Source organism: Taudactylus pleione, unplaced genomic scaffold, assembly GCF_031769625.1.
Source record: "Taudactylus pleione unplaced genomic scaffold, aTauple2 ptg000444l, whole genome shotgun sequence".
In the NCBI taxonomy this organism is placed as follows: domain Eukaryota; kingdom Metazoa; phylum Chordata; class Amphibia; order Anura; family Myobatrachidae; genus Taudactylus; species Taudactylus pleione.
This window is the reverse complement of record NW_028284846.1, coordinates 2,258,161-2,330,249: the sequence shown is the minus strand read 5'-3', so window position 1 is coordinate 2,330,249 and position 72,089 is coordinate 2,258,161.

Below are 72,089 nucleotides of genomic sequence, written 5' to 3'. Positions count from 1 at the left end.
GTGGTGCCCCCTATGCAGTCCCCTTAGTAGTATGGTCCACTATGCAGTGCCCCCAGTAGAATGCCCCCCAGTAGTATGCCCCCCATTAGCAGGCCCCCCCAGTAGTATGCCCCCCATTAGCATGCCATCAAGTAGTATGCCCCCCATTAGCAGGCCCCCCCAGTAGTATGCCCCCCATTAGCAGGCCCCCCCAGTAGTATGCCCCCCATTAGCATGCCACCCAGTAGTATGCCCCCCCAGTAGTTTGGACCCCCAGTAGTAGGCTGCCCCAGTAGCAGCCCCCCCCAGTAGTAGGCTGCCCCAGTAGTAGCCCCCCCTGTAGTATGGGCCCCCCCTGTAGTATGGCTCCCCCCTGTAGTAGGCTGCCCCAGTAGCAGGCCCCCCCAGTAGTAGTAAGCCCCCCCAGTAGTATTCCCCCCCTGTAGTATGGCCCCCCCCAGTAGCAGGCCCCTCAGTAGTATGGCCCCCCCCAGTAGCAGACCCCCCCAGTAGTATAGCCCCCCCCAGTAGCAGGCCCCTCAGTAGTATGGCCCCCCCAGTAGTATAGCCCCCCCCAGTAGCAGACCCCCCCAGTAGTGCAGACCCCCCAGTAGTATGGCTCCCCCGCACCCCCAGTAGCAGACCCCCCCAGTAGCAGACCCCCTCCCAGTAGCGCCCCCGGCCCTTGCACAAATAAAAAAATAAAAAATAAAAACTTACCTGTATCCCCGCTCCCGCGCCGTCCGCTCTGCTGTCACACGCTGAGGAGGGAGCCGGAAGACGGAGCTCATGTGTGAGCTCCAGCCGGCTCCCTCCGTGCAGCATCCAATGAGAGTCTGTGTGACTCTCATTGGCTGCTGTAACAAACACACAGCTGCCGCTGGCGGCTGTGTGTTTGTGTCTGTGTAGGGCAGAGCGCTATCACAGCGCTCTGCCCTACACAATAGGAGCCCAGATGTTGGATTCTCTAGTGAGAATCCGACATCAGGCGGCCGCCGTTCGGCCCCGAACGGGGATCCGAGTCAGGCGGTGAACACCCGAACAGGGTTCGGGTGGACTTGAATCCCCAATGTTCGGAGCGGTTTGGATTCCACAGAATCCAAACCGCTCATCTCTAACATATACACTAACACATACATATATACAGTATACACACACATAAACACATACATGCACACTAACACAGTATACACACACATAAACATATACATACACACTAACACATATACACACATATACAGTATACACACACACAGCAGTATACACACACACTAACTAGGGGTGTGCACCGGCCACTTTTCGTGTTTTGTGTTTTGGTTTTGGATCTGGATCTTTCTTCGTGTTTTGGATCTGGATTGGTTGAGCCAAAACCACCCTTCGGTGTTTTGGTTTCTGGGTTTTGAGTTTTGGATCTGTATTTTTTTTAAAAAAAGCATAAAAACAGCTAAAATCACGGAATGTGTTGATTTTTCTGCTCCTATGCTATTATTAACCTCAAACACCTTAATTTCCACTCATTTCCAGTTTATTCTGAACACCTCACACCTCACAATAGTGTTTTTATGTCCAAAAGGTTGCACCGAGGTAGCTGGATGACTATGCTAAGCGACACAAGTGAGCGGCACAAACACGTGGCCCATCTAGGAGTGACACTGCAGTGGCAGACAGGATGGCAGTTTGAAAAACTAGGCCCCAAACAGTACATAATGCAAAGAAAAAAAAGAGGTGCAAGATGGAATTGTCCTTGGGCCCTCCCACCCACCCTTATGTTGTATAAACAGGACATGCACACTTTAACAAACCAATCATTTCAGCGCCAGGGTCTGCCACACGACTGTGGCTGAAATGATTGGTTCGTTTGGGCCCCCACAAAACAAGCTGGCAATTAATCTGTCCCTGCACAAACTGGCTCTGCGGAGGCAAGATGTCGTCCTCATCCTCCTCATTCACCGATTCCTCACCCTCTTCAGTGTTGTGTACATCCTCATTCTCACAGAATATTAATTCGTCCCCGCTGGAATCCACCACCACAGGTCCCTCTGTACGTTCTGGAGGCTGGTCTCCCTGGAAGAGTTGATAATTCATTTTTATGAACATCATCTTCTCCACATTTTGTAGAAGCAACCTCCTACGCCTTTTGCTGACAAGGTTCCCGGCTGCACTAAACACTCTTTCGGAGTGCACACTGGAGGGGGGGCAACTCAGGTAAAATAGAGCCAGTTTGTACAGGGGCCTCCAAATTGCCTCTTTTTCCTGCCAGTACATGTACGGACTGTCTCACATGCCTACTTGGATGCTGTCACCGATGTAATCCTTTAACAGACAGACGCACGCTTGTCGCTGCTGCTTTGAGGATGCAGGTGCGGCAACAGCCCACACAAATCACAAAGACATGAAAAAAAAAGAATTTTTTTATTGTTTGTGGAGCGCACTTTGAGGGTGTACACCACCCTTTAACAGACAGACGCACGCTTGTCGCTGCTGCTTTAAGGATGCAGGTGCGGCTACAGCCCACACATTTCACAAAGACAGAAAAAAAAGAAGAATTTTTTTATTGTTTGTGGAGCGCACTTTGAGGGTTACACCTCCCTTTAACAGACAGACACACGCTTGTCGCTGCTGCTTTAAGGATGCAGGTGCGGCTACAGCCCACACATTTCACAAAGACAGAAAAAAAAAGAATAATTTTTTTATTGTTTGTGGAGCACACTTTGAGGGTTACACAACTCTTTAACAGAAAGACGCACGCTTGTCGCTGCTGCTTTGAGGATGCAGGTGGAATCTAGATGGGATTTGGAACCAGGGACTCACTACCTCCATCAATTGTCTAAATCCCACTGCACTAATGGTGGATACCGGACGAACGTCTAACACCAACATAGCAGTCAAGGCCTCAGTTATACGTTTTGCTTCAGGATGACTGCTGTTGTACTTCATCCTCCTCGCTAAGGACTGCTGAAGGGTCAATTGTTTAGTAAAAGTAGTGGTGTTCCTACTTCCTCTTTGGGATGATGAACAACTCCCAGCAGCAGCAACAGCACTAGGAGGAAGTGGTTCTTGATCTTTCCCTATTTTATTTTTATCGGAGAAAGTTTGGTCCTCCATTTATGTTATATTGATATATACGTGCGGCTAAGGCACACACAAACACAGAAAATATTTTTTTATTTTTGCTGGAGAGTAGTGCACTTTGTGGGTTACACCACCCTTTAAGAAATGAGCCAGCCGGCTCTTTACTTATGGGACATAGGCGCACGCTTGGCGCTGCTCCTTTGTTGATGCACGTGCGGCTACAGTGCACACAATTCACAACCACAGGAAATATATTTTTATTTTGTTTGGAGTGCCCTTTGGGGGTTACAGCACCCTTTAGCGGTCAATCCAGCCGCCCCTTTATTTATGGGACACAGGCGCACGCTTTGCACTACTTTGTTGATGCATGTGCGGCTACTGCGCACACAATTCACAAACACAGAAAATATTTTTTTATTTTGTTTGGAGTGTACTTTGGGGGTTACAGCACACTTTAACGGACAAGCCAGCCGGCCCTTTACTTATGACACAGGCGCACGCTTGGCACTACTTTGTTGATGCACGTGCGGCTACTGCGCACACAATTCACAAACACAGAAAATATTTTTTTAATTTTGTTTGGAGTGTACTTTGGGGGTTACAGCACCCTTTAACGGTCAAGCCAGCCAGCCCTTTACTTATGACACAGGCGCACGCTTGGCACTACTTTGTTGATGCACGTGCGGCTACTGCGCACACAATTCACAAACACAAAAAAATATATTTTTTTATTTTGTTTGGAGTGCCCTTTGTGGGTTATATCACCCTTTAACGGACAAGCCAGCCGACCTTTTACTTATAGGACACAGGCGCACGCTTGGTGCTGCTCCTTCGTTGATGCACGTGCAGCCACAGTGCACACAATTCACAAACACAGAAATTTTTTTTTATTTTGTTTGGAGTGCCCTTTCGGGGTTACAGCACCCTTTAGTGGTCAATCCAGCCGGCCCTTTATTTATGGGACACAGGCGCACGCTTGGCACTACTTTGTTGATGCACGTGTGGCTACAGCGCACACAATTCACAAACACAAAAAAAAATTTTTTTTTATTTTGTTTGGAGTGCCCTTTGAGGGTTACAGCACCCTTTAATGGACTAGCCAGCCGGCCTTTTACTTATGGGACACAGGCACACGCTTGGCACTACTTTGTTGATGCATGTGCGGCTACTGCGCACACAATTCACAAACACAAAAAAATATTATTTTTTTATTTTGTTTGGAGTGCCCTTTGGGGGTTACAGCACCCTTTAGCGGTCAATCCAGCCGGCCCTTTATTTATGGGACACAGGCGCACGCTTGGCACTACTTTGTTGATGCATGTGCGGCTACTGCGCACACAATTCACAAACACAAAAAAAATATATTTTTATTTTGTTTGGAGTGCACTTTGGGGGTTACAGCACCCTTTAACGGACAAGCCAGCCGGCCTTTTACTTATGGGACACAGGCGCACGCTTGGCGCTGCTCCTTTGTTGATGCACGTGCAGCCACAGTGCACACAATTCACAAACACAGAAAAAATATTTTTTTTTTAGCACTTGGGGGGAGCACTCCTGATGGACAGAGCACCCCCTGGACAACACTACAGCACCCCTTTAGGAGTGGGACACTGCACAGGACTTTGGAGTGGGCACAGCCCCTATGGACAACTGACTGCACAATACAGTCCAGCCAGCCCTTATGGACTTTGAAGTAGTGGACACAGCCCCTATGGACAACAGCAGCACAGCGCAGCACAGCACAGCACAACACTACACTGCACTACACTACACTACACTACAACACTACACTACACAGCCCAGCCAGCCCTAACTCCCACCCTCCCTCTTCACTGTCCACAGCCGAGTGAGAAAATGGCGCAGACGCGGGTACCTTATATAGGATCCAAACCCCGCGAGACCCGGAAAGGCGGGATGATGACGTTTTGCCTCGATTTCAGATCCGAGTCAGGCGGGAAAAGTCGAGCCTGACTCGGATCGGCCTCGGATCGGGGGGACTCGGGGGGGTTCGGATTTCAGAAATCCGAACCCGCTCACCCCTAACACTAACACATATATACACATTAACACATACATTCACAATAAAACAGTACATATACACACTTACTTTTTATGCAGCTGCTGCTCACATCCTTAGGCTCCGCCGTATTGGCTCCATCCCCTCCGACCATGGTAGCAGGCGGAATTGGTCCGTCAGGGGGGGTATCTAGCTACTCAGAACCCCCCCCCTGTGTGCTCTAGAGGTGGGTGCCCCAGGACGACCGCCCCTGTCGCACCCCCTTTAATCTGGCCCTGCCTATACAGATATATTTTAAGAGACCAGCAACAGACCGGAGATGCACCCCACTGATTTTAATATCTTAACCCTCTATGTAAACTGGAGAGGGATCTGGCTGGCTCTGCTATCATGTGACAGAGGGCACAAATATTCAGCCCCTTGGCACAGTCTATCTGTATTACTATGTTGTTGGCAGATCAAGAGAAAGCCAATTACAATCCAGTAAACGCCTGCCTGTATTGTTATCAGTCAATGTTGCAGATTGCACATTGGCCTCCGCCATCGGAATATAATGTTTGGGCACACCTTTCAGTTTTTATTGTAGTGACTAAAGTTTATATTTTCCTCTAAAATAACCCCTTTTAGAATTGTGCAGCAGTGACTGCAAGCATATTATAGCCACAACATTGCACCCAGCAGCAACAACTGTGTCTAAACATAATGGCTAAAACCATGTAGGTACAGCCAAATATAAGAAATAGGAATTTTCTAAAGAGCTATTATCAAAAAAGACTAATTGAAAACCATATATTTATAGAAATAAATGCAATTTCATACTTTAACATAAATTTAAATCAATGCATATTTACACTTTACCCCAATTTTAGTGGTCTTTTACTAATGTTTTCTATGCAACAGCTAAAAGCTATATAAAAAAGCTACAATGGGGGATCAGTAGGTGACTTAGGGGCCTATTCATCATTGGAGGCCGTATGGCCTCCGATGATGAAGTATTGAACTCGTTGCAAGGGATACTTAAGTATCCAACTCTCGGCGGGGGATAGATTACGCCGGAGCAAATCATCATTGCTCCGGTGCGGGGTGAGCTTCTTCGAAAAGCAGCTGTCCCCTCGGTTAGTATCGCAGCTACAGATGTAGCTGCATTACTTCCCTCCTCCCTGTCATCCCAGCCACGAGGTCACGCATGCGCACAGCCGCCGGGGAGGTAGTGAGGAGGCGGAGGAGGGATCCCTCTTCGCATCCCCGGTACTCCTTCCCATAGGATCCGAGAACAAGTGCCGTCTGAAGATGGTGCTTGCTCTCAAAAGTAAACTCCGAAAACTTTCAGTTTTTGGAGTTTGCTGAATATCAGGGGTCCTTTTCGGACCCCTGATAATGAATGACCCGGTAACTAAAATATGCGGAAACTAGCATTTCCGCATGGTTACCGGGCCATTTAATGTTGATTAATAGGTCCCAATGTTTCTTAAGTTGTTACAGTGTACTTTAGAATCTTGTTTGTTAATATACATTGTAGGCTTGGCCATTGGAAGGGCGGGTTTGAATTTTTGCCGGGTTGCCACCATTGTTACATGCCTAAAAATGGCACGTACCTGCTGATTGTAAACCATTAGCTGGTTTGAGCTAACAATCATACACTCGTGCACATATGCAAATTAGAAGGAGTACTGCCACAGACCTAGTGATGCACGCAGCAGAAATAAGATCACCAAACATCAAATCGGAGCGAAGCAAGCGATAGTAGCATTGTCCTCATGGAATCGAATTTAAAAGAATACATCCGCATCAGGCTGAGAACATTGATTGTTATGATCTAGGTCCATCCAGGGCCGGTGCAAAGTTTTTAGATGCCTTAGGCAAAGCTACAGTACACAATACAATACTGCCCCTGATTCTTCCAATCCCCTCCACCCAGCCGCTCACATAAACACTTGACTTTTCTAAATATTGTTAAAAAAAACTGTCAACTAGAGTTGTTAGCGTGGCTTGGTACCAGATCCAGATTTAATACATTAAAAAAGCCAGATCCACATGAAATACATTGAAAAAAGTCAGATCCATTGGTAAATACTTTGAAAAAAGCCAGGTCCACATGAAGTACATTGATAAAAGCCACTCCAGCATCCTCTGTATCACTCCAGCTCCCCATGTTACTTCAGCTCCCTCTTTGTGTGTCACTCCAGCTCCCCTCCCTTCTGTATTCATCTGTACACATAACATTATGCACCTGTCCACTCTGTACACATAACATTATGCACCTGTCCACTCTGTACACATAACATTAAGCACCTGTCCCCCACTGTGCACATAAAATTATACACCTGTCCCCCTCTGTACACATAACATTATGCTCCTGCCTCCCCATCACCACCACCGCTTGCTTTCAAACATACATTTGTTGTACAATACTATGGGCCTCATTTACTAACAAGTTTTATCACCAAAACGAGTGATAAATTTCACTGTGTATGATAAATGGTGCTCCAGCCAATCAGCTCCCAATTGTCAACTGTTAGAAAAATTACAGTTGGGAGCTGATTGGCTGGAGCACCATTTATCATACACAGTGAAATGTATCACTCGTTTTGGTGACAAAACCCATTAGTAAATGGGGCCTAGATTTACTAGTGAAGTCTCAGTCTGTCTCGACTCTTCTCAGCCCCAGCCAGCCCCTCATCTCTGAAAGGAAGAGGAGGAGCTTAGGGGATGAGAGAGCAGACCAGGGGCCAACCAAGACAACACAGCATAGAGCATTGAAATACAGGGTCTCATTCAGACCCGCTCGCGAGCGCAGGACGCTCGCAAGCGGGTCGATGGTACCCAAATGCGCATGCGAACGACGGAGGGAGCTCCGTCGTGCGCATGCGCGAAACCCGGATAGCGACAGCCAAGCTGTCACTCCGGGTCTCGCACCAAAGGGGGCGTGCTGTCGATGGTGAGTGACAGCATGCCCCCTTTGGTGGGCGTGCCTGCCAGACGGAGGCGTTCCCATGGGAACGCCTACCGTCTGGGTCCGTCCCCACTGACATCACTAGTGATGTCAGTGGGAGTGATTTTGGCTCTGATAGAGCCAAAATCACCCCAGGGCTTGCGGCAGCGAGACCCTACCGCAGGGTCTCGTCGCAAGCACGATGGTCGCGATGGTCTTGACCATCGCGACCATCATCATGGACGCTTGCTTGGCCGCTCCAAATTTAACTAGGACGGCCCTGATTCAGAGCGAGCGCTCTGGTCAGAGCGTCCGGCTGTGAATCAGGGCCACAGTTCCATATATATCATAGCAAAATGTGTCAGAAATGATCAGATGTACACTAGCAGACTCTGGATTATGTGGAAACATATTAAAGTGAATCAGCAATGACAGACACCAAATTGGAAAACAAATTATTTTCCAGAAAGAATAGTGAAAAAAACCTCCATATGAATTTTGGCATAGCAAGATATCTACGTAAAACTGCATTTTGGGGTGTTTATAAGGCTGAAGAGAAATGTGGCAAGGTACAAAACAGTGTAGCGAACAGGATTCTTGTTGGCTACAGTGAGAGCTTCAAAATATACATTCAGAAAGTCCATTCCCCATCTCCTCCCTGTCTATGAAGGGGTTGTTGCCTGTTAGTGACTATTTGTGGGGAACCCCATAAAAGACAAATCACTGTGCTACATTTACCAGCCAATCCTGTTATTGCTATCGCTATCCCAGGATGTCAATAGAGGAGGTTACATGGAATGCATAGGAAGATATACAAGATATATTCCTATGTCTGGACCTCTATCCTCTGGGCCCCACCTTATAGAGCTGCTGCAGCCTCAGGAAGAAAAAAATATTTCTTCATTACCATATAGGTTATCATTTTTAATCTATTTTTTTGTGATTGTCTTATTGAAAGTGGAACTTGAAGCCCGTCCAGGCATCTAGAGCCATTTTTTTAAAAAAATTTTCACCTCTTTGACCTTCTCTGTCATGTTTTTGCTCCTTTCTCTCCCTCCCTTGCAAACTTCTGCAGCGACAATCGGGTGCTTGGATGATGCAGGCCAATTACATCATCAATTGAGCACAAGTTGAAGTAACTCTGCTTCAACCTCTATCTCCAGTCATGATTAGTAGCTGGGAGATGCAGATGAGTGTTATCGCCTCCCTAGATCTCTTGATCGAGGCAGCAGATTGGAAAAGGAAGGATTGTTGCTTTAACGTCATCTCCTCCTCTGCTTACAGGATGCATTCTTTTTCCCCTTCATTAATTTGTCAGCTTGTCTGTGGCAGAAGAATACGCGGAGATGACAGCTGCTGCCCTCTCTTTTGGAAGATGCATAAAGTAAATTTTAGACAAAATTTGCAGTCTTAAAAAATGCATCTCAGACTGTAATTTATAGTCTAAGATCTAGTGAATATATGTTCCAGTGGAAAGAGAGATTGAGCTTAGAGAAAAGCTGTTTTGCAGGGTCACTGGAGTTATTGGAGGAGAGTGGATGGACCACCATTCCATGTATGTTCCTTTAAGTCTATTTAAAGGGAGGAACTGCTCTTTCACTCATTGGGGAGCAATCATGGAGTGTAAACCTGAATGAGAGATTACTGATCTGTAAATTGGAGGTTGGAGAAACTTGCTCAACGTTATTTTTATTTTTCTATAGGTGGAAAGCTTGGTCTTCCATGGCAGGACAAAAATAAGGTTTAATTGCACTATCATTATTAATTTTGTGTTACATAACAATCTGCACAAAAATGCAATCTTTTGTGAGTTACCCTAGTTGTTGGGCTGTGTCTCCATTACTGACTGCTTTGCTGATCCTTGCTGCCATATTCCCCAGGAGTTGGCTAGGATACATAGTCTCATCATGGTATATGTTTTTCAGTAGGAGCTCAATTGTGGATCAATTATAATTGCTTTGTATATGATCATATCTGCAGCACAAAGAATGAAGACTAGGCAGGGATTTAAGCAGCTGTCTACTTTTTTGTACCACGTACTAGTTTTAAAATCCAATTTTGGCTAATGGTGTGAAAAATATTGTGAAGATAAATGCATACATATTGTATATAAATAGTTTAAATTCTTGACCTTTAACAGCCTTGAGTTTGGAAAACAAGTACGATTTGTTTGGCTGGTGGGGTTTGGAGTGGCAGTTGATAATTAGGGGTTCAGAAAATTTGGGGGTATATCTAAAAAATGAAATTTTTTTAAAGACACTGATTCTAACAGTTTTGAGGAGCTTTGCCCTGATGCTCCAGTACCAGGATGAAAGGTCTGAACTGGATATGTATTTAGTGGGGACCCCACACTTTTTTTTTTAACTATTTCATTGCTTTTAACCCTAAGAAGCCTGCACAGATCATAGTGATCTGTGCAGTGCTTCTGTTTGGATGGGTTTGCCGTTGTATTGTAACTTCTATATGCCGGAGGTTTTGAACTGAAAAATCAAAACCAACGGCATTTTGAGCTGCAAAAAAAGACAGACATAGACATTGGGTGTCAATTAAAGTTGAAACCCGATGGTTAATCTGCGTTTTTTTAGACAGCAACACATCGTCGTTACCAGTCAGTTGCTTCAGTTTTGAAACAGGCGGTAAACTGCTCTTAAGTAAATTTACCCCTTAGAGAGAGTATGGCATTGGGGATTCATATTGGACCTGTATCAAATGCATTCTGTCTAGGAATATATAATCAGCATGTGCAAAACAAATAATGTGATCATGTCCTATTGCATATGTTAGTCTGCAGTGTTACATTTGATTGCAGCACTATACTTTTGATCCAGCTTTCACGCATCATATAAATACAGAGAAAAGAACATTCTGTTATGCTTTATACATTTTATTATATAAGAAAATATTAAAGGTGTTTGAGTTTTAAAGAGTGTATCTACAGATCTATTGTGAATATAGCCTTTGAAAGTATAAAAATAATTGTACTGTACAGGCAGTGCGGAATGGCGCGTTCCACTGACCACACGGCTGATGTGTGTGCCATACAGGACAGCCAAAAACAGGAGTTAATGTACTGTATCATATAACTCCAGTGATAAGTACCAGAAACGAACCAGCAGGTATAAAATAGTTTAAAGAAACACTAGCATACAAATTTGTTAAGTCATCTATATACTGTAATTATAAACATAGGTGAATTGTTTTCATGCTATGCGGCAGTACAGGAATTACATATTTAGCTCGGAGAAGCAAAGAAAGAAAATACTACATTGTATGTACTGTTTTACTGACTATAATGAGGAGGGAAATAATAACCCAATGCACAACTGTTCCTGACTACATCCCCTGTGCTTAGGGGCCGAAACTGCTAAATGTTAATTGCAATGAATCTATAAATTGTGTTTAAAGTGGGCTGTCATTGAGGCAATGTGATATAAACACTAATTAGGTATATATGAAATAAAAAAAATATATAACTAAAAGTATTTATTGAAACCTTCCTCTCTGTTTTTACTATTTCTGCATTGTGTCTATGTGACTGAAGAGCACAAATGTGCAAAAATGCAAGGTGTTACCTTGGGGCCTATTCATCAACACTAAAATAAAGTTTTTAAGGACATTTTCCTTAAATACCGTTATTTTAGTATTCATGAAGTTTCTTAACACAGGAGATATCACAGAGAACTCCTGGTTAAGTCCCCCTGCGTTAATTTCCACACTCCCAATACATTAGTATGGGGATATGTAAATTATGGTTATCATCAAGCGCCGAAAATTATGTATTTTTGGAATTTGATGGAGTTACTATCTGCAACTGTGAGGTGGCGAATAGCAGGTGAGACTTACCTGCTTCCAACTGGTGAGGTCCCCCGGCATCTTCCTCCAACGCTCTGGTACCTCCTCTGGCTCCGGCAGCTGCTCGGACACTGTGTTCTCCCAGCAGAACACAATAAAGTTTAGAAAAAAAAAATGTTTTTTTTTCCTCTGAACTGTACTGTGGTTTGCTGGGAGAACACGTGTCAGGGTAGACACCGGCGCCAGAGGCGCTGCAGTGGCCAGGTAAGTGCAGGACAGGGGGGAAGTTTTTGGAGGGGGGGGTTGGGTTGGGGGGGCACATAATATTACAGCAGCTGTAGGTAGTGCTACACATGCGCTGGTTTTACTAATGTAACAGCGCATGCGCAGCACAGATTCCAGCTGCGGTAAGGTAGTGTAGATAGGGAAAACTATCTATTTCCCAAAAAGCTGTCATCACAAAAATTGCAGTTTTTCCATGCGAGTTCTAAACCTAATTACCTCCAGAGAATTTTATGTTATGATGAATAGGCCCCCTTGTGTAATACTTTCCTACTTTTGAGGTTTCCTTTCCAGGAGAAGCCCAGACAGGAGATGCAGGTAAGTGGCGATGGTGGCAGGGCCGGACAATTGGAGTCATTACCATAAAATAGCGTCACTTAGCCCTGCACCCTCCTCTTGGACCGCAAATTCCCAGTATTATTCTCCCCATTTTGCCCACTTCACTAGGAAGTGGGCGGGATGGCGTAGAAGTGCCTACTCTTCCGGAGGTGTGGGAGGCCACCCGAAAAATCGTGAGCTTCCCGCAGCTTCCGTGTGAGTAGGCAAATATGCATTAAGTGCAAACACGTTAAAAAAGGAAGAAATACTTGAGGTTAAAGTCCAGCCTAGTTCATTTACAGTATGTATTAGTTTAATCATCATGAATCCCTAATGCTCCAGAGCCCAGATTATAACATGTCACATTTAGGGATGCCATCGACGGTTAGCAACCACCGACATTTCCCCCGATGGGTGATATTTTTATCATCAATGGGGGTGATCTCATGGTAAAATCCCATAGCTTTTCAGTACTGTGCATGTTCTGCCATAGGGCCTGATTCAGAGGAGTACGCAGTGGCAATGTCGTCCGTTGACGTTTTCAGTCTGTGCATGTCTCCTAGTCGCACTGAGCATGCCTCCTGATGGTTACCGCTCTAAGACGCAGATCAAAATTGCACATAGAGAGACTGATTTAGAGTGGGCATTCCAGGGAGGTAATGGGGGGGCTGGCTACGCAGACTTTGGCGTGTCACTGACAGCATCTGAGGCAAAACACACAGTTGCAGTGACAGATGAGGCCACGTTCAGACCGCAAAATAGCACCTGCCATAGGGTTGGTGCAATCTTTGGTGCAATCTTCGATGTTGCAACTGATGGTGCATATTTGTACGATCCACAACGGAAGAGCGCAGTCAGTGGGCATTTCAGTAGGCTGAGAATCTGTCACAACATTAGTACAAAGACGTAGGCGCATTTGCTGGAAAATAAAAGCATTCGCGATTCATTTGTTCAGTCCTGAACCATCGATGGTTTAGCAGTTGATGATTTAAAACCATTGACAGTTGACCTGTCAGTGAACAACCCTAGCCACATTTGTGTATGTTAACAGAAAAATTACATGGGTATTTGATTCCAGATTGTCCACATTCCTTAGGAACCACAAATAAATCAGTCAATTTGTGGGGAGAAAGAGGCTCCGTAGTCATCTGCAAAGCAGTGAACATTTCCATTCCACCAAATGCACCCTGTACACCACTTTAATCTTATTTAAATAGCTTGTCTGGCTAACAAAAATCTTATTTTCATATATGGGTGTACTTCAAGGTGCGTACATCCTACCTAATCTTTACCTAGGAGGGCTCTGATCAGCATAGATTTATGTGCTTGATGTACTAATGGGTGAAATAAGAGTTTGACATGACATCCACTGGGGGGGTGCATCTTCGTACATTCATAAACTAACCTTTATGTAGCTATATATTATTTAATATGCATAAACAATACTTCCCTTTGTCCATTTCATTGTGTAAATTAGCACATCCTGGCCCATTCTGCTGTAGAACAATGTGAGGTCACAGGATGGATACAGGATTCGGTATTTATGAACTGCCTTTATTTAAAATTAGAGATGTGCGCTGACACCCGTGTTTTGGTTTTGGATCTGGATCTCCCCTGGTTTTGGATCTGGATTGGTTTTGCCAAAACCTCACCTCCATGTTTTGTTTTTCGTGTTTTGGTTTTGGATCTGGATTTTTTCTTAAAAAATCAAAAAGACTGCTAAAATCACATTAAATTGGCCTTTTTTTGTTCCTACAGTATTAACAACCTCAATAACATTTATTTACACTCGTTTCCAGTCAATTTTGACCACCTCACAGTTCACAATATTGATTTTTCATCTAGTTAAAGGGCCAAAAGATTGCATTAGGTTGCTGGCTCAAAACTGATTGATATAATTATTAATAGAGTTGAGGACTGTGCAAAGATGATGGTTGGGATACCCTTGATGATTGAAGAATTGATAGTTGATAGTTGGTGCAGCCCCTGGCTGTAAAATTGATAATAAATTAACTAAAAAACAATTCATTGGGTGCAGCTCCTGGCTGAATAATTAATAAAAAGCAATTCATTGGTGCAGCCCCTGGCTGTAAAATTGATAATAAATTAACAAAAAAACAATTCATTGGTGCAGCCCCTGGCTGTTAAATTGATAATAAATTAATTAAAAACAATTCATTTGGTGCAGCCCTTGGCTTTTAAATTAATAATAAATTAATTAAAAAAACAATTAACTGGGTGCAGCCCCTGGCTGAATAATGAATAAAATAAATTCATTGGTACAGCCCCTGGCTGTTAAATTGATAATAAATTAATTTAAAAACAATTCATTGGGTGCAGCCCCTGGCTGTTAAACTGATAATAAATAAATGAAAAAAACAATTCATTGGGTGCAGCCCCTGGCTGTCAAATTGATAATAAATTAATTAAAGACCAATTCATTGGGTGCAGCCCCTGGTTGAATAATTAATAAAAAGAAATTCATTGGTACAGCCCCTGGCTGTAAAATTGATAATATATTCATTTAAAAATAAATAATTGGTTCCTAAACCAGCCATAACATTATTTTAAAATGTCAGGCAGCAATGCCCCAACTAGCACATAATGGAAAGGAAAAAGGTTCAAGATGGAATAGTCCTTGGGCCCTCCCACCCACTCTTATGTTGTATACGAAACAGGACAGTTTAACAAACTAATCATTTCAGCAACAAGGACTGCCAATTGTGGCTGAAATGATTGGTTTGTTTGGACCCCCATAAAACAAGCTGCCAATGTGCATTGGACATGGAAATGAAAATGAAAATGATCCCATTCACAAACTGGCTTTACATTAAAAGTTGTCATCGTCCTCGTCATCCCCATCAGTGTGTACATCCTCTCCTTCACACAATATTAATCCGCTGGAATCCATCATAGGTGCCTCTGTAATTTTTTGATGTCATTGTTGGTAGAGGTCTTCCTCATGGAATTTGTAATTAATTTTAATGAACATCATCTTTTCCACATTTTGAGGAAGTAACCTCCTACGCCAATCACTGACAAGGTTGCCAGCGGCACTGAAAACTCTTTCGGAGTACACACTGGAGGATGTACGCGAAAAGCAAAGCCAGTTTGTGTATGGGACTCCAAATTGCCTCTTTTTCCTGCCACTACTGAAAGGGACTGTCTGACATGCCTATTAGGATGTTATCTCTGAAATAGTCCTCCACCATTCTGTGAATGGAGACCGTATCACACTTAGTCATGGTAGAAGACATGTCACTAGTAGGCAGTACTGTCAGGCCAGACGAGATGTCATTTTTTGGTGAACGATCTGCATGACCAGTAGGCATTCTGTAAGGAAGATTTAGTTTTTTCCTGGCAGCTGCAGAAACTGAAGGAGGATATGGTGGCGTTTCACATGCAGCTGCAGCTGACAAATATTTTACCAACAGCTCTTTGCACAGTTTTAGATTTGGGTCTGTTGGAAAAAAACTCACAAGGTAGGACTTAAACCTTGGATCCAAAATGGTCTCCAATATTATATTTTTAAGATTTCAATAAATTGCCGATTGGATCCTGGTGAAGTGAATCAAAGGCTTGATCCACCAGTCCGACATACTTTGCGTAATCGCTCCGTTTCACCTCCTCCTTCAGTTTCTCCAGCAGTTTTTGCAAAAGTCTGATGAGGGGAATGACCTGACTCAAGCTGGCAGTGTCTGAACTAACTTCACGTGTGGCAAGTTCAAAGGGTTTGAGAACCATGCACAACACGGAAATTATTCTCCAATACTCTTGAATAAGGTGCATTCACCCTCCACGGCCTATGTCATAGGCCGTTGTATAGCCCTGGATGGCCTTTTGCTGTTCCTCCATCCGCTGAAACATATAGAGGGTAGAATTCCACCGAGTTACTACCTCTTGCTTCAGCTGATGGCAGGGCAAATTTAACAGTACCTGCTGGTCATGCAATCTTTGACAAGTGGTTGCCGAATGTCTAAAATGTCAGGATATTTTGCGGGCCACCGAGAGCATCTCCTGCATGACCGTGTCATTTTTTTAAAAACATTGCACCACCAAATTAATTGTGTGAGCAAAACATGGGACGTTTTGGAATTTGCCCACATGTAATGCTCTCACAGTATTGGTGGCATTGTCCGAAATCACAAATCTCGAGGAGATTCCAAGTGGGGTAAGCCATTTAGCAATGATTTCCCTGAGTTTTTCTAAGAGGTTCTCAGCAGTTTGCCTCTTAGTGAAACCAGTTATACAAAGAGTAGCCTGCATCTGTATCAGCTGTCTTTTGGTAGATATTGCTGCTGCTGTTGCTGTTGTAGGCAATACACCTACCCAGTGGGCTGTCACAGTCATGTAATCCTTAGTTTGGAATCACGGATAGGAGAGGAGTCAATCAAGCTTCGAATACCAACATTGGATGCAGCAGGACTACTCCCGATGACGAATGAGGATGTTAATGATGCAGGAGTTGGAGATTGAAGGTGCTTGGATCTCACAGAGAGGGAGCAGGTAGGTGACACTGGACTGTTACATTTTGAGTTTTGGAACTTGGCGACGTACACTTTGATTTGATGAATGCGCTCCAAGTGACGTAAAAAGGAGGAGGTTCCTAGGTGGTTTAAGTCCCTCCCCCTACTCACTCTTGCTTGGCAATGGTCACATATGGCTTGACAACTGTTGTCCGGATCGGGGTGGAAATAATTCCACACGTGAGAAGTGGATTTTTTTGTCTTTTGGCCCGGCATGACAACAATGGGATATGGCTTTTTCAATCTATGGGCAACAGCTGTTGCCTTACTTACACAAAGGACATCCTCAGCATCAACATCCTCATCATCCTAAGCACCTTCAACTACCAAAATATCCTCCTCCTCCATGTGCAATTCCACAGAAGCATCCTCGATGACTGCATCTGCAAGATGTTGACTGCCCTTCCCCACATTTAAAGAGGGCACACAAATGTTGGAACTTGGAGGATCCTCCAGTACACTAGTATTTAGGTCTGGCTCACACATGGCTACCACGGACACACTTGCACTCTCCTCTGAGATTTGTGATTTCGATTTCTCAGGGCACACAGGTTTTTTTTCTGAAGGGCTATCAGAATCAGAAACAGCAGTCTTCATAAAGAAAGGCCCAGGCCTTATCCTTTCCTTGCCACTTTGTGCAGTGAATAGATAAACAAAAGATTGTCAATATGCCAATGGCAAATTTCCTTTTAATTTTACTTTTCTTAACTTCAGTAAAAGTTGGTTTAACATATTGATGGCGTGACTTAATCCCTGGGGCATGGGTCTTCATAGAGGATGAGGAAGATGATGGCCTTGCACTGCTGGCGGCAGCTACAACATGTGGTTCTTGGCTTTGCTCTCCTGTCATGTGACAGCCCTCCATATTTTCTGCGGTCTTGAAGCAGTGTCACAAGCACCAATAGTGTAGCCAAGGTGCGGTTACAAAATTCACACACGTGCAGTCGTGCGCACACAGATACAAATTTGACAAAAAAAGACAATTTAAAAAAAAAAATTTCAGCTCCAGAACTTGGGCCCAGAGCACAGACTGATGACGACTGGAGTCGGGCAGCACTAGGTTGTGTTGCCGACTTGCTAGATCTTGTGCTGATAAGCCTAACATGCACAAACACACAGAAAATTATTAGACAATAAAAGACAGTCTCCACAGCCGGAGTGAAATGGTGTCCGCCCTGTCCCTTATATATAGAGACGAAAGCTCGCGAGCCGCAAGATTTCGTCTCTCTGGGTTTGCCTCGATCTGAGACATCCGAGTCAGGCGGGAAACTCCGAGCTGGCATGGATCCGACTCGGGTCTACTAAATTCGGGTTGGTTCGGATCTCTTAGATCCGAACCCGCTCATCTCTATTTAAAATTAGAACACCTGTAAAACACCTGATGACATGAAACTGTGGAGCTTTTAGAAAAAGTAGATTGTAAAATATACTAGACCGGGCCATCTAATCTGATTTGTTATTATATTTTTATAATCATATGTTACAACCTGTAACAGGTTATAAACATGGGAGGAACGGGTGACTGCACATTGCCCAAAGAAACAGATAAGCCAAACAGTTGTGGTAGTGTCACTGGCATATCAATCATTCCAGAGGCTGTGTTTAGTTGGATTAGAGGATAGAAGCTAGAATAGACTCTAGGTTACCGCAAATGATGATGGTGCAACTGATGGTGCATAGATGTTGGAGTGTTTACAATTTCCATCGCAAATGCACAGACCACGCAGCCTGAAAGTGGGCGTCTCATCACTTACGTACACTCCATCGCTTTGTGGTGCACATAAGAAAGGCTGTGATTAGCATTTGCATATTCCTGCAATCGATATTGCAAGAGGCTGCATTACCGACCATCTCTGAATCAGGCCCAGAGTCGGAGATGCGTTTGAGTTTTCACAGGAGACGCATTATGATCTCTGAAATGTTTTGAAATTGTATTGGGTGGTCCTAGGCAGTGACAGGTACGGTATGTAGCTTAGTGGACAGACAGAGATGGTGCATCTTTTATAGGAGTGTTATGGGAGCAGGGGTGTAAGTTCAGGCCTCCGGAGACAAAATAGATGGTTGTGCACCCCACCCCCAGTGGCTTTGGCTTGTGCATGCACCGACATCTGTTGGCGCATGCATAGCAGCAAACCTGAGAGGGCAAAGGAGGAAGTAATGTTCCAGTCAGTTGTGGATAATATTCGGCCACTTCCCCCCCAGTTCTATTCAGCCTCATCTACCCTTGTGTTTCTCCAGCCTTATTCCGCTGTGTTTCTGAATGCTTCTCCATCTCCAGCTAGCCCCCCATGTCTCTTTAACTCCAGACAGCCCCCAGTGTAGCTCCAGCCAGCCCGCTTCTGTCTCTCCAGCCCCCCATCAGGGCCGCAACTAAGGGGGGGCTAACATTTGGGCCGCAATTAAGGGGGGGAGGCTAAGTGGGTATGTGCACCGGGTGCCGGATCGGAGGGTGTGCCGAGACAAAAGAGGGAAGTGGCAGAGTCTCTGCAGACCAGGAAGCAGTGCATCATGCGCGGGACACAGACAGATAGAGCGATATGACGGTACTGCTTTGATCGGGGATGATGAGCGCTCTGAGGGCTGTACCTGGCTATGGCTCAGCAGCATGAAGGAGGTGTGCGGGATGTGACCAGTTGATGTGGGGCCTCGAACACACCGGCAGCGCTTCATCTCTGCTTAGAGCTACACTGCCCCTAAAGCCCATTCATTACCGGCGCATCACACAGCACAAGTAATGGTCATGTTACACAGCAAGTGCCATTTGTAGGGCACCAATTCATCAAAAAGAAAGTTGTTTCTGTAATGTGCAAGTTAGACATGACTTACCAGTATACAGTATATAAATATACAGATATAAAATGGGCACTAAACCTAAAGTACACGTTCATTGCTTAAACTAGTTTTAACAAACCTTTATGTTAAAGTTTCAGAATATATATATATGTACATATATATATATATATATATATATACTGTACATATATATATATATATTATATATATATGTTTTTTTCCCCCAAATAGAGAGGTGTCAGCCTGCCCTAAGACATTTAAACATATAATCACCCGAGAGGGAGGGGGGGAGCCAAGTTACTGTCTTGCCCTGGGTTACAAAAATCCTGGTTTTGGCCCTGCCCCCATTGTCCCTTCAGTTCCAGCCAGCCCTGCCGTGTCTCTCCAGCTCCAGCCCCTGCATCCCTCCAGCTCCAGCCCACAGATAATTTACCTTCTTTTCTTCTGGCTGCTCCTCTCCGTGCCATGGCTTCTCTGCCTTTCAGTGGCATGCAGTGATCAATAGAGTGCAGGCTGTGGTTATAGATGGATTTATCTGGGTGCCCATTGTACCCTCGTTACTGGGCCTACTTCTCGATGCCCCTCTGACAGCTGTGTGCCCGGAAGTCAATGCTTCTATTGCCTCTGGCATTTCCGGCACTGTATGGGAGTATTGCAGACGTGCGGCCAACAAAAAACGCAGCCCCAGAGTGTGCATTTACTTATTCTTCAGTTAGAGACAACATACACTATATTAAATGCATGATAATATTATAAATTATTTTAAAGCAATTACTTTGAGGTAAATATTGGGAGGAGCAGTCAACTTTTAGAAGATGGTTTATATTTACTAAGGGACCAGTGGTGGATTAAGGGTCTCATGGTTTAGGTAATTTAATATTATTATAAGCCGATTTTGAACTTTTTACTTAATTGCAATGTTTTTGACAAGATTTATTGACTCTAATTTTTAAAAGGGGCACAGTAGGCAGTGAAGCCATTTATAAGCTTCCATGTCACTACCGTTCGATGTTGGGGAAGAAGAAACCAATTTCTAATTTGGATGGTGAAAAAAAAAAGAAGGGAGAGAATTGGCGTAACGGAAATGGCATAGAAATATTTTTGCATATAGCTGATGCTAGCGTGGTTTTTAAGATTTCATAAAGAGAATAATGGAGAAACTACTGGGGCCAAACAATGGTACATTCTATAATTCCTATACATTTGTTTGTCTGCTTCAGAGTAACACTTTCATCAAATGAAATACTGTATCCATACATTTTTCAAGGAGAGTTTGAAGCAATGCATAAATACTTCTTATAGGTTTTAGCGGGCTTAGTTACTGAGGTAATCTTGGCACCAAAAGATTGTGGTTTATGGTGCAATTTCTAGTTATTTTTGTCTGTGCAAAGACAGAAAGAGGCCTTTTCAGCCTGATCCTGGCCCTCAGCCCAAAGAATGCTTTCTATAAGGTAAAACACACACACACACACACACACACACACACACACACACACACACACACGAGCAATCTTCATTGTGTAGCACCGAGGTTCAATTAAAGGTGTCAGATTTTTACCCATAGGGGCTGATTCTGAGTTGACGTATATGCGGCTGCGCCTATTGCCACGGTTATATTAGCGTCTTTATGCTAACGCCGTTACAAGTCCTATCCTTCCCTGGATATGAGACGCACACTCAGTGTCAGTGGATGCTGAAATACTGATTGGTGCGCCTTTAGATACACCATTGAAACGTGTACCTGGCCCGTGACAGGTGCATTCTCTCTATCTGAGTATGGTCTCCCATGTGAGCTGTTGAGCGTCTCTGTATGCAACCAGTACTTGCCTACTCTCCCAGAACAGCTGGGAAACTCCCAAAAACCAGGCGATGCTCCCGGCCGCTCGGAAAAGAAGCCAAGTCTCCTGGAGCCAGCTGCTACCTCCCACTTCCCAAGTGAAGTGAGCAGCACAGGCGGCCGATAATGTGATTCACAGTGAATTGCGTTAACTTGGTCTCGCCCCCCCCATTTTACAATGCCGGTAATCTCGGCATAGTCTAGTGGGGGCGGGGGCCCAGATGATTCGATTGCATCGCCACACCCCCAGCACAGTCCACTACAGCTTCACCATGCAGTGGTGACCTGGCTGCCTCGTCCCGGAGGGAGCACCTAAAAGGTCTCATCAGATGCAACATCTCCGTGCATCTTTTAGCCAACCCCCTTTACCTCCCCGCATGCATGGTGTGACAGACAAATACACTGAGGAAAAACACTGGCCATTCGCATGAATATCACATTTTGGATAGGAGTCGGACATTCAAATCTGAACAGTGCAGCAGCTCTTAAGGATTTGCCGCCATACAACTTGTAAGTCTCAGAGGTGAACGACCAGACATATGGCCAGCTTCATTCTGGTTCTAAATACTTTTTTTTTTTTTTTTTTTTTAACACTCTAGTTGAAAGACTGGATTTGCCTTGGAGTGATCAGTTACATGGTTCACATTCAATCACACTGGATTTTTTAGCATGCTCCATCGCAACATGACTGATTGCATTGACTGTCTGTATAAACTCCTGTGTGCTGTTGCGTCCCTTGGCTTGACTGTGTATTTGGACAAACCATGCAAGCTCACTCTCTCATACATAGTCAGACATGCTGATATTTTAGTTAACTCATACCTGCCAACTTTTGAAAAAACACTTCAGGGAGATTGTGAAATTAACACCTATGAGCGCAGCGGTAAAGTGGACGTGTAGTGCTACATCTGAGAGGCTGTCATAACATTTACTTACATCCAAATGTAAATGAGCCCAAAACAGCTAAGGTGCCCATACACGCTGCGATAGGCACCTTGCGCTGCGACGGCCAATCTGACGGCCGTCATACATACATGTTAATGAAAACACACTGATACTTTTCAGGGCTTGCTCATGTATTGTGTTTTACAGGGGTTCCAAATTAGTGACCATGAGAAACCTTAAATGAAAATCCATGTAGTCATAGGGATTATTGTGCCTTATAACGAATACAGGGAAATTACACTGATTGCACCATTTAAATGTATATATCTTTCCCTTTTTTCCTCAAGTATGTAACAGCTACATAATTGGGATAAGGTGCAATCAGGGAGATTGCTAGACTCTTCAGGGAGTCAGGGAGTTTGCTACTATTTCAGGGAGAGTTGGCAGGTATGTGTTAACTGCATATACAGTATACCACTAACTACCTCTGACCATACTGGAAAGTGATCTTATTCCTTAGTGCTTGGCCAGTGTGACCAGCTTAAGCATCTGCCTACCTGCCTTACTTCTAACAGATGTAGCTCATGAAATACAAAGAAAAACATTAAAATGACTTATACTGTGGCCAAGTGTCTCTCAGACAAAAAGTGTTTAGGAAATGGCTGTCGCAACACTGAAATTGCAGTGGCAAATGCAGGATTTCTAGAGGGGGGTTTCCAAATGCTTGATTTTAGAGTGAGTGTTGCCAGTCCATGAAGAGGGCATAATTAGCACTTATCCAGCTTTAATATGTGTCATACAAAGTATATTGTGTTACATAATTCCAGCATATACAGGACCAGTGATCACACTAAGCCATTAGATGCGGCAGTAGGATGCCTGAGCTGAATGTATTTATTTCCGATGTGGACACCATTCCAGAGCATTGGAGCAAGTCCGGGAGTCTGGGGAAGCAGCAGAAGAACCTAGCACTGCCCTAGACATATATGTACATATCGGGTCTTCTTTTTATATACTGTATAGTGTGTTATTAATTATACAGTATTAATAATTAACCCTAATGATGGTATATAGCAGTGCATCCCTAACAGTACATGTTTTCCACATCTCCTAGTTGGTGCACATGTATATTTATTACTGGCTGACACATGTTAAAAGATCCACAGATGGTGCTAATCAATTAATTTGTGATACTGAGAAGAACATGCAGCACTAGTAACATTCTATTACTATTTCTACTGTGATCATGGTGTGTGCTGGAGAGGGGGGGTTTCCAGGCAGACGGAACCCCCCCCCTGCGTTTGCCTATGGTGGGTTGGTGCTAACAGCTACATTTTGGTGAAATGCCCAAGTATGGAAAGTATAAATAAATAAATATTTTACAATGTTTGATATAGCTATACAAAAATGTGTTTTAAAATATATTTTATAATACAAAAGATGCATTTTTATTTACCATGGTGGTTCAGAGTAGATGGGGCTCCACTGGTGGGGTTTTGTGCTGGAGATGTTCTCAGTCTCCTATCTTTGATGGTTCTTTGGAAGACTGCAGGGAAATCCTTGAGCTTAGCGGGGAGATGTAGTCACTAGGGATGTAGTCAACATCCCATTGGTCAGAATCCCAGCAGCAGTCTGAATCCCGGCTCCTGAATCCCGACGGTATTAGGGCATACTTGCCAACTCTCCCTCATTCTCAGAGAGACTCCCTGAAATAGTTGCAATCTGAAAAGTCTAGTAATCTCCCTGATTGCAGCTTACCCCCATTGTGAAGCTGTTATATAAAAAAAAATAGAGATATATACATTCAAATGGGATCATTAGTATAATTTCCCTGCATTGGTTATAAGGCACAATGATCCCCACTGTGGCTTCATGAACAAATAGATCTTAATAACTGCTTTTAGGCTCATTTACATTTGGATGTAAATCAATTTTATGGCACACCTCTCAGTGGGCACACGCCCACTTTACCGCCGCGCTCATAGGTGGTGCTTTCACAATCTCCCTGAAATGCTTTTTCAAAAGTAGGCAGGTATGTATTAGGGTTAGGTACGGAGTTAGGGGTTACAGATAGGCACTAGCGGGAGGGTTAGGCTGCGAGAGGGGAGGGTTAGGGTTTGGCTGCTGGGGGGAGGGTTAGGGTAAGGCTGTGGGAAAGGTGGGTTAGGAGGAGGGTTAGTATACATACAAAATTCTGTCTGGATTCTGAGTGTCAGGATGCTGCTGTCTGTATTCTGATCGTCAGCATCCTGATAGCTGGGATCCCGTGCCGAACCCAGTCACTACACTATAGCCCACCCTTGCAGCAACAATACAGTGGTTCTGGAGGGGACTTCTAATGGTGCCTATTGGATTGAAATAAGTGCAGAAGATGTAATACTTCCTGGAAGTCCCAAAAGCTGAAGCACCTCTGAGTGGGGGCTGAGCTGCTCACTCCCTCACACTTGCAATGTGCGGATGGGAGGAATAGACGTCCCTGCAGTGCCGACAATGTAAAATGGTGATTCACGTATAAACTGAGTGAATCAACCTGGATTAAAGGGGCAGGAGGCTAGTTTGCTTCCTTTCAACGTGTATAAAAATGTGGGAAGTGTGTACAATCTTGCAGTGTGGTGGAGGGAAACTTTGTTCTTTTTTTCTGTAATACAGACTAAACTCCTCCCTTTACAAGCACCTGTGAAAACCATTAAGCTGATATGAGCAACCACTATTTTGTATTGATAATCATCAGTACGCAAAAAGCAATGAACACCACTCTGCTTAATAAATCTTGGGTGACACCTACGGCTAGATAACTGTGACCTACAGATAAAAGCTAATCATTGTTCTGTTTCTCTTCTGTCCTGTGCTGAACTCAGCATACAGAGGGCTCCATTTATCAATGAAGCATGACCAGTTTAGTGCTCGCTAAAGGGGTTATGACTTCCTTTCTGGATTTAACAAACAGCGGTAATCTAAGATTATCGCTGTTACAGCATCGCTCTCCCAATCTTTAGATGTCAAGAGAGATGTGGTCCCCATTACCAGCAATGGGGACCCGGCGCTGGTTTTCTGGCTTCAGCGGAGCCTTCCAGGCACTGCCGTGTCCCTGTGTCATGCACGGACCATCGCGCATGCACATTACACAAGACCTGCGTTGCTGGCAGTGTTCGGCTGCCAAGTAGACCATCGGAGGACCTCGTAGACGAGGAAGTCTTTGCTGGACCACGCCGGAGAGGTAAGTATTGGTAATTACCAGTGGATTTTTTTCGTTTGTATCATGTTTACCTTCATTGATAAATGGGGCCCAGAGTTAGAGCTCTGCCCGCCACCCTGCAGCGCTGCTATAAGGTAAGCAGTCAGGTGGAACTAGCCACAAGTTACCAACAAAGAAATGCTTTTAGCAGCTGTACACAACACCCAGAAATCCGTGATTTAAAGTGCCTGAGAAGGAGCCTGGTGGCAGAAACTACTCTTCTACAACTAATGTGCAATTGGCACTTACTGGGGTCTCTGGAGGCCAAGTAACAATAGTAGGAATAGTCAGTAAGAGCAGGTTACTTGCAATAACTTAACCCCAAGACAAGGGGTAAAACCACAGACAAATGGTCAAATGAGAAAAGACATGGTGGCAGATTAAGCATGTCCTATAACACAAACAATGACATTACAACCCTTTATACTGATCTTATCTGAATGAGCAAACAGTTGCCACATCCTGTAATATGGTCATTGTTTTAAACTTTAGGGATATGCTGGTTACCTAAAAACCATGTGTTAAATATATTTTGAAGAGCTAAAATGAATGCTATAAATTAGAGACATAATTGAATAACAGTGCAGCCCCAGAGATAACAAGCCTCTGGTCTTCCTCAATAAAGGCAGTGGATGTCAGATTTATCTTCAAATCTGCCATGTCAGCTGCTGAAAATGACTATGTGGCTGAAGATTATATTTAAAATGTTATTTTAGCTCAGGCACAGGCTCTGCTAATTTCTCACAAACTCTGTCCTGCCCCTATTTAAGTTTACACATGCAGGCCAAAAATCAAGTTACAGGGGAAGCTCCCCTACCGGGTCAGAAGCCTGAGTGTATATTTTAAGACTCTGTAAAGAGGATCTTTGTGTTTCATTTTAGACACATGGCAATTTATTTCTCTTTTTTTTTTTTTATCTATTTCCTATGAAAAAGCAAATGTTAGTTCCAGTTTCCCACAGTAAAGTATTTAGGAATGTCTAACGGTTTTCTAAAAAGGAGTTGTTCAACATATATCAAGACATAAACTGCAGAAATTATGTATCTAAACCATCACCATTTAATGCATAAACAATGTATTATATATAAATATAATACCAAACTTGTCAACGGAACAGGCAATATATGTCAGTGTGTACCGAGCTGTATTTGTTTATAAAAGATACTGTAGTACTGCTTTGTTTTTGTTAGAGGCTTGAGGCCCTGCAATCCATTCCTTCCATCCTGTCCTCCTTGTTACCCATATCCCTCCTCCTGTCCTCCCTGATATCCTTTAACATAGCTGCTAACCCCCAACCCTTCTTCACTTACCTTAGTTACACAGTGCAAGGTGGTCATAAGTAGACCGCTTCCTGCATTGACCGGTCCTCTCCCAGGCCCAGGTGCAGTAGTAGAGGTGGATTACATTTTCGGTGGCTCTCAGTGTCTGGTAGAAAGCCGTGGAGTGATGAGTTCATTATAAGACTCTCTCCCAGCCTATGAGCAACTGAGAGCATGGACTGCTATAGGACTCCAGGTAGTCTGCTGCAGGTGGTGGGCAGAGGACAGGAAACCATGCACATGAACACCTAATCCAGCTCTGCCTACTGCCCCCTGGCTTAGTCCGCAGTGTGCTCGGAATCCCATAATACCTGGGATTTAGTTTATAATCCCATGTATTTCTGGACCCAAAATCTAATAATTAATTCATCCATTTTTCAATGTACACAAGCTCGAATGATGCTTAATGCATTTGTTTAAAATGAAAACAAGCAAAATATGTGTAGAAGGCAACATAGCAAAAATGGGGATGGTTAAATTGGTTGGGAGTGGGTTTTACACAAAAAAGAATGGGTCTGTAAAAAAGGTAGGACCCAGTCCCTATTGGGCAAGTATAAAACCTCAGTGTTCATCATCCCAGTGTGCAGCATATTACTCAGGCCCTGCAAAGCCAATCCATTGTGACCAGTGCCACTTATGTTTCCCAATTGAGCTTATTGCACTGTGTGTGACGGTGTGCCTGTTAATTACCCTGGCCCAGGACACCGAAGACTCAGTGGAGGACACTGAGGATATTACTCACCGCTGAAGCAGCATGGGAATCATCGTTGGAGGAGTCACCATTGTCAGGGTGATGAACGGGGGTTGCGGACGTTCATTGGCTGTGTCAGACTTGAATCAGGAAGAAATCAAGCCCCAAACATTGTTCCCCCTTTTGACACAGTTGGCAAGCCAAGTATGGAACACCATGGGACAGCAAATGGGATGTGATCATGGTGAGCTGCATCATTGGTCATCCCACTTACGGCAGCTTATATTAGCTAGTGTGAGCAGGAACAGGCTATTTTGCAGTCACTGATTGAGGAAGCATTTCAAGCAACAAGATAACCAGTGGTGACAGAAGCAAGGGCTGGAAGGCGTGCTCAAGATAAAAGATGGCATAGTTAAGCCAGAAGATCTCAGGGCAGAGCATTGAGGATGATAGATGTGAGAGGTAAGCTGAGAACAAGAGACTGGGGAGGACCTGTAGTGAAGTATAGGGAAAAGAGCTATACGATGCCCACCACTGCAGCCTCTTCCAACAGACTGGATAGGTTCCCATGAGCTATGGTCACTTATTTTTAGCCCAACTTTACCACCAGTGTTTGGGACTCCTATTGGGCAATTAGGCCTGTGGCACATTTGTAGGCATTAGACACATATATGGGCAGTAGGCCTGTAATTTTTTTCCTCCATGTTGTATTAAATACTGTAGGACCAGAAATTGTGCTTCCCCTGTGCAATAGAGGAGTAGCTAAGACAACCACCAGGAGTTCAGTCCTGGTAAAGTTCAGTACAAAGATATTGGACATTTGTGGATTTATCATACTGACTTTATACAGTAAGACTTTATCTAAACACCCCCACAGTGGAACGCAGAGAATCATTTTTATTATATTGACTTTGTGTAATGTTGTTCTGTCTTCTCACTTCCTCCAGGCCTACTGGGCTTAAGGCAGTCATACTTTAACAGACCATGTGAGCACTTGAGAGGCTAAGGGATGGCTGAGGAACTTGCATCTGTAATGACCATTCACACATCAAGACATAGGTGCCATTACCCCCTAGGATTATTTTCATCTGTTGAACAAGGTGCAACTACTGATCCCTGTTGTGTTCTCCGTCCAGTGACACTGACACTGCGCATCCAGGGAGGGTCACTGTGCCATTCCAGTGGTAGCTGAGTGAGTATCCCTGTAGGACCCTGTAGGACCCTCTACTATCTACATCTTTACTAAACTCCAGCAGTCAGTTTTGTGAAGGACAGGAAGCTGATTGTTGTGAGCCAATTATATAGCAAGCTCACAGAGTTATGCTTCCTGCCCTCTTCTGAACTTTGTTGCCCTGTGGTGGAAAAGAATATGTAGCCCAGCAGAAGATCTGCCGCTCACGACTTTCACTAGGGTGATTATGGTGCTGTAGAAAGAAAACCCTAAGGGGGCCCCTTGATCTCTGCTTCATCTCTCCCCCAATCGGTTGATTTAAGATATTAGTCAGGAGGCAGGAGATAGGGGACAAAATATGGTAGGCTCCTGTCCAATCCAGAGAATATACGACATTAATGATGAAAATACCACAAAATTCTAAAAAAATATTGTAATACAGAGGAATATACATATATAAACTATTATTCATTTAGAAGCCAGACAGACATTTTGGCAATCATTAGAGTTTATCCATGTAGATTTTTCAGACCCAAAAGAAACTGTATACAATTTAAAGGTGAACATTCCTCCTCCTCTAAAAACTACAATTGAAATGCTATAGCCTAAAACATGAAGCATTAAGCTCACATTCTTTCATTTAAGAGATTGCATACAAAATGTATGGAAGCACATAGGCAATTTCCTTCTGGTAAGTATTTTATTCTTAACAGCTTGAAGACCAGTCCTTTTATTTCATTGATGGTTAACATAAACTTATAGATATTAATTATTGTCTTGCTGCAATCCCACACTCTAGTTTTTTTTTTTTTTAATGAACAATTCACCCCCTCTTCAAAATTCCACACATCTCGTTTTTTTCCCAGTGAATATATTATGATGTGGAACTGCATTCATGAGATAAAACCAGCATCCCCGCTGCAAGCAGTCAGATAATGTTCAGAGAGGGGCGTATGGGATTAATTGGGAAGAGGATCAGGGATGGAGGAGAGACGGGTGCTGAACAGACAGGCCAGTCTGACAGGGCGATAAGATCAGTTCATTATTGAAGGCTTTCGTACAGCGTGTCGGGAACATCAGAAAACCACTTTCTACAATATATCAAAGGAAGGAAGGATTTCAATCGCTAACGAAGCTGCTGGAATATTTTCTGTTTTTTAAATGAGCGGATTATGGTGCGTCCCTGGAATTTGCACAGTATGTTTAGGGAGCAGAAGGACAGTGGGAGGAGAGTGTGCATTTCAGTCAAGAACTGTTAAAACAAGAGGTCACACTCAAAAGCTTTAATGAGGCCCCTTTCAGAAGACATGAATATGTTTTGATTTTAGAAATCATACAATGAGAAAAAGATAAAGGAAGTGGCTGTATTTCCTATATCCATTTTTTTTTATTTTATGGACTACTGAATTTACTTGTCCATACATGTTCTGTAAAACAAGGACATAGGTTATTCAACAAAAAGCTTTTATTCCCCCTCTATATTTAACCTTTAATATCAGCAACTCTAATGCAATATAAATTATTGTCCATACATTTCAAGGGAATAGTGTTTCAGATTCTCATTTTTATTTAGTCAGCAAAAACAACAAGAGGTCCTAGAAAAAATTTGCTTTCAAAATAGTATAAAAGGCCCTTTCATTTCCCTTAAAGACCATGGGCCAAATGTAATAGCCTGCGATTTGTGGGATCTGGCGCATTTCCGGCGAGATTGTCACTAGATTTAAAACAGCGATTAGTTTAAAAGCAAAACTGTGACTGTTGCTGGAATTTTTCTGGGTCCTGTAAATGATGGGGTATTATATTTGGCCCTATGAGGTATATTACTAAGCCTTGGAGAGAGATAAAATGGACGGAGAAAAAGTACCAACCAATCAGCTCCTAACTGTTACTTTACAGGCAGAAAAATGACAGGAGCTGATTGGTTGGTACTTTATCTTTGTCCACTTTATCTCTTTCCAAGGCTTAGTACATAGACCCTTAACCTCTTCAGGGATACAGGCACATATGTGTACTGTAAGTTTACTTTTATTTAAAAAAAAAAATATTTAAGTGCAAAACTTTTTGATGATTGAATATATATTTTTAACTAAATCAGCCAATATAATGAATATTAAAATCTATTTACAGACAACGCCTTTATAATTTCTGTGCATTCGATTGGGACACATCACATATATTCAGCAACAGTAAAGTGGTGTATTTTTTCAAACATAATATAATGAAAATTTAGTGCAATAAAAAACAGGTAATTTACTCTAGATATGTTTAGGAAATGTGATTGTATTCAACTAATGGATTTTTTTGTATTATGTCTATTCATTTCAGCATAAATAATAAACGTTCACATTTGTGGACATTTAGCGCTCGTGGGTATTTTTTTGTCAGTGTATATGCTATATGTATTTCTTGTGCCAGGGTTTCTGTCTGCTGGCAAATATTGATGATGTCACTCCCACTCCATGCCACGAGTCTCCACTTCTCCCAGATTCTTGCTAGGGATGGACATTGGAAGCCCACCATCAAATGATGGCTGGGCTTCCGCCATTGAAACTTTTGTTGCAATGGTAACTAGCCATCGCAATAAAATAAATTGATGGAAAAAAGTATTCATAGGATTTGCGCATGCAACCCTGTTTACATATACGCAATACCCCTGCAGCACGGCCGGCTATGGGATGAGCTCTACATATGCAGGAATAGAACCGCAAGACAACTTCTCCAGATGAGGCAGAAAACCTAAGGAGTATGCCCAAGTAACAATGCTTTTTGCTATCAACCAATGCAACAAGTTATGGGAAGAGTAGATATGTGTGATAGGATGATTGCTCACTACCCTCATTCAATCAAAAATCAAATATTTTACCATAGAATTGCGTTCAAATATGGCGAGAAATCGAACATGAGTTTACTAGAATTCAAAGCAGGAATTGCAGCAACATTAATTCAAATAGGTGAAAAAAACAAAAACAGGGGTAGGTCCTCTAACAATGGCTGGCTTGAGGGGTAACCGCACCCTGTGCCGGATGGATATATTGCCGCACACAATTGAAAATTGGGCGTGTCCTAATTACCATAGGTCACGCCCCCTAAGTGACGTTAGCGTGGCATGCCTCCCATGTACCGTCAGGTTGGGGGCAATCCCAGCATCCGTCACTAGCTGGGCTTCCCCCAGCCCTCTCCCAGCACTGAATGGATGGCACGTGCATGCGCGCAGCATCCATTCAGCTACTCCAGGGTCCGGCACCGCCGCACAGCTGCGGCGGCGGGGGTGACCAACCTCCCGACCAGACCACCCGCGGGACATTGCGTCCCATGCACTGAAATTGGATGGTTGGGAAGGTGCGCCCTCTATGGGGTGGCGCCCCTGTTTGACCGCACTGGTCGAACACCCCAAGAGCTGGCCCTGCCTCTAACTCCAAGGTGGAAACACCTACAAAAAAAAGCAAGAAGCTGGACATTATCCAAAAAAAAAAATCCTCCACGATGCCACGACAAAAACTGTACAAGACACACTCGCTACATTTGTGGAAAATGCAAAGATTCAGTGGGGTAAATTTACTACAGTTTTTAGAAGTGAGACTTAAAAGTGCATTTGTACATTGGTCTTTGGTGGTTGTTACGTATGAAATGATTCCATACATTCTGGACACACTGGGGTATATTTACTAAAGTGGGAGTTTTTAGAAGTGAGTTTTAAAAGTGATGTTGCCCATAGCAACCAATGAGATTCTACTTAACATTTAACTAGCACCTTCTAGAAGATAATAGCTAGAATCTGATTTTTTTCAGCTTTTCACCGCTTATACTGTATAAAAAATATTTTTGTTAAGTTGTTATTTATGATCTGTTCAATAAAATGTATTAAAAAAATGATTATATATTTCTAACATTTAAAAATTTGTCCCTGAGTAGGTTAAATCTGGAAACAGTAGCTCATAAGGTTTACAGACCAGTAACTGAAATATAGGGGGAGATTTATGAAATCTTGGAGAGTTAAAGTGGGAAAGTTGCTCATAGCAACCAATCAATTCTAAAGGTGCATACACACTAGACGATGTTCTGTATGAACTATATTGGAGAAAAATTTCACGTGAACTTTCTGTAGTGCAGGACAAACAATATTGGGTGTACACGTGGAAAGATATCTTTCAGTGAAGTCATCCTGCCACATCTCTGAACAGGCAATTCTTGACGATATCATCCAAATTGTCCTGCATGTACGGACGACCAAAGATATCGTTATCGTCCAGCAGGAGCGCGCATCGTTGGTCGTTCATTGCATACACATGAAACGATATGAACGATATATCGTTGAACGATATGGTTATCATATCGTTCAAAGATATTGTCTCATGTGTATGCACCTTAACTGTCATTTTTCCAGCACAGCCTGTAAATTGACAGTTAGAAGCTGATCGGTTGGTATGGGAAATAATAATAATAATAGTATGGGAAACTTTTCCACTTTCTCTCTCTCCAAAACATGATATATTTTCCCCATAATATTTTAGCAATATAATGATGTTGACATTGTCACAATAAAAGTGACAATTGTCTTCTTAAAGTACATGGTGAAGGTAGCCACAAAGGGACAGAAATGATTTACTTACAATAAAAATTAGAAACTATGCAGCAAATGCCAGATGGTGAAGTTGAGGACAGAGAGGATATAAAATGCTGTAATGTGGTGGATTAACATAGCTGCGTTTGTAGTGGGTCACATATGTGATGAGCAATGTGGATAGGAGCTCATGTGCTTTATGACCCACTTTGGAATTGGAAGTTTACACACACACACACACACATACACACACACACACACACACACACACACACACACACACACACACACACACACGCCAACTGATTACCAGGGAGACTGAAGAGTCTAGTGATCTCCCTGATTGCACCTTACCCTCATTATGAAGCTATTATTTATATATATATAAAGAGATATACACATTCAAATTGAATAGTTAGTATTATTTCCCTGCATTGGCTATAAGGCACAATGATCCCTATGGTTACATGCATTTTCTGATATGTATCAGTGTGTTTTCATCAACATGTAGATCTTATTAATTGCTTTGGGGTTAATTTACATTTGAATGTAAATCAATTTTATGACACGCCTCTCAGATGTAGCAGTACATGTCCACATTACCGGGGGTAAATGGTTGTCATGCAGCAACCAAGTAGTAGTACACCAGTCTAGGGCCTTGGTACAAATAGTCACAGCTAGTTTTATTAGCAGCACAAAAATAAACAAAACATAAAATTAAATCCTGGCCTCTCCGGCTTTAATTATACAAAATGATACCCTCTCTTAGAGTGGAGGGACCTAACATTCCTCTCACATAAGTCTTTAGCCCAGCACTTACAGTACAACCAGTAATCACAGTGTTTCTTAGTAAGTCTCTGACCTATTCAACAGGCAGTGAGAAACTGACATACCCTTTATCAGCCTCTCACGGGTAGTATGGCAATCAAGACTGCTAATCAGTTTCTGTCCACCAGACAGAAACTGAAAACCTAGGGCATATATATCTCCCCTTGAAAACCTTTACAGTGTTTTTATCACAATATATATTTTTATCAGTATCCAAAAGAAAGTATTTAGTAGGTACAGCTTTCCACAATATTTCTGCTATTAAGGATAGGAAATTAATCCTCATAATACTTAAATTTCTTTCCTATTCAATAACAATAGGATTAGTTATTATTGTGCAGGACTACAAAGCATAAGGTGCTCTGAGAATATATAAAAATGTATCAGTCATGAGAGGGGTTTTGAGTCACATACAGTAGGTCTAGGCCCTATAGCATACCACCAAATTCTGGCACTGCATAGAGTGCCTTCACCTAGGATTAAAGTTACTGGAAATTTCTCAGAACCCATCCAGATATCTAATAATACAAGGCAAGGTTGGATTATGTTTTGGAGGCCCTGGCCTGAGCTATACAAGCTACTTCGAATATCACAGGATTGAAAGTAGGGGGGATAGAAAACAAAGTGGCCCTTTTTGCAGATGACCTACTAGTGGTCATTTCTTACCTCAATGTGACTCTTCCAAATCTTAAAAAAGAATTCCAGACCTTGCACTCTTTCCTACTCTAAAATTAACTATTTCAAGTCGGCATTTCCTGGTTAGTGAGGCTTAATGTGATTAAAATTTATATATTGCCTCGTATTCTTTATGTCCTCCAGACCTTACTGGTAGCCATCCCTCGTGGGTAGTTTGAAGATATTCTCTATTTAAGCAGAGACACCTTGATGGCCTTCCTCACTTTTACACTTAGTATGAGTCACTCTTTATAGAATTATAGATTGGACCAGATCAAGTCTTACCAAACAATGGTTATCTCTAGAAGGCTCATTTTCGTTGGTCCCTCTTTCCTCTTTGCCTTTGTTGCCCCTTTTGCCTTCTATTTCTCACTTAACCATGGGCCCTCATCTGATGATTTGGAAACGCCTTAATGGAACTGACTACATCTCCTCTGTACCTACCCTTGCTATGTCTTTGCTGGCAAATCTGGCCTTTCTCCTTGGTGTGTGACATAAAGCATTCCACTGTTGGGCTCAAGAAGACATGGTGAGAGTTGGACAATTATTGGGAGTGTATGGGGTTCTTCCGTTTAGTGACATCCAAAATAAATGGTGTCTACCCAATGGTGAAATTTGGCAGAACCTTCAGGTGACACATTATCTCCAAACAGGTGTTTTTCCTAAATGATGTAATCGTACATTTATGAATTTCAAACAAATGACCCAAGTCCCTAATTACCCTGTTCATATCCTATCTGACATCAATAGTTTAGTTGGCATTAATTTCCCTTCGTTATCGAACTTTACTAAATATTGGGAAAAAGCTCTGGAATTAGTTTTTAGTGATACTAATGTTTCAGCTGTGCCCTCAACCAATTAGAATGTAAGCTGTCTCATGTGCAAGGTCTTCCCTACCCTTGTTTTTATGTCAGCATTTATTTTGTCTACTTGGTACAGTATGTGCCTGTTTATGTAGTATAGAGTATGTCCTATGTTCCCTTTGTCTTGCACTGTAGACCACTGTGGTGCCGGATGTGGATTAAAAGATCTACAGTAAAAAGGTAGACAATATCTAGATAGACACCAGATGTTAGACAGTCAATAGGTCGACAGGGACAAAAGGTCCCTGTCCCTGTCCCTGTCGACCTTTTGTCCCTGTCAACCTATTGACTAACATCTAGTGTCTATCTAGACATTGTTTACCTTTTTACTGTAGATCTTTAGACCGGATCCTGTGGAGCCTTATAAATCAACGATAATAATTAGGCTGCACAGCTCAGTAAAATCATATCATGCACATGACACACATGACCAGCAGCCTTATTATCAACTTAGACCAGACACAATCACATTCATGATGTCAATAACAATCACCATCCCTTGATAGTGCCTCAAACACGAAGCTGAAGGGATTCATGTATGGTGTGACGTTAAGCCACACTCTCATATAATCATTTTACAGTTAGAGTTAGCAGGAATGAGGCCACATTCCTACAGAAGGACTATACTTCCTGGGACCATACTGGGAAATTAGAAAAATTATTGCCTTCATAGCTAATTCAATGTATAGGTATGTCACAATCATACAGGCTTCAAATAGGCAGCAGGTGGGTAATTAAATCAACAAGCATTACAGAACAAATGCCAATAAAAACTAACTTATGCATTTTAATACCATGAGTAATAGGATGTATATAGTTCCATTTAGTAGCTTTTTATGAGTCTTAAAAGAGTTACTAGTATACACATAAAAAGAAGGTCTCACTCATCTTTTTTTTGCTAAATCTTTTTATTTTATACCTACGTACTGTATAATATAGGTGTAAGTCATAATAAATCTGTTATACAAAAATACAGTTGTGTACTGTTTTTCATTTTAGAAAAAAACTTTTAAAATAAACACAGTATCTGTAAGAATAACAACAACAAGGCATTTGCAAGATATTATGCAAAGTAAAAAAAAAGATAAAAAGAAAAAAAAAACAACACATCATAAATATTACAAGGTATATCAAGATTCATCACACCAAAAATCTGTCCGCCCCGGGAAGTTACAAGGAATAAGGGGTGAGAGAAAGAGGGAAGGCATGACATTTACACCTCGTGACTGTAAGAGCTGCTGTATATACTCAGCTTAAAGCTGGGAGTCACCAGAAGGGCCATATGGATGGTGCAAATAAGAAGGGGAAGAGTGGATATCCCTGGCAGGTGCCAGGGATCCCTGGCAGGTGTATAAAAGGAAGGGGAAAGATATTTATTCATCAGAATTTGTATTGTAGGAACAGTATAAAGGGTGCCCAAAGGATGTATAAAGATGTTCGGGAAACCAAAGTGCCAATGAGTCTCTAAAAGATGGCCCCAGGTAACCAAGTGAAATGCCTTTTCAGCATCAAGGGACAGAAGTAACTTGGGATCCACCTGTGGATAGTCAGCTAGAAACAGCATTACCATAAATACCTTCCGGATCTTAGTCACAGCACTGCATCCCCAAATAAAACTGGGTTGATCTTGGTAAACATTTGAGGGAAGAATCATTTTCAATCTTTCTGCTATTGTTTTTGTGAATAATTTATAATCTACATTAAGTAGAGATATAGGTCTACAACAGGATGTGGGATCCTTCCCAGATTTTGGAAAACCTTCACAGTGGAGGTGGAGATTACCAGTAATGAAATTAAATAAAGGGGTAAGCGTGTCCACAATACGTGGTTGAAGTAATTAAAAAAATCACCACTATGGCCACCAGGACCTGTGGATTTCATCAGCTTCAGACCTTTTATGGCCCGGGTTACTTCAGAGGGAATGATTGGGTGTAGAGAGCTTCCAGATGGACCTGTGTAATGTGTGGGAGGGAGATGTGGTTCCATAACTGTTCTTTATTGTCTGTGTCTATAGCATCTTGGAGTAAAGTTGGTTATAATAAAGAAAGTATATATCAGCTATAGTCTTGCCATCAAAATGGGGGATAGAGTGTTCATCCTTAAGTGGTGCTACGTCCTCTATCTCCTCTAAACAAATGTGAAAGGAGGTGGCTAGGCTTGTGGCAAAACCTGACAAAAATGGAATTTACCAGCCACTAGGAATAACGATATCTAATTGTGCTACTACTTAGTCAAATCGCAATTTACTTTCCCAATACGTGTAAGGATGTCCAGTCAGGGTAGGCAGGGAAGGCAGAGCCTCCCCTGTCATAATCTCTCCCCATACTCCCTGTCATGCTCCATAGTTTTGCTATAAAAACTGTTTTTTTATACATGTGTGCCTCTCCAGCCATTGACCTCACCACACGTGAATGTGTGTGTTTAGTAGCTAAAGAAGGAGAGCTTTTAAAGTCTTGGAAAGCAGAGGTTAAGATTTGGAGTGTGGATTAACAGATAGACAGTAAAAAGGTAGACAATGTCCATATAGACACCTAGGGACAAATGTAATAGGGTGAGAGTTTACAAAATGTGAGAGAATACTGTCACATTTTTAAACTCCAAGCCAATGTATTAAAGTCGCAGAACATGCAAACTCGCATGTTTTTCAGACTCAAAAAACTCTCAAGATTTAAGCTCTCATCCAGATGCTTCCAGTTTTGAAGTTACAACTCAATTAATGTATTAGTGTGAAAGTTTTACTGCTAAACTCTCACACTTTCTAAACTCTAACCCTATTACAGTTGGCCCCAGATGTTAGACAGTCAATTGGTCGACTGGGACAAAAGGTCAACAGGGACAAAAGGTCAACCCAGTAAAGGTCGACATGTAAGAAGGTTGACATTTACAAATTGTCGACAATGTCAAGAGGTTGACATATCAGTGGGTGACACAAAAATGGTCAACACATGATTATTTTAAGTTTTTAGCCCTAATCTTCACCCTAACCCTTCCCTTGGTGTCTAACCCTAACCCTGCCACCTGGTGCCTAAACCTAACCGTCGGGGTAGGTACCTGACTATAACTGTCCCTTCTAGCATCTAACCCTAGCCATCGGGATAAGTGTCTAATCCTAACCCTCCAGAAAGTGTCAAACCCTAACCCTGACCCTAAACATAACCCTAAAAAACTAAATAAAATCATGTGTCGACCATTTTCATGTCTACCTTTTGACCCCGTTGACCTTCTTACATGTCGACCTTTAGCGTGTCGACCTTTTGTCCATGACAACTGTTTGTCCCAGTCGACCTATTGACTGTCTAACATCTGATGTCTTTCTAGACATTGTCTACCTTTTTACTGTCTATCTACAGTATAGTCTGGCACTCAAGGTTTGAGCCGCCCTATATTAAGCATCTTGACTTATCATTATTTCTCCAAATAAAAGATAATGGAGGAGATGTGCTCAGCCTTGGAGAGCAGTAAGTACCAACCACTCAGCTCCTGTCATGTTACAGGACGTGTTTATAAAAGTACAGGAGCTGATTGGTTGGTACCATATCTCTCTCCACTTTATCTCTCTCTAAGGCTTAGTACATCTACCGCAATGTCATCAGAGACAAAAGTTGTCCTTATTTTCTTAGTTATTGAACTTCAAAAATTATGCCAATTTAGCAAAGTGCCAAGAAGAGTGGGGCCTACATTAAATTCACCTTCAGCATGACCCATATAGGGACATGATCCATAACAGATATAGGTTCTATATCAGTGTCAATTACCTTTTGTGATATTGAACTGGAAAGACAGAAATAGTCCAAAACATTATGGGTTGATGTCTTGACCTCCAAATATTCAGGAGACCAAATATAATTCAATCCAATTTTAGGTTGCCTTGGGGTACCGGGAGGATAGCTTTTTCTATCCAACACCACAAGATTAAAATCCCCACACAGGATAATCTGGGTGTCTGTATTAAGGTATATTTTGTTAATTATGGCAATGAAAAGATTTTTAGCATATGGGACAGGGACAGTGTCAGACTGGGGCATGAAAGGCCCATGGGGGGAATGCCGTGGTAAGGGACCATACTTAAGGGGTGTGGTCAGCCACCACAGAGGCTTAGCTAACCATTATAGAGTGCATGGTCTGGGCAAATTCATAAATATATATAGTAAATGCTGGTAGTGCATACATGATAATGTACCAGATTGATAACAGCAATATACTGGTGAATATATTATAGTCCTGGGAGTACAGTATATTGTAATATATGTATAATATTTAAGTACATGATGGTGATCAGGTCTATCTATATCTTATATATTAAGGTAGTGTACATGTGATAGGGGACCCTGGTACTGACGCCCATATCTTAGGTCTAGTAAAAGGGAAATACATGCCATTGTAAAAAAAAATCAACTATCTAAGCTCTTACCACTAGGATGACTTAATTATAGGATAGTGAATGAATGTACAGCTACAATGCCATTGCAATCACTGGCAGGAACCATGACTGTGTGCCACGGCCACCCACTTTGATTGGCATGAGGAAGAATCTTGGTGAAGTGAACAAAGCACCCATGTTTATTCGTAGTCCTTCTCCACAAGGTAACTGACACTCTAATAGAGTAATAATGTATAATTTGAGTGCATAGTCTGGAACCTGAAAGAAAGGGGTGAGCCCCAAGGCAGTGGGTCCCACCGGGGATTTCCCCTGTACCCCTGTGGGCCAGTCCGACACTGGAAAGGGCCATAAACATTGCACAGTGTATATCTATTGCAATCTATAGTAACATTCATTATTATGTAACAACTTCATTGTTCAGGATCTGTGTGATGAATTTCAAATGGGTCGCCCCTGCAAATTAGCTACTCCCTTTGCCTTGGAGAAAAATGAGGAGGAGGCCAGAACCTTCTGATGCAGCATATTTAGCTTTTCAATGGGGGGTCATGTGGGTCTCTTTGAGGAAAGCAGAACTTAAGCAAAGTTGTAACCCTTACAATAGATGGTATGAGTGCCTGAGGAACAATACTGAAGGCTTTGGAGGGTGGCCTTGCAAGCAGAGCCAGTAATGGAGATGATGTGAGGGGGCCTATTTAAATAAAAGTCCTCCCAGAAGTCTGAAATGCCTACCATGTGTTTGGGGCTGGTGAAATTAGTACTTGGGGACCAGGGGAGACACACCGGATTGTGAATGGTGAGCAGAGGCTGAAGACTCCAGATGACAGGTGAGGTAAGGCTGATTACTGCATCTGGCTTCTCTCGGCATCCCACCACCTACCAGGCTCCTTGTCACGGTCCGGTGCAAGAGTTCCTCTGTGGAAGACGGTGAGCCAGGGGGTTCAGATGGCTAGTAAAGTGTCAGTCCTAGTTTCCCCAATAAAGGTCAAACCCAGGTGTTGGCGATACCTAGCCAGAGGGGCGGAGTCTAACCCACTTGGTGGTTTTCACCAGTGACCCCTCCAATTGGGATGTGGGTTTTGCCGCACCAAGTGAGCAGGTCGCGGCCCTCTGAATAGGTACCTGGGAGAGATGAGGAAACAAGGATGACACTGTAACTAGTATACAAGAGATGAACAGAATACATGCAATGAACTGAACACTTGAACACTGGTGATGAACAGAATACTTGAACACTGGTGATTAACTAAATACTTGAACACTGGTGATGAAAGGAATACTTGAACACTGGTGATGAAAGGAATACTTGAACACTGGTAATGAACTTGAGAATGTAGAGATCCTAGTTGCAGGCTTGTTTGAAAACATAGGGAAATGTACTGGGAACTGCAACAGATTCAGGTGCTGATTTGCACAGAAAGACACAGATAGAAATTGACATAGGCATGTAGTGGGGATTGCTATAGATCCAGCTGAGAGCTAACTAGAAACTAGCAAGAAACCTGACACCTCAGTAACACAGGGAAGCTGTAGGAGAGCTAGCAGCACACTACAAGACATAGGAAAAACAACATAAAACACTGGACTTCTGAGTAAGAACTAAAATCTCAGACTGAGAATTAGCATGGGAGCTAATACAAGAAATACTGGAGAACTGTGAGTAGGCTGAAACAACACTTCAAAGGAAATAGCACAGAACAACACTTGGTGAGTATCACAAGTCATTGGAACATCGAAGTTGAACAGCAGTTTCCTGTTCCTGGAGTCAGACTTAAATACCCCTGGGTAGCTGGTCATTGGATCAGAGGCTCAGCTGAGTGACAACAGGACTACCATTGGGATAGACTAGTCAGGTGATATGGACCAACGTGGCTGCGCCCATGCCCAGCACCCCAGAAACCAGGACGCATGCACGGAAGCCCTAGCAGACCCTGCGGAGAATACTCAGACACCACTCACCTCCACTCCAGCAGTATACATTCAGTCAGTAAGACCAAAAAGCCATGCCCCCTTGTCTCTCTCATCTTCAATTAGTTATCTATACTCCCAGAATGCCCGGGAGAAGGGTGCTCCCTGGAATGCAAAGTGGGCAGGAACGTTTAAATTGCATCATCATATGCATATCCCTAAGAACTTGATGGCAAATATAGCAGTAAATGATGCCCACCTGTTCCCATTATACCCGGCCTCCACATATTCAGATAGACATAAATAAAATATAAATATGGTGCAGGTGCCTTGGTACAAGTTAATGCAACATTTATAGTAGCTCCCACAATCTGGATAATGTGGAGAAGCTTATTTTATTAATTTCTGAAAGGATTTCCCTGATTTCTTCCTATTTTTGGAACCAATTCTAAGAATTAAAAATTGGGGCACAAAATGGAGTCAGTACTGGAGTCAGAAAAAAAGCACCTGATATACTGTATATGTGTAGATGAAAAGAAGACCAATTATGTATCCTGCAAGCAAAAACTGCATTTTTACACACTGATACATCAGTTTATACCATATGCAATGTTTGGAAGTGTATAGCAGTCATCTCACCTCAGATAGGCTCCCATGAGCAGTGTTTCCCAATGATTAGACCATGATTTACCTAGAAAGACAAAATTAGTTGTAGGTCAAGCAATTAAAAAACAAATATAAGGCGACTAATAATAATAAAAAACAGCATACAATATACACAATGCATCTGCTTGTGTATAACAAAAGGTATAGCTAATTTCATGGGCTCTCTTATGCAGTTTGGAAAAGGCTAACATTACTAGTACATTAATAGTACATTCTACATAGAAGGGGCATCAGGGATGTAAGACTCCATTGCTTCCCTCTCCTCAATTTTGCTTTAGGCTGATGATGTCGGTTCATTTTCTCAAGGTGTTGAAATCTGTTATATTCAGAATGTGCAGAGACCAGGGCGTATGCAGTGAAGCCCCATATTGACATCATTCTAGAATTGACTGTGTATGGGCCAACACCCATCCATGATCAGAAATCAGATCGACAAGCATCACTTAATTTAGTCTAATTACAATGTAAGAAAGGACAGAAACCAAAGGAGCACTTGTGTACTAGATCACATATTGTACAAAAAAATCAAACCAATAATCAAAACACAAAATAATGTCAGGTGACTTTGAAACAAAAAAATAATATGTTTCCAATTGAGAAATATAGTGTCCCCAGATATTGGAGTTTGAAACATGGTTCGGATCCTGCCTCGACTCTATGGCCCCCGTGGCTCTATGAGAAAATTGAACTCAATAAAGTAGGGTAATTATCCATATTCTTCTTATTCTTTACCCTTTAGATTTCTCTTTCCCTTTACCCTTCTGAAAGATGAATCAAGATCTGAGGTCCTTTAATTGTGAGTCTGACAGAGTTGCTGATTTCCCTGGGCTAAATCATGGATGGAAGACTCAGCAGTGGTTATAAAAATTACTGTTTTAGATATGTGGTATATATTGTGTTTTGTTATTTCCTACACTGTGTTAATTATTTATATTTATTTATATATAAATGATAGTTAATAAATTATTGACTTGAATTATTCACAAAATATAGTATAAGTCTGTATATTGGGTCTGAAATATAAAGTTTTGTCCCCCCACAAATTTGAGCTTATATATTTATCTCAATATAATTTTTGTGTATGTGTAACCTCCACTATTGTGTCATTTATATATGCATAGTTTGTGAACTATCATTATCATTAACTTGATATGCTAATAATATATAGCATTAAGTTATCTTTGTTCTTGGACAAATGCCATAAACCACCAGTTTTAATCAATAGTTGTTTTGAATTTAATTTCAGTGTATTCTTTTGTTGATTTATGTGGGTATATGGTGCTATTTCCTGTAAGAACTGTTTCCAACGCAGGATTGTTGATTTCAAAAGATTTGCATCAAAACACATCTAGTGACTCTATGTAAGGATGTCTTATTATGATTGGTTTATTTATTACCAGTTATTTATATAGCACACACATATTCCGTAGTGCTTTTGCAGAGAATATTTGGCCATTCACATCAGTCCCTGCCCCAGTGGAGCTTACACTCATTCAGAGCCGGTCGCACAGAGCGTGCGGTCGGTCTGAATGAGGGGAGGATGTCTTGAATTTTCAAGACGTCTTCCTTTGCGGTGGTAAGGCTGTGGGTTAACACCACAGGCTTACGACCGCCTAAGGTGATGGTCGCGAGGGTCAAGACCATCGCGACCATCGGGGCTTACGACGAGACCCTAGGGTAGGGTCTCCCTTGTCGTAAGCCCCGGAGAGCTTTCGGCTCTGTCTGAGCCAGAAGCTCTCCACTGACATCACTGACATCCCATGGGAACGCCCCCGTTTGGGCTGCCACCCCCCCGGCCCGCCTTCCAAACGGGGCGAGCTGCCAATCAACATCGACAGCTCGCCCCCTTAGGATCGAGACCCGCTACGACCGGCGCTGTCGGTCGTAGCGGGTCTCATGCATGCGCACGATGGCGCCATTGTGCGCATGCTCTGTGGGGGGCCATCGACCCGGTCCGAGCGCATCGGCGCTAACGACCGGGTCTGAATGACCCCCAATATTCCCTACCTCATGTACACGCACACACCTACACACTAGGGTTAATTTTTCTTGGGGGCTAATTAACCTACTGTACCAGTATATTTTTGGAGTGTGGGAGGAAACCAGAGTACCCGGAGGAAACCCAAGCAAGCACAGGGAGAATATACAATCCTCAGTGATGTGAGGCAGTAATGCTAACTATTACACCATCTGTGCTGCCCTAGATTGAAGAAGGGTACTTAAAGCCCACTACGTTTTATTTTATTTACCTCTGACAACCGACAGTTGCTACAATTTTGCACCCGAATGGACTTCTTATTCTCCTTTGGATACTGGAGACCAAAGGGGTATTTATCAAAGCTGGGAGAGAGATAAAATTGTAAAAAATAAATTACCAACCAATCAGCTCCTAACAATCATTTTATAAACACAGCCTGCAAATGTAAATTGGAAGCTGATTGGTTAGTACTTTATCTCTGACAATTTGATCTCTCTCCCAGCTTGGATATTGGTATTGCAATTGCAATCCTTTTCAACCTGACAGGAGACAGACGGAGTCGGACCAGAGTGCAGCAGTCACATTGACAAACATCCTCTGAGTTTGATGCATTGCGAGACCTGTACTCACAGATGGCTCCATCACCAGCATTCTATTGCTTGGATACGGACCAACACTCCATCTCTCTGCAATATATGGCCGAGGACACTTTTTGGACACACTTAAGGTGAGCAAGGAATTATACACAATTGTTCCCTGATTTATGTTCATTATCATGACTTGTATGCTGCCACAGACTATAACAATATATCCTGTTCCTCATCAATTTCCACAAGTCATAACTATTTAACTTATATTTGAAGTGGTCCCTTTACAATTGAGGGGCTTTCTTTTTGGGAACTTTATACTTGTTTATATTTAACCTACACAGAGCTTTCTGATTGATATTTACTATAAGAGAACAACTCACTATGACAACAATACAGGAGCTTGAATCATTAGCCATCAACTGCAGTTTTTGTGACAGTATCCATATTGTTCTGCGTAAGGAGTTGCTATATGTTGTAATAACTGTGATTTATATAACTACATAATATGTAGATACACCCTTTCTAGTGCAAGTTATATGTTTTAAAGTCAAGTGACTTATTGTTTTATTTTTATTATGTTTGAGTAATAAATATGTACTTTTTACACTAGTATTCCATAACCCTTGGTTTCTGCCCTTTGTATTTTTAGGAGACCGGTCACTCTCCAATTGGTAGCAGCAGTGTACTTGGCCTTTTTACATTCTGGAAACTGTAGGCAGTTTGATGATGACGCATAATGGTTCTCAGTACAGGGAGAATTCTCCTGCCAGTACGTGGGTTGTGTGCTCTGTCCTTATACTAACAGTTGCCTATAACATGGCTAACTTAATGCAAGCTTACCTACTCTCTCGATTTGGCCGGGAGCCTCCAGAATATCGGGTGCCACTTCTGGCCCCCGGAAAGGCAGGCAAGCCTCCCAGCGGCCGCCGACCCTTCCGCCCCCCACCGCAGTAACGTTAGAAACCCCCACAGCAGGGGAGGCCAGTTACATGCTTCACGATGAATTGTGAAGAGGGGGTGGGGCCATTATGATGCTGTCACGCCCCGGCCATGCCCCCAATACCGGCCACGCCCCCACTGTATACAGACATTCAACTTTCTCCCTGAAGGAGGGAGCTGAATGTCGGCAAATATGACAATGCGAATATTTGAAAAAGGTGAATATGTATAATAGGGGTGAGCGGGTTCGGATTTCTGAAATCCGAACCCCCCCGAGCCCCCCCGATCCGAGGCCGATCCGAGTCAAGCTCGACTTTTCCCACCTGACTCGGTTCTGAAATCGAGGCAAAACGTCATCATCCCGCCTTCCGGGTCTCGCGGGTTTTGGATCCTATATAAGATACCCGCGTCGGCACCATTTTCTCACTCGGCTGTGGACAGTGAAGAGGGAGGGTGGGAGTTAGGGCTGGCTGGGCTGTGTAGTGTAGTGTAGTGTAGTGCAGAGTAGTGTTGTGCTGTGCTGTCCTGCATTGTGCTGCTGTTGTCCATAGGGGCTGTGTCCACTACTTCAAAGTCCATAGGGGCTGGCTGTGTTGTGCTGTGCTGCTGTTGTCCATAGGGGCAGTGTCCACTACTTCAAAGTCCATAGGGGCTGGCTGGACTGTGTTGTGCAGTCAGTTGTCCTAGGGGCTGTGTCCACTCCAAAGTCCTGTGCAGTGTCCCAGTCCTAAAGGGGTGCTGTAGTGTTGTCCAGGGGGTGCTCTGTCCATCAGGGGTGCTCCCCCCAAGTGCTAAAAAAAAAATATTTTTTCTGTTTGTGAATTGTGTGCGCAGTAGCCGCACGTGCATCAACAAAGTAGTGCCAAGCGTGTGCCTGTGTCATAAGTAAAGGGCCGGCTGGCTTGACCGTTAAAGGGTGCTGTAACCCCCAAAGTACACTCCAAACCAAATAACAAAATATTTTCTGTTTGTGAATTGTGTGTGCAGTAGCCGCACGTGCATCAACAAAGGAGCAGCGCCAAGCGTGCGCCTGTGTCCCATAAGTAAAGAGCCGGCTGGCTCATTTCTTAAAGGGTGGTGTAACCCACAAAGTGCACTACTCTCCAGCAAAAATAAAAAAATATTTTCTGTGTTTAGCCGCACGTATATATCAAATCGATATAACATAAATGGAGGACCAAACTTTCTCCGATAAAAATAAAATAGAGGAAGATCAAGAACCACTTCCTCCTAGTGCTGAAGCTGCTGCCACTAGTCATGACATAGACGATAACATGCCATCAACGTCGTCTGCCAAGGCTGATGCCCAATGTCATAGTAGAGGGCACATACAATCCCAAATGACAAAGTTCAGGAAAATGACCTTGAAAAAAACATTTAAATCATCTGAAGAGAAACGTAAACTTGCCAATATGCCATTTACGACACGGAGTGGCAAGGAACGGCTAAGGTCGATCCCTATGTTCATGACTAGTGGTTCAGCTTCACATGACGATGGAAGCCCTCCTCCCACTAAAAAAATCAAAAGAGTTAAGCTGGCAAAAGCACAGCGAAGAACTGTGCTTTCTAAGAAGATATCACAAATCCCCAAGGAGAGTCCAAGTGTGGTGGTGGTTGCGATGCCTGACCTTCCCAGCACTGGACGGGAAGAGGTGGCTCTTTCCACCATTTGCAGGCCCCCTGCAAGTGCTGAAAGGAGCACCCACAGTCCACTTGCTGATATGCAAATTGAAGATGTCACTGTTGAAGTACAACAGGATGAGGATACTGGTGTAGCTGGTGCTGAGGAGGAAGTTGGCGAGGAGGATTCTGATGGTGATGTGGTTTGTTTAAATCAGGCTCCGGGGGAGATAGTTGTTGTCCGTGGGATGAAAAAGCCCATCACGGTCATGCCTGGGCAGAAGACCAAACATTCCACCTCTTTGGTCTGGCAATATTTCTATCCAAATCCGGACAACAACTGTCTTGCCATATGTACCATATGTAAAGGTGGAATAAGTAGGGGTAGGGACGTTAACCACCTAGGAACATCCTCCCTTATACGGCACCTGCAGCGTGTTCATAATAAGTTACTGTCAAGTTCAGAAACTTTGGCTAAGACCGTAAGCAATCCAGGGACACCTAAATCCCGTTGTCCTGTTGTATCCAAGCGCCTGCAAACCACACCGTCAACTCCCTCCTCGTCAATTTCCTCCTTAGTCAGGATCGGAAGTAGTCCTGCAGGCCATGTCACTGGCATGTCTGACTCTCCTATCCGGGATTCCTCCGGAGGATCCTGCATTGCTACGCCTCCTGCTGCCGCTGCTGCTGTTGCTGCTGCTGGGAGTTGTTCATCATCCCATAGAGGAAGTAGGAACACCACTACTTTTACTAAACAATTGACCCTCCAACAGTTCTTAGCGAGTAGGATGAAGTACGACAGCAGTCATCCTGAAGCAAAACGTATAACTGACGCCTTGACTGCTATGTTGGTGTTAGACATGCATCCGGTATCCGCCATTAGTGCAGTGGGATTTAGACAATTGATGGAGGTAGTGTGTCCCCTGTTCCAAATCCCGTCTAGATTCCACTTCACTAGGCAGGCGATACCGAGACTGTACAGAAACACTGTCCTCAGTGTCCTGAAAAATGCCATTGTACCCAATGTCCACTTAACCACGGACATGTGGACAAGTGGAACAGGGCAGACTAAGGACTATATGACTGTGACAGCCCACTGGGTAGATGTATCACCTTACGCAGCAACAGCAGCAGCATCACCAGTAGCAGCATCTCAGAAACGCCAGCTCGTTCCAAGGCAGGCTACACTGTGTATTACCGGTTTCAGTAAGAGGCACACCGCCGACAACCTCTTAGAGAAACTGAGGGAAATCATCGCCCAGTGGCTTACCCCACTTAGACTCTCCTGGGGATTTGTGATATCTGACAACGCCACCAATATTGTGCGGGTATTACATCTGGGTAATTCCAGCACGTCCCATGTTTTGCTCACACAATAAACTTGGTGGTGCAGAATTTTCTGAAAAGCGACAGGGGCGTGCAGGAGACGCTTTGGGTGGCCCGAAAAATTTCTGGCCACTTTCGCCATTCAGCGACTGCGTGCCGAAGACTGGAGCGCCAGCAAACACTCTTGAACCTGCCCCGCCATCACCTGAAGCAAGAGGTTGTGACACATTGGAACTCAACCCTCTATATGCTTCAGAGGATGGAGAAGCAGCAAAAGGCCATACAAGCCTATACATCCACCTATGACATAGGCAAAGGAGGGGGTATGCACCTGACTCAAGAGCAGTGGAGAATGATTTCCGTGTTGTGCAAGGTTCTCCAGCCCTTCGAACTTGCCACACGTGAAGTCAGTTCAGACACTGCCAGCTTGAGTCAGGTCATTCCCCTCATCAGGCTTTTGCAGAAGCAGCTGGAGAATGTGAAGGAGGAGCTAAGATGGAGCGATTCCGCTCAGCATGTGGGACTTGTGGATGAAGCCCTTCATTCGCTTTGCCAGGATTCCAGGGTGGTCAATCTGTTGAAATCAGACTACTACATTTTGGCCACCGTGCTCGATCCTAGGTTTAAAGCCTATGTGGTGTCTCTCTTTCCGGCCGACACAAGCCTGCAGAGGTGCAAAGACCTGCTGGTGAACACACTGTCAGCTGAAGTGGAACGTGACACGTCAACAGCTCCTTCTTCATTTTCTCCCACAACTGGGGCTGCCATGAAAAAACTTAGCTATCCTAAGCAACCCGCTGGCGGTGATGCAGGGCAGGCAGGACCAAGTTTGGACATCTGGTCTGGACTGAAGGACCTGGCAACAATTTCTGACATGTCTACTGTCACTGCATATGATACTGTCACCATTGACAGAATGGTGGAGGATTACATCGGTGACAGCATCCAAGTAGGAATGTCAGACAGTCCATACCTGTATTGGCAGGAAAAAGAGGCATTTTGGAGGCCCCTGTACAAACTGGCTCTATTTTACCTGAGTTGCCCCCCTCCGAAAGAGTGTTTAGTGCAGCCGGGAACCTTGTCAGCGAAAGGGGTAGGAGGTTGCTTCCACAGAATGTGGAGAAGATGATGTTCATCAAAATGAATTATCAGCTCTTCCAGGGAGACCAGCCTCCAGAACGTACAGAGGGACCTGTGGTGGTGGATTCCAGTGGGGACAAATTAATACTCTGTGAGGATGAGGATGTACACAACACTGAAGAGGGTGAGGAATCGGTGGATGAGGAGGATGAGGATGACATCTTGCCTCCGTAGAGCCAGTTTGTGCAGGGACAGATTACTTGCCAGCTTGTTTTGTGGGGGCCCAAACGAACCAATCATTTCAGCCACAGTTGTGTGGCAGACCCTGGCGCTGAAATGATTGGTTTGTTAAAGTGTGCATGTCCTGTTTATACAACATAAGGGTGGGTGGGAGGGCCCAAGGACAATTCCATCTTGCACCTCTTTTTTTTCTTTGCATTATGTACAGTTTGGGGCCTAGTTTTTCAAACTGCCATCCTGTCTGCCACTGCAGTATCACGCCTAGATGGGTCACGTGTTTGTGCCGCCCACTCGTGTCGCTTAGCATAGTCATCCAGCTACCTCGGTGCAACCTTTTGGACATAAAAACACTACTGTGAGGTGTGAGGTGTTCAGAATAGACTGGAAATGAGTGGAAATTAAGGTTATTGAGGTTAATAATAGCATAGGAGCAGAAAAACCTACAAATTCTGTGATTTTAGCTGTTTTTATGCTTTTTTTCAAAAAAATACAGATCCAAAACGCAAAACCCAGAACCCAAAACACGGAAGGGTGGTTTTGGCAAAACCAATCCAGATCCAAAACCAAAACACAAAACACGAAAAGTGGCCGGTGCACACCCCTAATGTATAAGAAGCTGTACACTTGCAACATACAGTAAAAGTAATCATATAATCAAGTGTGGTCTATTCAGATACACGTTGAAAATGCAGTTGTGTGAAAGTGACAGGTACTGTTTCAGTAATGCACTTCATTTCAAAGTGAAACATACATATTTCATTGCCATTTCTTTTGTAGTTTTGTCTGTTAACTTGTGTTGAATACATTCCAATGTTTTGATTGGCTACAGGTCTGTTCTAGCACTCTGAACATTCCATTACTTTATTGGCTACAGATGGATCTAACCCTGTTGATTAAAAAAAATTACATCCAAATTTAACTGATAACATGTGAATTCAAACCACTGTTCAGTTAAGTTAAAGACACATATCTAGCCATGACTGGCACCAATGTTATTAGGCAATGCGTTCACCTATAAAGGGCAATAAAAATCCCTGTTAATACTTAGGTTCAAATACTGTGTCAAACAGCAGTGAAGCTGAAGACAGCTCATACAAATGGACAATGCTCCACTAATGGTACCTTTGTGACGAAATGTCGCAGCCGGCAAAATGTTTTTGCCGCTGCAATCTTTTCGCCTCATTCGCCTGCTTGTACACAAAGTTATCACATACTTTCACAATGCGCGTTCCCGCTTTTTGCCCTATTCAATTTCAAAACAGGCGAAAACGCAGAGGTGCGAATGCAGCGAATGGCGAAACTAGCGAAAAGTACTGTTTTGGGGAAATCACTCTGTACCCCATAAAAAGCCTAACTGACCATGCGAATCAATATAGAAGTGTATTAATAGACCTAATAAAAGTATTTTAGCTTCTAAAATTGAGTCAAAGGGCTGTTATTTGCATATTTGCATAAGTGTGGATAAATTATAAAAAGCTATTTCTTTTGTGTAAAATAATTGTGGTAGCTAAATTGGGGGTTCATTTAAATGGATACTAGTATATTTCTGTGTCTATATAGTGCAGTATACAAAAGTTTTAAAAATACCCCTGTTGCGGCCACCTACAATCCTAGAAACACCTGTCCCATCCATACAGCTCCCCAAAATACCAGACCCAGTACTTTATACCCATTTTCAAACACTTTTTCCTCTTTCGCTCCAAAATTGACATGACTTTTTTAGAGGGAATAAAGATATTTTTTTATTTTTTTTGCCTAATTAGTAGGGGTGAGCGTGTTCGGATTTCTGAAATCCGAACCCCCCCGAGCGCCCCCGATCCGAGGCCGATCCGAGTCAGGCTCGACTTTTCCTGCCTGACTCGGATCTGGAATCGAGGCAAAATGTCATCATCCCGCCTTCCTGGTCTCGCGGGTTTTGGATTCTATATAAGGTACCCGCGTCAGCGCCATTTTCTCACTCGGCTGTGGTCAGTGAAAGGGAGGGTGGGAGTTAGGGCTGGCCGGGCTGTGTAGTGTAGTGTAGTGCAGTGTAGTGTTGTGCTGTGCTGTGCTGCTGTTGTCCATAGGGGCTGTGTCCACTCCTCCAAAGTCCATAGGGGCTGGCTGTGTTGTGCTGCTGTTGTCCATAGGGGCTGTGTCCACTCCTCCAAAGTCCATAGGGGCTGGCTGTGTTGTGCTGTGCTGCTGTTGTCCATAGGGGCTGTGTCCACTCCTCCAAAGTCCATAGGGGCTGGCTGTACTGTGTTGTGCAGTCAGTTGTCCATAGGGGCTGTGTCCACTCCAAAGTCCTGTGCAGTGTCCCAGTCCTAAAGGGGTGCTGTAGTGTTGTCCAGGGGGTGCTCTGTCTATCAGGGGTGCTCCACCCAAGTTCAAAAAAAATAAATATTTTTTCTGTGTTTGTGAATTGTGTGCGCAGTAGCCGCACGTGCATCAACAAAGTAGCGCCAAGCATGCGCCTGTGTCATAGGTAAAGGGCCGGCTGGCTTGAACATTAAAGGGTGCAGTAACTCCCAAAGTGCACTCCAAAAAAAAAAAATGTTTTTGTGTTTGTGAATTGTGTGCGCAGTAGCAGCACGTGCATCAACAAAGTAGCGCCAAGCGTGCGCCTGTGTCATAGGTAAAGGGCCGGCTGGCTTGAACATTAAAGGGTGCTGTAACCCCCAAAGTGCACACCAAAAAAAATAAAAAAAAATATTTTTTGTGTTTGTGAATTGTGTGCGCAGTAGCCGCACGTGCATCAACAAAGTAGCGCCAAGCGTCCGCCTGTGTCATAGGTTAAGGGCCGGCTGGCTTGATCGTTAAAGGGTGCTGTAACCCCCAAAGTGCACTACAAACAAAATAAAAGAATATTTTCTGTGTTTGTGAATTGTGTGCACTGTGGCTGCACGTGCATCAACAAAGGAGCAGCGCCAAGCGTGTGCCTGTGTCCCATAAGTAAAGGGCCGGCTGGCTTGTCCGTTAAAGGGTGCTGTATCCCCCAAAGGGCACTCCATACAAAATAAAAAAATATTTTCTTGTTTTTGTGAATTGTGTGCACTGTGGCTGCACGTGCATCAACAAAGGAGCAGCGCCAAGCGTGCGTCTGTGTCCCATAAGTAAAGGGCCGGTTGGCTCATTTCTTAAAGGGTGGTGTAACCCACAAAGTGCACTAGTCTCCAACAAAAATAAAAAATTATTTTCTGTGTTTGTGTGCGCCTTAGCCGCACGTATATATCAATATAACATAAATGGAGGACCAAACTTTCTCCAATAAAAATAAAATAGGGAAAGATCAAGAACCACTTCCTCCTAGTGCTGTTGCTGCTGCTGGGAGTTGTTCATCATCCCAGAGAGGAAGAAGGAACACCACTACTTTTACTAAACAATTGACCCTCCAACAGTCCTTAGCGAGGAGGATGAAGTACGACAGCAGTCTTCCTGAAGCAAAACGTATAACTGAGGCCTTGACTACTATGTTGGTGTTAGACGTGCGTCCGGTATCCACCATTAGTGCAGTGGGATTTAGACAATTGATGGAGGTAGTGTGTCCCCGGTTCCAAATCACGTCTAGATTCCACCTGCATCCTCAAAGCAGCAGCGACAAGCATGCATCTGTCTGTTAAAGGGTGGTGTAACCCTCAAAGTGCGCTCCACAAACAATAAAAAAATTCTTCTTTTTTTTTCTGTCTTTGTGAATTTTGTGGGCTGTAGCCGCACTTGCATCCTCAAAGCAGCAGCGACAAGCGTGCGTCTGTCTGTTAAAGGGTGGTGTAACCCCCAAAGTGCGCTCCAACCAAAATAAAATAATCTTCTTTTTTCTGTGTTTGTGTGTGAAATGTATGCGCAGTAGCCGCACCTGCATCCTCAAAGCAGCAGCGACAAGCGTGCATCTGTCTGTTAAAGGGTGGTGTAACCCCCAAAGTGCGCTCCACAAAAAATAAAAAATTCTTCTTTTTTTTCTGTCTTTGTGAAATGTGTGGGCTGTAGCCGCACCTGCATCCTCAAAGCAGCAGCGACAAGCGTGCGTCTGTATGTTAAAGGGTGGTGTAACCCCCAAAGTGCGCTCCAAACAAAATAAAATAATCTTCTTTTTTTCTGTGTTTGTGTGTGAAATGTATGCGTAGTAGCCGCACCTGCATCCTCAAAGCAGCAGCGACAAGCGTGCATCTGTCTGTTAAAGGGTGGTGTAACCCACAAAGTGCGCTCCACAAAAAATAAAAATTCTTCTTTTTTTCTGTCTTTGTGAAATGTGTGGGCTGTAGCCTCACCTGCATCCTCAAAGCAGCAGCGACAAGCGTGCGTCTGTCTGTTAAAGGGTGGTGTAACCCCTAAAGTGCGCTCCAACCAAAATAAAATAATCTTTTTTTCTGTGTTTGTGTGTGAAATGTATGCGCAGTCGTCGCACCTGCATCCTCAAAGCGGCAGCGACAAGCGTGCGTCTGTCTGTTAAAGGATTACATCGGTGACAGCATCCAAGTAGGCATGTCAGACAGTCCGTACATGTACTGGCAGGAAAAAGAGGCAATTTGGAGGCCCCTGTACAAACTGGCTCAATTATACCTGAGTTGCCCCCTCTCCAGTGTGTACTCCGAAAGAGTGTTTAGTGCAGCCGGGAACCTTGTCAGCGAAAGGCGTAGGAGGTTGCTTCCACAAAATGTGGAGAAGATGATGTTCATAAAAATTAATTATCAACTCTTCCAGGGAGACCAGCCTCCAGAACGTACAGAGGGACCTCTGGTGGTGGATTCCAGCAGGGACGAATTAATACTCTGTGAGGATGAGGATGTATACAACACTGAAGAGGGTGAGGAATCGGAGAATGAGGAGGATGAGGATGACATCTTGCCTCCGTAGAGCCAGTTTGTGCAGGGACAGATTAATTGCCAACTTGTTTTGTGGGGGCCCAAACGAACTAATCATTTCAGCCACAGTCGTGTGGCAGACCCTGGCGCTGAAATTATTGGTTTGTTAAAGTGTGCATGTCATGTTTATACAACATAAGGGTGGGTCATACATGCCTACCCTCCCGGTTTTCGTGGGAGGCTCCCGATTTTTCGGGTAACCCCCCGCACCCCCGGAAGGGTAGGCATTTCTCCCGCATTCTGCCCACTTCCTAGTGAAGTGGGCAGAATTAGGAGAATACCCACGGCAATCGCGGGTCTCCGTGAAGGGGGCGGGGCTTAAGCTGTGATTCTGCATGAATCACATCATTTGGCCCCGCCCCCTATGTAAATTGTGCCCACTCGCGGCAATTTTACAGTGAGGGGGTGGGGCTTAATGACGCAAATCATCAAGCCCCGCCCCCGTCGGCCCCCTGCTGCTTCTCTTACCCGGGCTTCTCCCGGGAAGAGAATATTAAAGGTAGGCAACCCTGGGGTGGGTGGGAGGGCCCAAGGACAATTCCATCTTGCACCTCTTTTTTTTCTTTACATTATGTACTGTTTGCGGCCTAGTTTTTCAAACTGCCATCCTGTCTGCCACTGCAGTGTCACTCCTAGATGGGCCACGTGTTTGTGCCGCCCACTCGTGTCGCTTAGCATAGTCATCCAGCTACCTCGGTGCAACCTTTTGGACATAAAAACACTATTGTGAGATGTGAGATGTTCAGAATAGACTGGAAATGAGTGGAAATTAAGGTTATTGAGGTTAATAATAGCATAGGAGCAGAAAAACCCACAAATTCTGTGATTTTAGCTGTTTTTATGCTTTTTTTCAAAAAAATACAGATCCAAAACACAAAACCCAGAACCCAAAACACGGAAGGGTGGTTTTGGCAAAACCAATCCAGATCCAAAACACGAAGAAAGATCCAGATCCAAAACCAAAACACAAAACACGAAAAGTGGCACATTTTAAATGTGAAAGGCAAAATTTTTTACACTCCTTTAAAACTGATATATACATATTTCATGATGCATTTTAATAAATACACTGACCGCCTGCATATTATTTAATCATTTTGTATTTAATTATACAGTCTTCACCATAGTGTACCTTATTATTTAAAGAGAAGATTTATATTCAATGACAACAAAATGTAATACCAATAAACAAATACCAATAAGACAATTAGTTAAACAAATACCAATAAGACAATTAGTTTCTTCCTTGAGGGTCAAAGAAGCTGCACATATAGGGTCCTCTCTGAGTCTGGACTTTGGGGCCTGGTCAGCATGTATCGCTATTGCTGCATATTGCGAATGCGTATGCATTGCAGTGCACATGCGTGAGTTAGCATTGCAATGGCTCTGCGATCACTCACGCAGATACAAAGTCATCGCAGAGTGAGTGACGTCAGGTCAGCGTTTGGGGGTGGTGACAGGGGAGTGGTAAGAGAAACGCAGGAGTACCTGTCTGTTTGAACGCCGTTACTTGGGCATGCATAAATTAGCCATTGCGATGGCATATGCAGCTTGAGTACTCACTGCGTGCGACGAGGTTAGCAATTTGTGAGTAAGGTCAGACCTGCTGTAACTGTGTGCGAGGGTCCGATGTTACTTGGTGTTCCCGATGTATATGCAGGACTGCAAGGAATTTCGGATGTGAGATAGCGGCACTGGGAGGTAGAGGCATACATGCCTACCCTCCCGGTTTTCGCGGGAGGCTCCCGATTTTTCGGGTAACCCCCCACACCCCCGGAAGGGTAGGCATTTCTCCCGCATTCTGCCCACTTCCTAGTGAAGTGGGCATAATTAGGAGACTACCCACGGCAATCAGGGGGTCTCCGTGAAGGGGGCGGGGCTTAAGCTGTGATTCTGCATGAATCACAGCATTTGGCCCCGCCCCCTATGTAAATTGTGCCCAATCGCGGCAATTTTACCACGAGGGGGCGGGGCTTAATGACGCGAATCGTCAAGCCCCGCCCCCGTTGGCCCCCTGCTGCTTCTCTTACCCGGGCTTCTCCCGGGAAGAGAATGTAAAAGGTAGGCAACCCTGGGTAGTGGGCTTCTTTATGCTGGCTGTGAGACGGCATTGCGATTGCATTCATTAGCATATTTTCGCAGCACATCTGCGTGCATAATCGCAGCCGCAATAGCAATCCGTAATGAATCAGGCCCTTGGTGTGCACTGGGGAAATGAATTTATGTTTTCTCTTTGTAGGAGTATTATATTAAAATTATTTTTGCCTCATCTACTATCATACTGGAGGCAATTGCAGACTCGTTGATAGATTTTGAATCTAATTAATAAACAGATATTTTTTTAAGACTATAACTTTATTTTAAAGAGAATACTAATAAAAATTGCTATTTTAATATTACCATTGTTCATGATTATAACAATTACTTTCGATCAAAGAGTGCCCCGCAAAGGAGTCTACTTTTATTTTTTTGCATATATTGACCCTTTTTGACTCCTGGGTGCACCACCAACTATATTTGGACTTAAGATAGATCTTTAATCTAGGTGACTACATTATTGTTGGTTTTTCTTTACAGACTATTTTATACTGATTCTTATCCTGTGCAGAATTCTTTCCCACTCTCCTCCTTCCTTTACATTTTTGACAAAGTGAATGCCACCAGGTCTTTCTTTAACCAGTAAACTGACAATTTTTTTCCCCAAAATCTGGTCAAAAATAGTTTTGTTTTTTTTTTGTTTAAATTTAATAAAGTTTGTATGTAGTTTTAAAAATATATTTAAATCTAATATTTAAAAAAATAAAAAGCCAATGGGGTGTTTTGCACCCTCGTGTCCATAGGCCCCCATTGTAAAATCTTCCCCATCAGAAATAACCAGTGGCAAAAGAACCCCAGCATTATCATCCACCTTGGCTACAAAATGTTTTTTTTTAGGGCATAAACCCCCAGTGCAAAAGGTGAGTCACCCCTATTATCTCTCTTTCCCTGTGTCATAGCCCCGCCTTCTCACCTTATTGCTGAGTGCATCTGGGTGTGACGCACATGCAGAGATCAGCATATATATGCTCGGGGTGAAACTATGCATTCTGGGGCACAATTTTGGGAGCAATGTCATAGATCGCAACATCACTCCCAGGGGGCCGTAGCAATAAGAGGAGATCCGTTCTGCACATGCGCAGAACAGATTTCCTCCATACAGACAGGGGACACAGCAGGCCGCTTCATACTCATGGCTGCACACGCTTCCCCTGCGGTGTAAGATCTACCTGCAGTATGAGTGTGCCTCATATAATAGGTGTTCAAGTACTGTAGATGTCAGCCCCTCAGTTTGCTGTGCACTGTTGTGACTCCAAGTACTGAAGGAGTGACATCATTGTTGGGGATGGGGTAGAGAGGGGACTCCAATGACCTGCCACTGGAAGAAGAGCTTGTAGTCACTTTGCGACACCCACTCATGGAACCAGGCAGTGTCCAGCACAAGGGAACGTCTGTCTCAGTGTAAAACCCTGCTATCAAAAGGGATCTTTGAGCCAGGAGGACTTTACTGCAGGACAACTATGGAGTATAGTATACCTTAGAGACCCTGTTAGCCATCGGTCCATGGTCAGCCCCAGTCTTCTGTCAATGGAAAGGAACGGGTTAAAGTGACCCACGTCATGTACATATCGCACACCTGCATCTATGAAACATGTGGGCACAATTCAGCCACAGTGCTTTGGCGCAGAATGCATTTATAATCTTAGAAAACTGACAGGGTGCAGCACCTTGCAAAAACAGACATGGTTTAACAGGACAACCCATTGAGTGTACAAGGTGGAGTAGTGTGTGGCTGCCATACTGGCCCACTTTTTAATCCTCCTCTCCGGTAGATCCCAGAAGGGAGGTCTAAACAGGAGCATTGGGTCCGGGGCCACAACGACACGATTCACATACTGCATCATCAAGTCCCCAGACCACCCACTTTACTGTGTACATGAGAGGCTGGGCTACTCTCCCGGGTGTATGGGACAACACCCTGAAATTCAGGAGTCTCCCAGACATTCCAGGGTTGAATATGGTCAATCCTGAGTCTTGCAAGGATTGTCTGAAACTTAGTAAATTATGATAAGTACTAGGGAGCCTATTCATCATACCTAAATATTCTCTGGAGGTAATTAGGTTTAGAACTCGCATGGAGTTCTACCTAATTACCAGAGGAATTCATCATTCCTCCTCCCCATAACTATCGGAAAGCTGTCATTTTTGCGATGACAGCTTTTCGGGAAATAGATAGTCATCCCTCTCTGCTCTACTTTACCGCAGCTGGAATCCGTGCTGCGCATGCGCCATTACATCCATAAAACCAGCGCATGCGCAGCACTGCCTACAGCAGCGGTAAGTTTGTGTCCCCCCTTCCCCCCAGCTCACCTTCACCCCGTCCTGCACTTACCTGCCCGTTGCAGCGCCTCCTGCTCCGGTGGCTGTGCTGTCACGTGTTCTCCCAGCTGACCACAGTAGTTTAGGGAAAAAAAAGTTTTTTTTTCTAAACTTTATTGTGTTCTGCTGGGAGAACACAGTGTCCGAGCAGCTGCCGGAGCCAGAGGAGGTACCAGAGCGTCGGAGGAAGACGCCGGGGGACTTGTCCACGCTGACACAGGTAAGTGTTACCTGCTATTCGCCACCTCACAGTGGCGGATAGTAACTCCATCAAATTCCGAAAATACATAATTTTCGGAATTTGATGAATACCATAATTTCCATATCCCCATACTAATGTATAGGGAGTGTGGAAATTAACACAGGGGGACTTAGCAAGGAGATATCAGTGATATCTCCTGTGTTAAGATACTTCATGAATACTAAAATAATGGTATTTAAGGAAAATGGCCTTAAAAACGTTATTTTAGTGTTGATGAATAGGCCCCAAAATAATGAATATAAGATACATACTTTTAAAAGTGGTATTTTTTTTTTACTTCTCCCATACCATCTTTTATTGGCAATACAGTAAAAGTTTTTTTTGTGACCTTGCGAGACACAAGGGAAGATTGCTACTATAAAAGAACTGATCAGTCAAATTAAACAGTACAAGATATCCGTGCCAGTCTGGTGTAATAATAAAACTAGTGCTACTCACTGTACAAAAACATATAACACATCATTTTTGTCAGTGAAGAATGACTTTTTGCATCGTTCTGAGATCCGAACTTGACAGAAAGATCAGAACCACTCATCTCTAGTCATAATAAATGCATCTGCATTTAATGTTATGAATAATTTGCACTTGTAGCCGCTGACCCTTGTAAAGGAGGCACAATTTGTGCAACTTATAGTAGGACTTTGCACACAAAAGTGAAAGACCTGGCCACATCTCCAGATGTATAAATGTCTTGGATGTAATGATGACACGCACGGACAATGGTGTCAGTACCTCTGTATTTTCGAAGGAGAATGATTGCGACACGTTGCCACATATGAATAATTGTCATCCACGTAGCCTCAAACTAAGGGGATTATTTATCAAGCAGTGAAAAACTTAGTGAAGTGGACCAGTGGAGAAGTTGCCCATGACAACCGATCAGCTTTGAAGTAACATTTATTAAGTACCGTCTATTAAATAATAGGTAGGAGCTAATTGGTTGCCATGGGAAACTTCGCCACTGGTCCGCTTCACTAATTTTTTCACTGCTTGATAAATAAACGTCTTGGACTGCCATATTCTAAAATGGTCAGAATTAGACGTTTCAATGGTGATCTAGAAACAGCATGCCAACAAATTGATGCTTTGACTTAGAAATTAATAGCAAGGGTTATTCCTTAGGATCAGTACTTGAATCTAAAGAAAAAGTATTGTCATTAGATCGCCATTTGTTGCTTATCAAAAAAGATAGGAGTGAGAAACTGAATAAATTCCCATGGGTGAGCAGATATGTGGTGGTGGGGGGGGGTCATTTAGCTGGGAGTGAGATAACATTGTGAGAGATAAAATGCTAACCAATCAGCTTCCAAATTACATTTTGCAGGCTGTGTTTACAAAATGGTAGTCAGGAGCTGATTGGTTCCTAATTTATTTTTTACATTTTATCTCTCTCCCTAATCCATTGTCTCCTGATATTAATAAGGTTACTAAAAATCTGTGGCCTCTTATTAAGTTTGATGATTCCCTTTGCTTAACTAATACAGCCATCATGCCCTGTTATGTAAGAGGAAATAAGTCTTAGGGATATTCTAGTTAAAACTGACATAACAGGACTGGGTAACAAGGCACCTAAGCATTTTCTAGTAATAGATGTGGATGTTTTAGGTGTTCTTGTGTAACATGTCGCCATCTAATCGTGGGTGATATGTTTTATCACCTTCACTCGGGTAAAGAGTTTAGAACTAGACATCATCTGACTTGTAATAGTAACTTTATGGTCTATCAAATTATGTTTGTGTGGACAATCCTACATTGGAAAGACCCAGTGCAAATTTAAGGAACAAATGGCTGTACACCGGTCGGTAATGTGAGCAGCAAGTGGTACCAGTGAATAGCCGGTTGCACTTCATTTCACTATGTTTGGACATAGCCTGACAAGCTTGAAGTACAGATCGATCGATCGATCACATACCCCCTCCTGTTAGGGGTGGTGATCGTAATTTATTGTTATTAATATTGGTATGTCTAGTCTGAGTATAGTTGGCTTGATGGAATTTTATTAAGTGGGCAGCACAGACGGTGTAATGGTTAGCATTACTGTCTCACAGCACTGAGGTCATGGGTTCAATTCCCACTACGGCCCTAACTGTGTGGAGTTTGTATATTCTCCCTGTGCTTGCGTGGGTTTCCTCCGGGTACTCCGGTTTCCTCCCACACTCCAAAAATATACTGGTAGGTTAATTGGCTCCCCACACAATTGACCATAGTGTGTATGTGTGTGAGCATGAGGTAGGGATTATTAGATTGTAAACTCCACTGGGGCAGGGACTGATGTGAATGGCCAACTATTCTCTGTAAAGCGCTGCGGAATATGTGTGCGCTATATAAATAACTGGTAATAAATAAATAAATAAATAAATAAATTAAGTAACCTTTATATTTATGTTTTCGTGCAGACCTACTGTACACACTTATAATGTGATGCTATTATAGTGGTTATAATCTGTCGATATTACAGTATATTTATATCTGTACCTTTTTGAAGTCCAATTGTGTTTAAATGTATACTATGTTTGTAAATGTATATTTTGTTTTCATATTATGATTATGTATCCATGTATCCATTTATTCTCTGGATGCATGATGACGTCACTCGCCTGCAACGCCGACGGGGAACTGCATCCCACTCTCGGCAATGCGGCCCCACTTAGGTGGTGTGCTTATTTAAGGTAAGATCAAGGCCGGTGCTACCATTAGGCAACCTTAGGCAGCCGCCTCACTGGGATGCTATAAGAAGTCCCTACTGCGCCATTTAAGTAATGCAGCAAGGGCTGTCATCCCAACTTTTTGGAATTCCTGTAACCCTCCCACCCATAAAGATTGGTTCCAGAGACTTGATTATTATTTGTCCACGGAGGATCTTTTACTCCTCTCCATCAGTAGGTCTTCTTCTAGTTTCTGGCTTCCATGGTTAGAATATAAAACCTCAGCGAAATATAAAAATTATATGTCTCCAACCATTTCTATCCCGTAATATGTTGTGGCTTCCCTATTTTGGGCTAAAATTACTCTTTTAATATAAGATGACCCTCCCCTATCCCCCACATCTGAACCACCTTTTGTACTTTTCTTTCTCCATTCTTTCTTCTTTTTGTTATTCAAAATAGTTATTGTGTTCTTATATAACTTTTATACTGGTTTCCAATTTGTATACATTTTGAAATGGATTTACTAGTTTTATCATGATTCTGTATATCTGTATGTTTTCTTCTTGGAACCTTTAATAAAAACAGATTGCACAAAAAAAAACATTCTAAGTTCTTACTATAGATACAGAGAAAAATTTATGCATTGTACATTCAACTACCTTAATACTGTAGGTTATAGAAAATGTAGGTAGAAAAGGTAAGTGGTATAAAGCTACTTGGGATCCTGCAAACCTATTTAAACTCTGATGGGACAGAGAGTTCTGTCAGAAATCTGATAATTATAAATAACAGTACAAAGAAAATACAGTGTTCTACCTAAAAAAAATTGTCAGTTGGGTGGCATTACAAAGCAGCTGGGTGGGGGCAGGGTAATGACTTGCAATGTTGATATCACATTTAAACACTTATGCAGATATTGCCACTTGCTGGCTGGACACAGATATAATTGTGCTGCTCCATCTACACACTATCTGCAATGTTCCTGCTGTCCAAACCATGTACTGCCTCTTAAAGTTTTGGGGAGGGATCTCTAATGGGAGGGAGATCAGTGACTGTGCCCTCCTATCGGATATCCCTCCCCCATCTTTAGGAGGCAGACCCCAAACAGATAGCTCCCCTAGAGCAAACGATCTGCATAGGTTAACTAGTGTTGTGGTTATGTGACCAACACAGAGCTCAGCCAATTGCTAGGCTAGCAATGGGGTGCTATTGTCTGAGCCATGTATTGGTCACATGACTTCCATGCTGGTTACGCTCTGAAAAGTGCTCACTCTGGGGAGCTATCGGATTGGAGATCTGAAAGTGCCAGGTGGCATGTTAAAAGAGCTTGGCAGAGCGCCTGTGAAATTGATCCTGGGGAGAACACTGTAATTTGCCTGTTTTCTAAATCCCTACCTACAGGCAGGGTTTTCATATGGACAGCAGAGTAATTACATCTCTGCATTTATTGTAATTCTGTTGATATATTCTGAGCTATCAAAAAGGTAGCTCTCGCTACCTGTGCCCCCACTCCACAGGCAGGACACACATTGAACCTCCACCATAATGATGTACTCAGGCACATTCATGGAAGGGGAGCATACACCACACGCAATGTGTGTACTGCAAATAAAGTTAGAAACAAATCCATTCCTACATGCTGTGTAAGAAAACCCCACTACAACTGAGTGGCAGGTGTGGCTACAAGGACTTAAATGCAATCAATAACACACGAGATACAGTTTTTAGCTCCAAATTCTGAACCTGGCAAGAAGACCTGATTCGGGACTCGGTTCCAGTGGGAACATCAAAGTGTTCTGGGCCGTGATTCTGTTCTACTCTGAACCCCAAGTGATCTGAGTAAGGGCTCGGTTCTACTCTGAACCCCCAAGTGATCCAAACTGGGGCTCTGGGCCTGATTCAGAGCCGGACACTATTTGCGCTCGCTCGTTCAGAAAAAGGGGCCGGCTATTTAAATTGAGCGCTCGCTCTTTGCGGTCTGTTGACGCCTCTATGTCTGAGCGAGCGAACGAAACATGCGCTCGCTATTTTGTAAAGACGCCCCCTGGCCGCTCGCATCCTACGTCATCTCCGCTATTTATTTGATTAATCGAGTACATCGAAAGGCGTCTGAACTGCTCGCAGTGCTTGTGGTTGGATTTTCCTACCGCAATCATGCGAACAGTTCAGGCTAAGAAACAACCAAGTGACGTGGCCGATGACGCTGCTTTGTTAATTATGCACACCCTTAAAACGCCCGTTTTGACCGTTTGGCACGCCTGCATTCGGATCTCCACTCCCCGTTTTCAAGCACCTTCCCCTGTTACCACCCACAAACGCCTCATCCTGTCACTCAAATTAACAGGCACTCGCAATTTTGCGAACACACGTTTTCCGACCGCACTGACTGGTTGGCGCATGCGCATTACGATCCATACGCATGCGCAGATGTGCTAACATTGCTCGGAGCGAACGAGCGGGCGCTTACGAGCGGCTCTGAATCAGGCCCTCTGTTCGAAACGGAACCCCGAAGTTTGGGTGTGTTCGGTTTTCAGCAAAACTGAAATGCTCATCTCTACTTTTACATAGAGTTGCAATATTTTGCCAAGATATGTTCATAACTGAGCCTTAAAAACACTGAAAGCAGAGAAATTAGACACAAGCAGCACTGATTAAGACATGTTGAATGCATTTTCCAAGCTTTGCACATTAACTAATATCATCTACAATACTACAATACGTTTTGCCATAATAGATATATGGCATAGACTGCTCTAAAATCCTTCACAAAGTATTGATATTTTAAGAGGGTTATAGAGTGAATTGTCACAGACACTTATTTAGTCTCATTATACAAGTTCAAAAGTTGATTGTAAATTTATGAAACTGAAGTAGCCTAATATATATCTGACAGTCTAATAACAGTGCCCCTTTATTGCTGCAGTTGCAAAAATACATTAAATATATAAAGTCACTTCAGTAATAATTTCTAGATAGTTTTAAACTCTAGATAATAAAATTTGCTGCATATGTACATTTTCTTACATATAATTTACAAACTACGTGTAAACCTTTAAAATAAGATCAGAGAAACCGCACATAGTCATATAAAACTGTATATTTTTATGTAAAGGAAATCAAAGAGGAGACTATCTGGCATTGAAAATGTAAAATTAGTGTCTTCTACTGGTTTAAATCTGATAGAGAAGTTTTTGCAAAGTGGCTCATTACTACCTCATCTGTCTGGCGTCAAACAGATGCTTATCTATCAGCAGCATACTGTGTATGCTAACCCCTAATTGCCAACAATAATCTGCCATGTAGGCATTTCTACATCGCAGGAAAGTGGGCTTGCAACCTTATGTAGTCAATCACAGACCACAATTTACTGTACATAAGCTGTGTAACACATTTGAAAGAAAAAAAAGAAAGGATATCAACCATATCAGCTGCAAGACTTTTTTGAATGTCTATAATGTCCATCCAATGTTTTTATGTTCAGTACACAAATCCACAATATGATTTCTATGTGTCTTTTTATGTGGATAAGGGATCACAATACATTTGTAAAACAAGTTGTATATTATTAGCATTTAATTGGGGTGGGTTTACCATGGGCTAACCAAATGTAATCTTTTTAAAAATGTTAGTGCACAAATATCATTGTTCACAACTGGATGCTTGAAAAAGCTAAGATGAACACACTGGAGCTGTTGCAGTGTTAAATACGAGTAGTCATAATTGCATCTTGTGTGCGCAGAACTTAATTTGTATATTCGCCCATATTCATTCATATTTGAGAGTGGACAACCCCTTGGTTTGATACAAGTTGTTGGGTAAGCTAGCAACAGTCCTATCCTTAGTGCAAAAATATGAAAACATGGTTTTATGCTTCCAGCCAAGCGGCTGTCCTCTCGGCACATTGAATAGAGAGACCGCTGTGTTACACCTCATAAGTCAAAAGCAGAAAAGTGCTTCAAATACTTACAACCCTGCATTTCCCGTGCTTGAGTATGATTGGTTCCGGAGTATACGCAGTACGAAAAAACACAAGAACCGCCCACAAGCAGGCACATGTTCAGCTCTGCACCAACCCCGCTGCATGTAACCATTTACAAAAGTCTATGTGAGAATGAACTGTTAAATTGTAGCCTTCCATCAGTTATGAGAACGTTTACTAAATGGGAAGAAAGAATAATTGCTGCAGCTCTGTGATAAGGTTATATGTGCAGAGTATTCAAGTGATTCATTCACACCAGATTTCTTTATTAAAATACTGATGGCCATTACCAGAATGTTAGAAAAATTGTCAAATACATCATCTTCAAATTCTTCTTTCTAGTCTATGGCCTCATTGAGAGACAGAAGTAATTTGAAGTTCCACAATGAAAATGTACTTACTTAAACATTTACCTCTTTGCAGTTCTACCAGACCTTGTAGCCGTTAATAAGTCCCTATGGGGACAAAAAGCGTGCACTGCCGCAAAGCTCCCAGGGGGCAGGATTTGCTCATCCTAAGAAGCAAGACACTCCCCATTTCCTCAGACAAGTAGCAACACATGATGCCCTCCATAGCAGCAACCCCTGTAATAATACCATCACCATACCAACAGCAACACATCCCCCTGCTTATTTTTTACCTTAATTATCTCATGGACCGGTTCAAAAAAGTGATTTTCATTCATTTTCTGAAAGCAAAACTCGGAATGATCAGCTTTTGTGCAGCAAAAATGGTTTACAGAGTACAAATGTAAATAATTCTGTCTGCCTTCCAGTTTGTAGCGTAGCAATTGGGGACATTTATCTGACACTTCATTTATAAACTCAACTGTGCCACTGCCAGGTTCCAGCTGTGATTGTGACATAATAATGGTTAATCTGTAAATTCACTGGCATAAATTAAGAAAAATATATAAAACAAGAGGAATACACTAGTAAGTGAATTAGATGGTTACATTGTTTCTAAATTAAATATGGTTACAGATTCTGGGCCTGATTCAGAGCCGGACGCTCTTTCAGAGCGCTCGCTCGGAATCAGTGCCCGCCCATTGTATTTTTAGAGCGGCCTCCTGGCCGCTCACATAGCTGTGGGTGACCACCCACAGCTAGTGCGAGCGGCCAGGATAATGGTCGCGATGGTCAAGACCATTGCGACCATCGGACTTGCGACGAGACCCTTGTGGCAGGGTCTCGTTGCTGCAAGTCCCAGTGGACTTCTTGCTTACAGAGCAAGAAGTCCACCCACTGACATCACTTGGGAAAACCTCCGCCTGGGCAGTCACACCCCCGGCCCGCCCACCAAAGGGGGCGTGCTGTCATTCAACATCGACAGCACGCCCCCTTTGTAGCGAGACCCGGAGCGACGGCTTGCCCGTCGCTATCCGGGTCTCGCGCAAGCGCACGACGGAGCCACCTCCGTCGTGCGCATGCGCACTGGGCCAACATAGACCCGCTTGCGAGCGCTCGCAGTCGGGTCTGAATCAGGCCCTCTGTTCCGTTTCTACTGCACTAAGTGTGCTGTCAGCGGCATGGCAATAACTAAAAAATAAAGTAACTATGGGTGAGTTGTAGAACACTGTATGTTCCAGTGCAATACTAAAAACTCCTTTCAGAGAACCACTGTTAGTTTTTGTTCACACAAGGTGGTAAATATAACATCAAACGTATGTATAGTAAATAAAAGTGTTTTTTTTTAAATACAGCTGTTTAGAGTTATTTTTTAAATAAGTGCTGCTTAATATTTGTATGCAGAATCATAACTATCAACTTTGAAGCCCTATTACACACTGTGTGTCTGGTTATAGCAAAGGGAAGGGCATTTTTATGGTTTTGGTGACTGATTTTATTAGGGACAGGAATGTCCTGTTATGTTATCCTAACAAACAGTTGTGTCAATACGCATTTCACTTCTGCGTTATCATGTATACTAATAAAGAGAGCAAAAGATGACTCTTTTTTGAGGCAGTCTTTGTTATGAATCAGTGTTCAATTAAAACTTGCTTGGTGACATGTGGGACATACAGATATATAGGCGCCATGCTGCAGGAGTGGCCTACATTACCTGACCAGCAGTGCTATACAGACTGATGGCAGTAGCGCCTTTACTCACCACTCACTCCAATGTCACTGTGTGCCCTGTGTACAGACTGCTATGTAGCCTATCTTATTCAAGTGAACCCGGGCCCAAAACACCTCTCGCACATCTTGTCAGCCGTGCGCATGGTGCCATACTGTACCTATCTCCTGCATTGATGAGGTCAATACATTTTGTTTTTGTTATTGCTCAGCTTTAACTTGACTGATCGGGATGTAACAAAGTGCACGTTATTTGTAGGAGTTTCCACTAAAACATTATACAGTTTTTATGAAAGAAAGTTGCTTAAGTAGTTTTTGTTCCAACTTGGAACAAACAGACACAGCAGGCTAAATTTACTGGGAATCATGTCTGGTCTGAGTTGAAACACTCACAACATCGCTGAAACACAGGAGACTTTAGACGGCTGAAACACCAAAATTTACCAAACTGTGTTTTGCTGAATCGTGTTTTTCTATGGTGCATGTTTATCCCCGAGTTCCCTGTGTCTGACAGCAGCCAAACACACCCAAACATGCAGCCTGCACATATATGTTAGATACAATGAGGCTGCATGTGTGTATTTTTTGTAAAAAAAAAATGTAAAAAAAAAAAATCTACATGGGGTACCCCCTAAAAGCATATCCAGCCTCGGGCTTCTGAGCCAGTCCTGGTTCTAAAAATATGGGGGACAAAACGTGTAGGGGGTCCCCCATATTGTATCAACCAGCACTGGGCTCTGTGAGATGGTCCTGGTTTTAAAGATATGGGGAGAAAATGGTGTGGGGGTCCCCGTATTTTTAAAACCAGCACATGGCTCAAACTAACCGAGTGTAATGCCACAGCCAGGAGACCTTTTCACCGGGTCACCCCAGTTAAAGCATTAACACCCAAAACTAGTCAGCTCGGGCAGTGGGGTCCCCCCTCTTCTGAGCACCCAAGGCCTGGGCTAAAGCCCGGGGCTCTTCCCTACATCCCTGGCCGGAAGGTGCAGGGGTAATAGTGTTAAAAATAAATGTATACTGATCTATTCCTGGCTATGGAAAGTACCTGCGAGTTTGGACGTTGGTGTATTTATTCTATTTGTATTTTCACCCAAGTTTTGCAGTGAGTTTCATGATTTATCACCCAAGTTTGCCTTTAGTAAATTTGCGAGTGGTAAAAATTGGTCAAACACACCCGTAACTGACAACTCGACTAAAATCGATTCTTAGTAAGTTTACCCCAATGCTTTGTTAATATTAGCATAGATAAATATATATATATATATATATATATATAATATATATCTACATATAATTATGATAAAAAAGGTGTAAACTGGAATATAATATAGTGGCATTCTTGGTTTATATTCGCCAAGATATGGATAATAACAGACATGATGACCAAGTGTCATGAATGGTCACTGTAAGGAGTACTCCTAAACAGTTGAATCAGGAGGGAATTGTCAAAGGTAGTGTGAGAAAAAGACAAGAGTAACATTTAAAATATAGACTGTTAAAATGTTTTTGGCTCGGTGATCTGAATCAAGGAAAAAACCCTGCTTTGAACTAGAGATGTGTTGTACGGTTTACCTGGGAACCTGACACACCCAAACTTAGGGGTTCAGAGTCGAATCAAGCCCCAGCTCAAGTCTTCTCACCATGCTCAGATCCCAAAACGAGGCAAAATGTCTTCTTCCCGGCACTGGATCTTGCAAGTTTTGGATTGCATATAAAAGTCTGTATCTCGTAATCGGGCATCATTTAACACAGGAGATCAGAGGGAGAAGGTGTGGACTGTGGACTTCAGCACTGTGATGTTGTGTCTGTTTTCCGTGCCAGGCACTAAAAAAATACATTAGGACTGGAGCACTGTGTTAAAGCCTAAAAGGGGCACTGTGTCATTTAAAAAAAAAAGCGCCATAGGAGTATTGTGAGGCACTGTGGATTGTGAGCTGCAGCACTGTGACGCACTGTGTTATGTCTGTGTCCAGGACCAGGCACTAAAAAACACCATTAGGACTGGAGCACTGTGTTAAAGCCTAAAGGGGCACTGTGTCATTAAAAAAAAGTAAAACCACCATAGGAGCACTGTGAGGCACTGTGAACTGTGGGCAGCAGCACTGTGAGGCACTGTGGTATGTCTGTGTTTAAGGCCAGGCACTAAAAAACGTCATAAGGAGCACTGTGTCAAAGGGGCACTCTGTCATTAAAAAGAAAACGCCATAGAAGCACTGTGAGGCACTGTATTGTGTGTTCACTTTCAGGCACTATAAAAACACCATTAGGAGCACTCTGCTAGAGGGGAACTGTGGGCCTGATTCAGACCCGCTTGCGAGCGCTGAGCGCTCGCAAGCGGGTCGATGTTGGCCCAGTGCGCATGCGTATGATGGAGGCGGCTCCGTCGTGCGCATGCGCGAGACCCGGATAGCGACGGGCAAGCCGTCGCTCTGGGTCTTGCTACAAAGGGGGCGTGCTGTCGATGTTGAGAGACAGCACGCCCCCTTTGGTGGGCGTGCCGGGGGCATGGCTGCCCAGACGGAGGCATTTCCATGGGAACGCCTACCGTCTAGGGCCGGCCCCAGTGACATCACAAGTGATGTCAATGGGTGGACTTCTTGCTCTGTAAGAGCAAGAAGTCCACTGGGACTTGCGGCAATGATAACCTACCACAAGGGTCTCGTCGCAAGTCCGATGGTCGCGATGGTCTTGACCATCGTGACCATCATCCTGGCTGCTCGCACTAGCTGTGGGTGGTTACCAACAGCTATGCGAGCAGCCAGGAGGCCGCTCTAAAAATACAATAGGGGGGCACTGATTCAGAGCAAATGCCATTGGTGCACTATGAGGCACTGTGTTGTGTGTTCCAGGCTAGGTACTTTGTTAAAAACATTGTGTAGTATGTTTAGGCACTATGGCCCTCATTCAGAGCCACTCGCTAGCGGCAGTACGCTCGTTCCGAGCGATGTTCGCACATCTGCGCATGCGTACGGTTTTTAGTACGCATGCGCGAACCAGTCAGTGCGGCCGAAAATCGTTGGTACGCAATATAGCGAGGGCCTGCTATTTTGAGTGACAGAATGAGGCGTATGTGGGTGGTAACAGGGGAAGGTGCTTGAAAACGGGGAGTGGAGATCCGAACGCAGGCGTGCTTAAAGGTCAAAACGGGCGTTTTAAGGGAGTGCATAATTAATACAGCAGCGTCATTGACCACGTCACTTGGTTTTTTTAAACTCAGAACTGCTCGCAAAATAGCGGTTGAAAACACCAACCACAAGAATAGCGAGCAGTTCATACGCTGTACGATGTACTCGATTAATCTAATAAATAGCGGACATGACGTATGGTGCGTGCGGCCAGGGGGCGTTTTTATCAAAAAAACGAG